Here is a 72089-nt window from a genome sequence, read left to right as displayed (position 1 = left end):
TCTTTTATAACAGTTCTTGCGTCAGCCGAGCGCTGGGGCCACATCCAAATGAATCTCGTACAGGAATCCACTGCGACCATGATATATTTATAGTTGCCGTCCCTTTGTAAGGGACCACAGTGGTCCATGTAAACACTAATGGTTTATCTGAGATTAGAAGGGGCGTCTGTGCTGGTCGTTTCACTGTAGATACTTTCATTCTTTGGCAGATTTCACATTCTAGAACATAGTTCCTAGTTTGTTTTCTCATCCGCGGCCACCAATATCCCTGTTTTAATAACGATACTGTGGCGGAAACACCAGCATGTGCAGAAGCGAGCCTTTCGTGTGCCGCTAAAATTAGTCCTAACCTGTGTTCCATGTTTGGAATTGCCCTATCCCCCACTCCAGGGATTTGAGCAAAAGGAACATTATTCGCATCAGTTCTGTATGAGTACTTTACTGGAAAGCCTTTTGAGAGTGTCTTACCACTGTTTTTTACTGAAGCACTGACAGCCTGCATTATTTCGCTGTCCATTTTTGTTTTTGACCGGGTGATGGCAGCTACGGAAGCCGTTTGCACAGCTGCCTTCGCGGCCTCATCAGCCAATGAATTCCCTGCAACGTGAACGCCATCACGTTGATGACTCAGTGTATGTATCACGTGAGTCTTTAGTAGTTCTTTCTGTAAAAGAACTACTTGTTCCCAAAGGATTTTATGCTTGATTGTGCCACCTTTTGCATCTTGAAGCCGTTTTGAACCCTGTTCTGCAAGTATTCATTGTAAGACTGAACGCAGTAATATGAATCGCACACTATTAGTGTGGGGAGTTCGCGATCGGTATTTTCAAGTGCCATCTTAAAAGCCTGTAGTTCAGCTCGCTGAGCAGTACAATCTCCTAGAGATTGAGTTTTAGTGACTAGTGGTCTAAATTTTCCTTTGTGCCAACGACCTTTAACAATCGCGCACGCAGCACTATATGCTTGTTTACCCCCAACTGCGGGTTGTGCTGAACCGTCTGTATATATTATACAGCCGTAATGTTCGAGAGGCAGGATTTCGGTCGGCAGAGTACATTCATATTCGTATTGGAGAAATTCTTGTGTTTTTAAATTAGGATCAAATTCGTATACTACGTCTGATGCAGCAAGAGAATTAACCCATTGTATCCATCTCGGATGTAAAGCTTTAGCATTTGGAATGCTTGCTCTTGTTACTGCTTCTGGGGAAGGTACCGGTGTAACGATTATTATTCGTTTACCTTGTGCGAGGGCTCTTTCTTTTGCTACAGCAGTTTGAACCGCAGTTAGAATTTTTTGAGTAGAACTGAATTTCATTTCAGCTTGTGTGTAAAAGTGTGATTTATAAGCTATTGGTACCGTTTCTCCCTCATTAGAGGTTAGGTACGTGAATCCGCATCTTCCTGGGATGACTCGGATTACAAGGTTGCGTTCGTTTGCGCGTGTTTGCAGTTTTGTTTTAGTTAACATGTCTGTTTGTAAGGATCTTAAAATTTCTGTGTGTTTCTGAGTCCAATTAATTGGTTTGAAATCAGATTTTATTAATTCGTAGAGAGGTGTAACCCTCTCTGCATAATTAAGAATGTATGTTCTTCCGAAATTCAGGAAACCTAGTATTGATTGTAAGTTTTTCAGCGTTTTTGGAGCTCGGAGTACTACACACTTTTCTAAGAAGTTGACTGCTAGGCTTTTGCCTTCACTTGATAATTCATATCCTAAAAACAGGACAGTTAGGTGAGCAATTCGTGACTTTTTAAAGTTGAATTTGTACCCTTCAGCTGCGAACCCAAGTATTATGGTGTTCACTCTTTTCAAGTGTGTCTCCAGGTCATCGTCTGTAAGATAGATGTCATCGACATAAGATAATGCCTCATCATCATATATTTGTAGTAATTCTGTTACCCTGGCTGAAAATAATCCTGGGCTGTTCTTGCATCCCTGTGGGAGTCGACAAAATTGCTTTTCGGCCCCCATACAGGAGAAAGCGGTCAAATACCTGCTTTCTGGTGCTATGTTTTGGCAGAAGAAACCATTTTTCTGACAGAAAGTTTTATTTTTGTTGCAGAGCAAGTTTCAAGGAAACAAAGATTAGGTGCACAATATTTTGGAACACTGTATCCTTCAACGTTGACTAAACCAAAAACTAATACATAGGAATCTCTTCCTACTAAGTTCTGGCGGATAATAACCTTTTATCCACTCCAGACATCTATTGGAGTTTTTACGGGAAAAGGGGTCTGTGTGAAAAGCACGACTGAGTTACTCTAGTATCTAGCATTAGATTATCGCCTTACCAAACGTTGGGCGCCATGTAGTGTAGTTCCTATATTCCCAATAGGCTCTGCGCATTGGAATAACATAACGATAGTTTAGACGTAGGACTGAGGTCGACTGGGTCTCTACTGAATATGTTAGACTTAATTATGAATGCCAGCTAGCTCAGAGGTCACTAGAAACTTTCTCGAATGAACAGGAAGGAGTTAACTTTCCTGATTAGACAAGAAGGGATTAGTTTCTGACAACCGCATAAACATGACAACTTTGCTCCCTCCAGAACACGGAGTATATCTCCAGAGTCGTGTGAAAACAATAGACATCTATTTCACTCAGTCAATCGTGCATGCTTAGTTTCACCAGGAGTACAGAGAAATAGAGAGACAGGCGTTTTCAATAAAAGTTGTTATTTATTGAGCAGTCCTCTTTCTCATGCAAGAGAAGTGAATTGCCACAATTGCAATACTTATCATGAAGTAAAGTGCGTACAGTAAAAGGAGTATTATGAAATAATACTGTAAAAGCATTTATATGGTTTCTGACCCATATGATACTTAAAACTGATAAAATATATACATACATAAAATCATTGACTAAACGTACTCAACTGGTGCTTCTAAGATACGCCTACCCCGGTGTACCTAACCTAATCCTAGTACGTGGGAAGGAGTAAGTGAGCTGCAGTTTAAGTTAATTAATTTTGCCAAGAATCTGAATCAAGAATTCTCTAAGGATCTAATCAGCTCCGTACCTTGGTTATAGAATGAAGGAGGTCTTGTATCTCTTTCTCAGGACTCGATCTCCCAGCAACCTGCAAGGGTGACTGGAAACACTGGAGCTGGAATTTCTCTGCAGAAGAAAAGACAGCGTCTCTCTCAGTGCGTCAATGGGAGGGTCGGCTTCCTTCGGCTCTCGTTACAGCTGGGCTTCGGGTAAGTAGATAGCCGATCTGCTCCAAAACACCGTGTGTTTGCTTAAGGCAGATGCTGGTATATTTATACCTGGAAGGTGCAGAGTTTGACGTAAGGTTGGACATAAGACGTCATTAAGAACTTACATTTCTTTCTGGACTCCAAATCAAATCAAAACAAAAGCAGGGGGAATTCCCGGGCTGCTGGAGGCTTGGTTTGTTTTGAAGAACGCGTTGTACTTTCTAGGATTCTATGGGGGTAGCCTTGCCGTATTTGGACTGCATTGGCTATGACTAAATATGGATATGATTCTCATGCCTTTATAAGGATATGTTTTGCTATAACCACATAAGGGCATGAATCGGGAATATTTAAATAGGGTCCTAGATACGTTTACAACAGTTCAATTGATAAATACAATAGGCTTGGGTATCAGGACATTGCAGTACACAGATGCCTTTAGAACGCTGCCTTAATACTTTGATTAAGATGTTTTACCCCCTTTGCAAGCAATCCGTGGATGTACAAAGACTGTGTTAGGAAAGGTTGCTGGGCTCACTGGGTGCTTGTATTGTACAACTTGACTGGACCGAAGAATTCGAGACCTGATGTAGAGTTAGTTCTGTCATAAACGTTGTTGACATCCCGTCTGCCTTATTTCAAGTGCATTGTATCTTATGGAACTTGGAATAAAGTAAAGAGGATATCTGTCATGTTGTGACAGAGTAACTTGCCCACCAAACTATAAATCAGCCCTTGATTACCAAATAACTTTAATGTCATCATCATAGGAGAGGATGTATCCTTGTGGCTAGAGTGGTCGACCTCGAAGCTGGGAAACCGGGTTCGTGTCTCGGCAAAGACGCTCAACATCCTTTGATTCTGGGCAAATCGCTTAATCTTCCCATGCCTAACAAAAACGAATGTGTCCTCATGTAACGAAAGTGGTGCTAATGTAAAGCACTCTGATACCCTTGTATATGTGCATCTGTCTTGCCCGTGAACAAGAACGCCAAGTTCGAAACGCGTAAGGCTGATTTATTGTTTCTTCAGGTTGTTTTCAGGACGCTGCTGCCGAATTGAGTGGTGAGTGCAACCTAAAACCTTGGGCAATGTGAACAATGATATTACGCACGGCAGCCCTGCCGTGAGGCTGCACCCCTGCGCTATCAGACGTGGGCCTGGGACTTTGTGAATACGAGGCCCCGCTGGACCAACAACTGGCTTTGTAAATTGAGCAGCGAAATGAAGAGACTTGGAAAGAGCTCATTAAAGGCTGTATATATTGAATATTTAAGACGGAATTGCAAGAATTATTTCAAAAACTACTGCTACCATCATGCTTTGCCATTATCATGTGACCTATTGGAGGAGAATAAAAACAAAGGTATCACAAAGCAGCAGCTTCCTTGTATATGTGCATCCGTCTTGCCTGTGAACAAGAACGCCAAGTTCGAAACGCGTAAGGCTGATTTATTGTTTCTTCAGGTTGTTTTCAGGACGCTGCTGCCAAATTGAGTGGTGAGTGCAACCTAAAGCCTTGGGCAATGTGAACAAGGATGTTTTGTTATAACCACATAAGGGCATGAATCGGGAATATTTAAATAGGGTCCTAGATACGTTTACAACAGTTCAATTGATAAATACAATAGGCTTGAGTATCAGGACATTGCAGTACACAGATGCCTTTAGAACTCTGCCATAATACTTTGATTAAGATGTTTTACCCCCTTTGCAAGCAATGCGTGGATGTACAAAGACTGTGTTAGGAAAGGTTGCTGGGCTCACTGGGTGCTTGTATTTTACAACTTGACTGGACGGAAGAATTTCGAGACCTGATGTAGAGTTAGTTCTGTCATAAACGTGGTTGATATCCCGTCTGCCTTATTTCAAGTGCATTGTATCTTTTGGAACATGGAATAAAGTAAAGAGGATATCTGTCATGTTGTGACAGAGTAACTTGCCCACCAAACTATAAATCAGCCCTTAATTACCAAATAACTTTTATGTCATCATCATGGGAGAGGATGTATCCTTGCGGCTAGAGTGGTCGACCTCGAAGCTGGGAAACTGGGTTTGTGTCTCGGCAAAGACGCTCAACATCCTTTGATTCTGGGCAAATCGTTTAATCTCCCCATGCCTAACAAAAACGAATGTGTCCTCATGTAACGAAAGTGGTGCTAATGTAAAGCGCTCTGATACCCGATGTTACAGGTCTAGTTTGCGCTATATAAAACTCTGAAAAAAACAACAACAAAAAACAGAGGTGATAGTATTTTCTGAGAACCTACCATCCATCGACATTAACATAACCCAATGCAAGGCAGACTAATGTACAGTTGCAACCATTTTCCTGTTTTGAATGAAGTCCTTGAGCTGGAGCATCTCCTTCAGAGATTAGCTGAGAAAGTAGTATAATAAGAGGATTGCCACACATGGGCGGGCAGATCAGAGAAGAGGTAGGGAGCTGATCCAGTTGTGAACATGGAAGTGCTATGTTTCAAACACTCAGCGCATGGGGCATGAACTTGACCAATTTTTACATACATACATACGTACATATCTAATCTAGAACTATAAGTACCACCATGCTTAACTTGAGCCTGTGGTTTTCTGGTGCTCGGCACCGGGACTTAATTGTCGACACCTTACTTCGGACAGTCTGCCACATGGTGGCACTGCTCATCTCATTTAGAGATGATCAGATCAACAGTTGTTTATGAACACAACATAGATTAAAAATTACTAATACCTGCCTCCCCAGCCAATCCTTTAGCTTTGGGAACCTGGAAAGATCTGAACTGTCTCACTTGCAGGCAAGAGAGATGGTTAGTAATTGTTTTGGCAGCGATGACAGGGGCGGTGGGTGGAACAAGCTGCAGTGGCCTCCTGGTCAGGGCCCTGGCAATTATTATTTTACAAATTAAGCAATAAAGTCCAGCCTCTATGGTGTTCAGACTACACACCGAATACCTTACATCTATGTGCTAAAAACACCCCTTCCATATTCCGGTCACAAACTACAACCTCCACAATCTGTGGAAGACAACTTACCAAAGTAACTGTGATACAATTTCACATTACATACAAAACTCCCCTAAAAAGGCCAATAAGCACAAAAGAGCCTGAAGGTTATTTAAAGCTTTTGGGCCAGATTTATCAAATTCTTACGTAATGCAGTGCAGCAGCCAAAAATACTGTGCTGCGTTGCGTGAGAAAGAGAGAACAGTACAGCGTCATATCTACAGAGATATAGTTCTCTCCTCCCCTCTTCCTAGCGCAGAATTGTGCTGCCAAGCGGCAGGCACACACCATAGTGCCATAGTGCAAGGGTGTGTGCATAATTCTAGCATAGGTTTGTACTGGAAGGTGACCCTTCCAGTACAAAATACTATGCTTTGACTACTATTAAACTGTTTTGTACTTTGTATCTATGCTGTACAGTACAGCATACCTGCAAAGTCGGAAAAAAGGAGAAATTAAAACATTTCTCCTTTTAATGCCTGATTTCAAATGGCATTATTTTTTCTGCAAAACTCTGTCTCATATTTTTAGTAGATAAGTGGTAGAACTGGCTATTTCTGGTAGGCTAAGGCTGACGCCAAAGCCAGGCAGAAACCACCATTCTAGTCAGGGCAAGGGAGTCACACGCCAAGATAACCCCTGCTCACCCCCTTGGTAGCTTGGCACGATCAGTAAGGCTAAACTCGGAGGCAATGTGTAAAGCATTTGCGCGAGCACACAACAGCAACAACAACATCCTAGGCACACCACAAAAGGAACTCCACACAAGGTTATATGAAAATAACTTCTGTATTGTCAAAACACATCAGATAGAAATCACACATGTACATTGTGCCAACTGGCACAGGCAATATTCACAAGGGATTAGGTACAGGACAGGGCCACATGGGCCACTGTCAGAATCAGCACTTAGTAGAAATAGCACTTCTAGAACTTAGAATAAGTATAGCACAAAATAATAGTTATAAATCACAACCAGTAACTACTGGTAACAGGTAAGTACCACCTACGCAACCCTAACCACCTTAGGAGAATGTCACGCAGGGAACCAGGACCTCACTAGGACCACCTGTACTAGAAAGAACAACCACCTAAGTATAAAATACATTTAGGGGTGTAAGCAAGAACACATTACACATGATGCATAAAAACATTCAGAGGTGCAACAGAGGAAAAACACATGATGCATAAAACACATTCAGAGGTGCAAGGAGAGAGAACACATGATGCATGGAACATTCAGAGGTGTAAAATCAAGGAAGACACATGATGCATAAAAACATTCAGAGGTGCCAAATCAAGGAAGACACATGATGCATAAAAACATTCAGAGGTGTCAGAACATAACTCAATAGCGCAAAAACACATGATGCCCAAAAACATTCAGAGGTGTAAGATCAAGGTGCGTAATCATATTAAATGCATTACATTTCCTAGCACCACATCACATTGCGCAAAACTCACATTAGGCAATTACCATCACATAGATAATCTCATTGCGCCTAAATAAAAACACATACCAGCCCCCATCTAATAAAGGGACTAAAGAGCCCTGTGTCCAGAATGTCAGGGCACGCTGCCAATGCAGCGCCAGTCAGGGGTGCGCCACCGGCGCAAAACCTAAACGTTGCAGGTGCCCACTACTTGCTGGGCACCTGGGAACAATCACAAGACCTAAACCGTGCAGCGGCCCACTAATTGCTGGGCAGCTGGGAATCAAAACTGCGACATGGTCCTCACTGACCCTTGGACAGAACTGCACCAAAATGTAGGAGCCACACAGGCTCTGGGCAACACTGCGCAGAACGTTGGAGCCACACAGGGTCTGACACTACCCATAGTCAAATGCTGGAGCCACACAGGCTCTTGGGACAATAATGTCCCCGTGGGAGCCACACAGGCTCTTAGACAATTATGGCCAATCGTTGGAGTCCCGCTCGGGGGACTCAAGACATAATGGCCCCCAGAGCCCTCGGGGCTCTACACGCAATCTGGGCCCTGAGCCTCACAGGGCTTGCAACCAATGCCCCACTAAGAGCCTCTCAAGGGCTCGTAACCGAAGGTAGGGGGTAGGTGGAGTCCCTCTCGGGGGACTTGGCATCACTGGAGGCCCCCCGGGCCTCTTTGCACTCAGGCGCTCGCTCTGGAGGGGATGGGCGGGCACCGGCAATGTGCCCCGACACTCCCCTCCCCTTCTATGCACTCACTAGGTCCGGCAGCGCTCGGCGGCGGCTCTCTCTACCGGGCGGCGGGGCTCTCCTCCAGACACGGAGCCCGCCTGCACCTTCCGCCGCTTCTCGTCATCGGACACCACGGGGCTCTCCCTCACTCCCGGGAGCCCCGTGGAAGGCGCCCGACTTCTTCTCTTCACCGGAGCGCCGGATCCACCAGTAAAAGCGCGGCTCCCACGACGAGCCTCCTCATACACCCGGGAGTCAGCCAATGACAGCGCGGCTCCCGGGACAAGCCCCTGTGACGTTGCAGCTTCTGCGGGGCGAATCGGCCAATCGGAGCGCGGCTCTCGGGGACAGGCCCACAGCAATGGCCAATCAGAGCGCGGCTCCTGCCGAGGGACTTCCAATCAGGTCGCGGCCCCTTCGTGGCTTCGTCCACGGCCCCGGAGAGGTTTTCTCAATTAAAAATTAAGTGAGGTGGGCTCTCGCAATGACCCCCAATGCAATCTCGGGGGAATCCTTTGTCAGAGACCTGCAGCATCGCGCTGCACAGCCCACGCTCCTCTCCCTCCTCTAGGAAATCAGTTCAACAGCGCTTCCTGGCCAAAATAAGGCGCTGGGGGAGAAATAAGGCGCTCCAAAGCGCTAGAGGCAACAAATAAAGCAACAAAAAGTCCTTTCAGGAGTCCAGGACCTCAGCAGTCCAGGACATAAGGTGGAGCACAGCTGCTCCCAGAAAAGGTAAGTCCATCAGATATCCAGGGGCTGGGCAGGGCCCACGGATTCCCCTGGGCCCAAACAGCAGCACGCCCCTGGTAGGATTCAAGTCAGAAACAAGAACATTTTTAGAGTGTCACAGCACCCTTTTTATACAGAGAAATCCTTTGTCTAAAGGGTGCAGGCAGTGTGAGAACCAGCTAGAACTGGTTATAGGGAATTCCTTTCACTGACCAGGCTAGGGACATCAGACGCACCCCAGGGGGTGGAGCCAGCATTGTGTGGGGAAAAACCAGCCTCACTCAGGACCCTCAGACCAGACAGTCAATCCACAAGCAGGCCCAGGCTCACTCCTCCCCTCACATCAGCATGCTAAACACTCCATTCACCACCGGGGCAGACCCTCCCAGACTCTTGGAGCCAGGCTCACCAGCCAGCCTCAGCCAATCACACGCCAGACACAAATTACACAAATATGCCAGCTTCTAAAAGTGGCACTACTACCCTAGACACAATCATGCCACATATACCATTGTGCAGCATTCAATCTCACGAGTTTGCACATACCAAACTCGACCCTGCACTCCCCACACATCAGGAACTACCATGGGCATACATATTCCCCATTCATTCCTATGGGAGGGAAGGTCACTCACCACACATACACAGAGAGCTCACACACTTTACACTGTACCACAGTGAAAAAGTGCGCAAAGGCCTAAAATCACCAACACCAGGTTCCAGAAACAGGCTAGGAAAAAGCTAAAAGTTTCAGGGTGAACCTGCCAAAAAGGGCCAGGTCCAACACAACCCCCTTCCAGCCAAAACGCAGGGTAGACCAATCACTCCACTGATGGGCTTCCTTGCTTTGGGCGACAAAACACAGACACGGGCCCGCACGGCAGGGACACCCTCCGGTTTTTCGCCACTCTGAACCCACATGGATTTCTCTCAACAAAAGCTCTCTGGCACAACTAGGATACCCCACTGGTACTCTCTAGTCATCCACAGCCAGGACCAGGCCCTAGGCCATCCAAATGTCACAGGTCCTAACCACTTCACAGAGTGGGGGGCAGTAACCCCTGGCACACAATAGCCATTCTCCACTCTCCCTCTCAGTGTAGCTACAACTACCACTGATCCTTCAACCTAGGGACCACACCCTCAGGCTGACCAGAGGTCACGGGCAAGAATGCCCCACCCCACCTCTACTTCTGGGTTTCCGCACCCTCACAGGGAGGCACCGACCAGAACACAATTCTCCTACCAGATCAGGACCTCACTCCGTCACTGGTCTACCACCTGGAAACTATTTCACTTCTGAGGTACAAAGCACACAGCACAGTCCCTCTTCAAGCAGGTGGGGGGACACAGCACACAGCAAAATCCCCTTTCCTCTACCTTAGTGGAAACAACAAACTGCAGGTGAGCCCCAGATCACACAGCAAGGGCAGCCCCCTCAATCTCTTCAGCTGATCTACTTTAGCAGAGATTCCTTCTTGACCTGGAAGTTTCCTAATCTCCCAACCTAGGATCTAAACCCTCAGGTTGCACCGGGGTCAGAAGTAAGGACACCGTCCCTCTGCACCCCTTCCAGAGTTCTGCACCCTCCCACCTTGGAGTGGTACCCCTGGAAGCCAAAAACCGGTCAGGACACTGATTACAGATGCCCTTCCCTCCAGGTCAGGCTGAACCTGGCCTCCCCCCTCTTCGGGGAATGACCTCCAGAGGCCCCACAAATGGTCAAGCACTCTAGACGGTCAAATGCCCAGCGAACCAGGACTTCTGCACCCTCCACTTAAGAGCGGTACTGCCCAACACAAGGACCGCCGGAGTTCTGGTTACAGACACTCCCCGTCCTCTAGACACAGGAAGATCCTCCTCAAATGACCTGTAAGTACAGCCTAGGCCCCTGACCTGGCGCTCCCTTAGGGAACCCTCCAGGCCCTGAGACAGGGTTTCAGGCCAACGTGGGACACACCGTCCCACACTCACTCCGCCTCCACTGAGACAGGACGTGAGCCCCTACACCCCAACCTTCCTACTGGGACCTAGCTGGGCTACACATGAATCTCTTCCCCTACACAGGATCATCAGATACACAAGCCACTACTTTTAGAATCACTCCCTAATGCCTCTGCAAGACATCTAGCACACCGCCAGATGTCCACCTTCTTGTCCAGTGCCTCTGCAGGACCTCCTGCACACCACCAGAGGTACACCTCCTGTGCAAGCTCCTTAAAAAAAAACTCACACCAACTCCTCTACACACTCCCCCTCCAGACTGGTGAGACAGTTCCTCACTGCCCCTGACTCTCAACCTGTACTCCTCTTACTGAGCACCAGGCACCATACTCTGGGAACTGGGAATGGGACTTCACGCACTGGACACATTTTAGCTGCCACCACTGGATCCTACCATACTGGGGAATCCAGACACACACACTACACTCAGGGGATAACCACCCTCCCGAGCAAGCCATTTCTCCTCCACACCCCCTCTCTTCCATCTACCCACACGGGGACAGGAACAGTGATTGGCCACTGGACCCAGCAAGGGATTCCTAATCTATGGGAACCTCCCCTTATACTGGCGTCCCGCCCTGTCATTTTCTCTCATCTGCCACTACACATAAAAGCGCAGGAACACCATCTGAAAATGACACTCTTGAGGAAAAAAAAAATCACAAACAATAATCCCAAACATGTGACTATCTAAAAAATGCAGAGTTTTGTAATGTAGCCAGCTGTCGCTGTGGTACTGCGCAAACACAAGTCCTAATCCGCACCACTGACCAACAATGTTAGAACTGGCTATTTCTGGTAGGCTAAGGTTTACGCCAAAGCCAGGCAGAAACCACCATTCTAGTCAGGGCAAGGGAGTCACACACCAAGATAACCCCTGCTCACCCCCTTGGTAGCTTGGCACGAGCAGTAAGGCTAAACTCGGAGGCAATGTTTAAATATTTGCGCCAGCACACAACAGCAACAACATCCTAGGCACACCACAAAAGGAACTCTACACAAGGTTATATGAAAATAACTTCTGTATTGTCAAAACACATCAGATAGAAATCACACATGTACATTGTGCCAACTGGCACGGGCAATTTTCACAAGGGATTAGGTACAGGACAGGGCCACATGGGCCACTGTCAGAATCAGCACTTAGTAGAAATAGCACTTCTAGAACTTAGAATAAGTATAGCACAAAATAACAGTTATAAATCACAACCAGTAACTACTGGTAACAGGTAAGTACCACCTACGCAACCCTAACCACCTTAGGAGAATGTCACGCAGGGAACCAGGACCTCACTAGGACCACCTGTACTAGAAAGAACACCCACCTAAGTATAAAATACATTTAGGGGTGTAAGCAAGAACACATTACACATGATGCATAAAAACATTCAGAGGTTCAACACAGGAAAAACACATGATGCATAAAAACACATTCAGAGGTGCAAGGAGAGAGAGCACATGATGCATGGAACATTCAGAGGTGTAAAATCAAGGAAGACACATGATGCATAAAAACATTCAGAGGTGCCAAATCAAGGAAGACACATGATGCATAAAAACATTCAGAGTTGCCAGAACATAACTCAATAGCGCAAAAACACATGATGCCCAAAAACATTCAGAGGTGTAAGATCAAGGTGCGTAATCATATTAAATGCATTACATTTCCTAGCACCACATCACATTGAGCAAAACTCACATTAGGCAATTACCATCACATAGATAATCTCATTGCTCCTAAATAAAATCACATACCAGCCCCCATCTAATAAAGGGACTAAAGAGCCCTGTGTCCAGAATGTCAGGGCAGGGGTGCGCCACCGGCGTAAAACCTAAACGTTGCAGGTGCCCACTGCTTGCTGGGCATCTGGGAACAATCACAAGACCTAAACGGTGCAGCTGCCCACTAATTGCTGGGCAGCTGGGGATCAAAACTGCGACAGGGTCCTCACTGACCCTTGGACAGAACTGCACCAAAATGTAGGAGCCACACAGGCTCTGGGCAACACTGCGCAGAACGTTGGAGCCACACAGGCTCTGACACTACCCATAGTCAAATGCTGGAGCCACACAGGCTCTTGGGACAATAATGTCCCCGTGGGAGCCACACAGGCTCTTAGACAATTATGGCCAATCGTTGGAGTCCCGCTCGGGGGACTCAAGAGATAATGGCCCCCAGAGCCCTCGGGGCTCTACACACAATCTGGGCCCTGAGCCTCACAGGGCTCGCAACCAATGCCCCACTAAGAGCCTCTCAAGGGCTCGTAACCGAAGGTAGGGGTTAGGTGGAGTCCCTCTCGGGGGACTCGGCATCACTGGAGGCCCCCTGGCCTCTTTGCTCTCAGGCGCTCGCTCTGGAGGGGAGGGGCGGGCACCGGCAATGTGCCCCGACACTCCGCGCCCCTTCTATGCACTCACCGGGTCCGGCAGCGCTCGGCGGCGGCTCTCTCTCCCGGGCGGCGGGGCTCTCCTCCAGACACGGAGCCCCGCCTGCACCTTCCGCCACTTCTCGTCATCGGACACCACGGGGCTCTCCCTCACTCCCGGGAGCCCCGTGGAAGGCGCCGGACTTCTTCTCTTCACCGGAGCGCCGGATCCACCAGTAAAAGCGCGGCTCCCACGACGAGCCTCCTCATACACTCGGGAGTCAGCCAATGACAGCGCGGCTCCCGGGACAAGCCCCTGTGACGTTGCAGCTTCTGCGGGGTGAATCGGCCAATCGGAGCGCGGCTCTCGGGGACAGGCCCACAGCAATGGCCAATCAGAGAGTGGCTTCTGCCGAGGGACGGCCAATCAGGTCGCGGCCCCTTCGTGGCTTCGTCCACGGCCCCGGAGAGGTTTTCTCAATTAAAAATTAAGCGAGGTGGGCTCTCGCAATGACCCCCAATGCAATCTCGGAGGAATCCTTTGTCAGAGACCTGCAGCATCGCGCTGCACAGCCCACGCTCCTCTCCCTCCTCTAGGAAATCAATTCAACAGCGCTTCCTGGCCAAAATAAGGCGCTGGGGGAGAAATAAGGCGCTCCAAAGCGCTAGAGGCAACAAATAAAGCAACAAAAAGTCCTTTCAGGAGTCCAGGACCTCAGCAGTCCAGGACATAAGGTGGAGCACAGCAGCTCCCAGAAAAGGAAAGTCCATCAGATATCATGGGGCTGGGCAGGGCCCAGGGATTCCCCTGGGCCCAAGCAGCAGCACGCCCCTGGTAGGATTCAAGTCAGAAACAAGAACATTTTTAGAGTGTCACAGCACCCTTTTTATACAGAGAAATCCTTTGTCTAAAGGGTGCAGGCAGTGTGAGAACCAGCTAGAACTGGTTATAGGAAATTCCTTTCACTGACCAGGCTAGGGACATCAGACGCACCCCAGGGGGTGGGGCCAGCATTGTGTGGGGAAACCCCAGCCTCACTCAGGACCCTCAGACCAAACAGTCAATCCACAAGCAGGCCCAGGCTCACTCCTCCCCTCACATCAGCATGCTAAACACTCCATTCACCACCGGGGCAGACCCTCCCAGACTCTTGGAGCCAGGCTCACCAGCCAGCCTCAGCCAATCACACTCCAGACACAAATTACACAAATATGCCAGCTTCTAAAAGTGGCACTTCTACACTAGAGACAATCATGCCGCATATACCATTGCGCAGCATTCAATCCCACGAGTTCGCACATACCAAACTCGACCCTGCACTCCCCACACATCAGGAACTACCATGGGCATACATATTCCCCATTCATTCCTATGAGAGGGCAGGTCACTCCCCACACATACACAGAGAGCTCACGCACTTTACACTGTACCACAGTGAAAAAGTGCGCAAAGGCCTAAAATCACCAACACCAGGTTCCAGAAACAGGCTAGGAAAAAGCAAAAAGTTTCAGGGTGAACCTGCCAAAAAGGGCTAGGTCCAACAATAAGGTTTTGCCGCAAAAACCAGGGGTGGATGCATGGGAATACCCATGTATCACCCATGGAATGCCCCCTTGGCGTTAAGTAATGCAAACCAGTGTTAGGCGCTGCTTTGCGTTACTTCTAGGCAACTTTACAGTGCAAAGCACGCTTTGCACTAGAAAGTAAATACCAAAAAAAAACATTTTAAGCTGGTGTGCGTCAGCTTTGTGGCGCAAACACAGGGCTCAATGTTGTTAAATCTGCTCCTCTATGTTGTACTAAATTGAGGAGTCTGAATAACATTACCTCCTTAAACAGTAATAAATAATACAATGGTGTAAGGCTGACAAGTGGTACAACATGAGCAAAAAAGGACTCTAAAACAGAGTTAAGTAAGGGTCATGGGGAATTAGATTAAAGACTGAGAACAACTCCGCTCCCCAATCACAGTTAACACAACTTAAGAGGAGATGCCCAGTCTAACATGAAAGGAACCAGAAAACAACTGAATGCTGAAAGAGTGTGGAGACCCAGTTCTGATAGTTTGTCCATCACCTTGCTAGATTCAAGAGTCCATCGGCCCACCCTTACTGTCGGAACATCGTCATCTGGAAACTCAAGGAGATATAGGTCTAGGATCACAGCCCTGAGCCATCTTGCCCTGCTGGGTACCTGGCCTCAAACTCCTAGATGACTCATGCCAAGGTGAATGTTCAAACCGTATGTGACTCTAGTGCAGTGCAGTGCTAAAGTGTGTGAAGAATAAAAATGGCTACTTAGACAAAAAATATATATTTATTAGGGATTGTCCAAGTGCCATATTTAAAATAACCTGATAGTATGAGAAATAATCACTATCTCATGGCTTCAAACTAATATGGTCGACATGTTTCAGCCGTCAAGGTCAAGTTGACCCGGCTTTCTTCAGGACCTAGATGTTTATATGATATGAGCTACTGCAGGAAAAACTTCGTGAAGAAGTGCAAAAAGTATAAGAAACAGAATATTAAGGTAAAGTTGTGGCTCGCAGTCTTATTTGGAGCACCGACGGACAGAGCGGGGCTTCCTTCTCCGAGCAGTCAGCCGGGTGAGGCGAGGCCTTCCTCCCACATAAAGCTGGGAAAGAAGAGGTAGCTCTTATCAGCAAACATATAATTTGCATGTCGGGTAGGGTGGCGAGTGCCACAACTTTACCTTAATATTCTGTTTCTTATACTTTTTGCACTTCTTCACGAAGTTTTTCCTGTAGTAGCTCATATCATATAAACATCTAGGTCCTGAAGAAAGCCGGGTCAACTTGACCTTGACGGCTGAAACATGTCGACCATATTAGTTTGAAGCCAGGAGATAGTGATTATTTCTCATACTATCAGGTTATTTTAAATATGGCACTTGGACAACCCCTAATAAATATATATTTTTTGTCTAAGTAGCCATTTGTATTCTTCACACACTTTAGCACTGCACTGCACTAGAGTCACATACGGTTTGAACATTCACCTTGGCATGAGTCATCTAGGAGTTTGAGGCCAGGTACCCAGCAGGGCAAGATGGCTCAGATCTGTGGTCCTAGACCTATATCTCCTTGAGTTTCCAGATGACGATGTTCCGCCAGTAAGGGTGGGCCGATGGACTCTTGAATCTAGCAAGGTGATGGACAAACTATCAGAACTGGGTCTCCACACTCTTTCAGCATTCAGTTGTTTTCTGGTTCCTTTCATGTTAGACTGGGAATCTCCTCTTAAGTTGTGTCAAAAAAGGACTCTGCCACAGTCAAGTTTGGATTTAAAAACATGTTGGAGATTATGCTATAGAACAATAAAAAGGTTAAAAAAAAGCAAGTTAATGTAAATCACATTGGCAACGCAAATTAGTACTAGTGGCAAAATATAGAATGATATGTGAGTAAGTGTGAATAAAGGGGATGTTTTCACAGATGAGTCAAACAGGCAGCAAGAGTGAAGCTCAGGCTGTCTATGTTGTCACTCAGAATCTCTGCCCAAATCCAGATATTAAATTACAAATATCTGGCTTCCCGTCTCCTAGCCCCAACGCCATTTGTGCAATTCCACAGAGCGTGGTAGGGATTTTGCTGTACAATGCACTCCTGCTAAACAGCACAGCTCTCTCTCCATGACTGACAAGTCTCCTATCAAATCCATTCTAGCAGTATAATCCCTGCAGGTTGATTCACAAACCTACTCACACATGTAAGTACATACACACAATTAGGGGCAGATTTACAAGCCCCTTGCAACACTTTTATGCAGCTGTTGCATCACTTTTGTGACGCAGCGGCGGCGTAAACCATGCACCACGTTGCGACGTATTTACAACGTGACGCATCTAGGCAGATGCGTCACGTTGTAAAGCCCTGCGCCACATGAAACCTGCGTCAGGTTTCATGTGGGCGTTCTGTCGCAGAGTGGGCGTTCCCTCGCAGGAAAGCCCCGTAAAACTGACACAGTGCAATCTACAAGATTTCACGGAGTCAATTTTACGATGCTGCTGCGTCAAATCCTTACGCCTGCTTGAAGCAGGCGTAAGGAGTGAGGCACCATGTTCAGTATGGGCGGCCCCTGTGCATTGAAGGAGTTGCGTCACGCTTGCGACGTGACTCCAGCAATGCACCGCCCGTGCTCCTCAAGATGCGTCACGCATCTGCCCCTCCTTGCACCATGGTGCGCCGCATTGTAAATGCGACGCATCTGTGGTGGAGCAAGGGGGGGCATTACGTCACGCATCTGTTCTGGCGCATCCCTGCTGATTTGCAGAGATGCGCCAGAAGACGTAAATATGCCCCTTAGTCTTTGCTACCGGTACAAAACCAGTATTTGAATTTGCAAAAGTTGGTGTTACCTTCATAAAAGGATTTGCTCATACAAAGATCTAAATCTACTCCTAGGGGGTGGGAAGTAGGCATTCAAAGTCGAAGATGACCTGAAAGTTTGTGCATGCCCACAAACTTACTCCATTGTGCACATTCACATACTTCCTGCCCACCCATTTTCCACCCTGGCACAGATTGGTGAAGAAGGGGCTCCATTTTCGAAGGTCGGGTTGCAAAGAAGTCTGTCGATTTTGGTTCACAACCTGACCTCCATTTTGTGATCCGACAGATTTGCAAATTTGCCAGAGAGCAAAATGATCATTGAGTAAGATTGAATGAATCGTGCCTTGCTAATACTAATGAGGCTGCATATGTAGGGATGAAGGCCTGGGGGAACAACACGCCTCCACATTCAGAGATTGCGTGCTTTTTTACAATGCGCCTGTCCCTTGGGGGAACAGAGCCTACATACATTAGGAATTCTGTGAATGGCATTGGGGAGACAATGAGACAGTGCCCTGAGCCACTGTCTGCTTCCCCAGTGTTGACAATTGTGGTCTCAAACCATTGATACATATTCTTTAGCAAAGTACAAGGAGAGAAGGATGGCCCTTTCATGCTCCTTTTCTCTGTGGTTCATTATGGGTCGCTGGGTGTATATTGAGACTTGCAAAGACATTCGTGAATCACAATGTACCTTTTGTACAGTTTGACACATGGTTTTACACTCACAAAGACTATGATCTTGCAGATTACAGACTCGGTGACCGTATTTGATACACCAGGCCCTAAATCCCTTTCCAAGATCGAAAGGAAGCACTCAGCACTCCCAGAACTGGTGGGAGTGTTAAGAAAGGAGCTTTTCCCATGAAGTTAAAAAAACTGATAAAAATAAAATGTCATTGCATAATGCAGTGTGTCTCAAACAACAAGGGAACCCCAGATAAGTCAGCATAGGACCTCGGGGAGCAACTTTTTTGTAACAACAACGGTCCCATGCATAAAGGAATCAAGCATCAAGATAAACGTGTTAATCTTGATGCTTGATTCCTTTATGCATGTGACCGTTGTTATTGCATAATGCAGTGGCATTTCCTCCAAGTCAAACTGTTCACTATGTTCAACTGCGCACAGGAGCGTACCTTCCGGGGGTGATGTTATTTGGGGTGTTAGACCCATGGATTTCGATTCATCAAAATGCCAGGGGTTGCGGAAGGGACATCACATGTCATGTGAACCCTACTTGATGTCTCAGGGAGTGACATCACACAAACTTTTACCTGATGACATCACAGGAAGTAACATCACCTGCCCTTTGACCTATCCCGATGATGGCACAAGAAGTGACATCACTCTAACTTTGGTCTGGTGACTTCACAAGAAATGACATCACCTGCCCTTTGGACCCCCATGAAATCAAAGGAAGCTGCATTGCAAGACCTCTGACTTGGTGCTATCACAGGAAGTGATACATCTAAATGTTGGTTATTTACACCACACCCAGAGGCTGGAAAATCTCTACAGATATAAAAGATGTACCCTATAAAAAGAAATACTTCAAATCCTATTGGTAGTGCAGCTGCATACACTGTTTCAGGTAGTATCTTCAGATATACAATTAAGATAATGTAGCATTGATTAAGAACCTATCAAATATTGTAGAACAATAGAGAACACACTAGTCAAGTTGAAATCAGCCATTAGCAATATCAAATATTGTAAAATGGAAAGGTGGAGGGCCTTTAATGTTCAATACACGTTCACTTTATCATTTGTTTTAGAAACAAAGAGTACCATGTAATTAAATCTAAGTCTTGGAACGTAGATAACAGGGCTATTTGATGCAGGTCAAGTTCTCCCAGCAACCTTCCTTTCCATGACATGGTATACAAACTTCTAAACCTGTGGAGCCATTGAACCTTTCCAGGTTTACTATCATTAATCTCTTTTCCAGAAAACATGCACATCACTGGTACAGTACTTGTGTTGATCAATAATATACTTGTTCTGCATTAGTATGTTTAAAGAGTGTTAAGAAAATGTGGGCAGCTTTCCATCACATGGATGAAGATCCTGACTGTCATGTTGATACTGCATTACTGATAAGAAGAGATGCTGCTGCTCAGCTTCCTTGAAAAGAAGAAGGCACTGACTGGGTGGATAGAAGGAGGCCAAGAGTTCACATGTCCCCATCTGTTATGAGATGAGACATCCTCCAATGTAGAGACACATGAGGTAGGAAGAGAATGGCGAGGTAGGCAGAAAGAAAGATGCAGAGAGGTAGAAAGAGGAAGTGGCAGATAGAAAAGGGAGCTAGAGTGATGGATACGATTTTGGAATAAGGTACAGAGATAGATTTGAAGAGATCGCTAGATATAGGGTTGATGGACTGTATAGAGGGGTTGGGCACACCGATGGATGAGGTATAGAGAAAGGTAATGTAGGAACACGGTATAATTAAAGCGAGTTACAGACGAAGGGCTGTAGAGGTACACTGGCAAAAAGATGAGGTAGAAGTACAGAAAAAATCAAGATAAAGACAGAGGTGAAGTAGAGAGAGGGGCAGAACGAGAAACAGTATACAGAAAAATAAGTTAGGTAAAGTGGGAAGTAAAGTCAAGAGATAGGTAGATTGATAGGGGTGAAAAGAGAGGAGGTAGAGTGACAGAGGTGAGGTAGAAAAAAGGGCAGAACAAGAAGAAGTATACAGAAAGATAGGTTAGGTAAAGTGGGCAGTGATAGAGAGACGGAGGTCGATTGGTAGGGGTGAAAAGAGGTGAGGTATAGTGACAGAGGTGAGGTAGAGAGAGGGGCAGAACAAGAAACAGTATACATAAATGTAGGTTAGATAAAGTGGGCAGTGAAGTAAAGAGAAAGGTAGATTGATGGGGTGAAAAAATGGTGCTGAAGAGAGACAGAGGTGAGGTGAGAGAGGGGCAGAATGAAAAGCAGTATACAGAACTATTGGTTAGGTAAAGGGGACAGTAAAGTAGGGAGAAAGGTAGATTGATAGGGGTGAAAAGAGGTGCAGTAGAGTGACAGAGGTGAGGTAGAGAGAGGAGCATACCGAGAAGCAGAATACAGAAAGATAGGTTAGGTAAAGTGGGCAGAGAAGTAGAGAGAAAGGTAGGGGTGAAAAGAAGTGAAGTAGAGAGACAGGTAAAAAGAGACAGGTGGGGTAGAAAAAGAGAAGGGATAGTCAGACAGAGGAAGAGTGAAAGTGTGCAGGAGAGTCTGAGAGGTAAAGTAGAAAGATTAAAAAAAGAGGCAGAGAAGGTGTGTCGAAAGGTGGTCTAGAGATATATTTGAAATAGACAGACAGGAAAGGCAAAGATAGTTTAAACAGAAGGCTAGTGGTAGAGAAGGAGGGTTAGAAATAAAGGAGTAAGGTTGTTAGAGAGGTGACGCAGAGAGATTAGAGGTAGAAAGAAGTGGAGAGGTGAGACAATGACTATATGAGGGAAAATGAGAGATGGTGTATTCAGAGAAAGAGAGAAATGTAGGGGGTAGGGATGATGATGCATCATATAAGATTGAAGTGTAAGGAAAGGTGGGGATGAGGGAGGTGAGGGAGAAATAGGGTGTGAGAAAGGTAGAGGGGGTAGGGATAGAGACAGAGTGGTGAGAAAGAAATAGATGAGGTTGAGAGAGGGGTAAAGTAGATGGTGTGTATAGGGCAGTGAGATGGAAAGGTTTGCAAGGTGCTAATAAAGGGGTGAGGTAGCGATGTGGGAGGGAATAAGAGATGTGGATGTGGAGAGATAGTAGGCGAGAGAGGGGGCCGGGAGAGGTGGGATACAGAGAGGTGTATTTGAAAGAGTGGTGAAGTAGACAGAAATGTGGTAGAAAGGGTTGCAATATAATATGAATGGTAGATACACAGAGGTATAGAGATCAGTGAGGAGCGAGGGAAAGAAAAGGAGTACGGTCAAAGAGAAGGGGTCAAGTAAGGAAAGAGATCTGAAACAGAAATATTGGCGAAGCCTAGAAAGAGAGGTAGAGAGTAATACAATAGGTGGCATAAAGGTAGTCAGAGAGAAGGGTTGATAGATGTAGGGAGGGATGTAGTGGCTGGTGGCTTAGAGATAAATGAGGCACCAAAAGAGAGAAAGGGAGTAGCAAAAGGTGAACTACAAAGAGAAGGGAAATATGGAGAGAGAGGCGACGTAGAGGTGAAGACTAAGATGGAGGGAGGTCAAAGGAAAGTAGAGAGACTGGTAAAGATGGGTGAATGCAGATAGTTAGAGATGGTATAACAAGTGATGAGTCAGGAGAGAAATAGAGGTAGACAGAAAGATAGTGAGACATTGATAGAGAGACACAATTAGAGATAGCCAGAGAGAGGGAGAGAGATACAAGTGTCAGAGGTGAGAAAAAAAGAGAGTGAGAGATCATTGATCTATCAGAAGGGATCTTGGAAGGTAGGGGCCTTCGCATAGCTCATTCCTTAAAACTTCTCTTGCTGTTTTCCTGCTCTGGCAGGCTGGAGAGTCAGGAAGGTGGCCCAGCCATAGTGAGGTGAGGTGGGAAGCTTGAATGTCCCTTACTGCTGGGGATGGAATGAGAACCACAAGCATCGCCCAACATTATTAAGACCTGATCCAGCGCTCTCACCAAAATATTTCACAAATGACACTATCTACTACCACAAAACTTACACTACAACACTAGGCCCATATCAACAATAGAGCGCTTGAATCATGAGGCGATAAGATCTAAATATAGTTGTTTAAACTATCTACAATAATCAAGACCAGCTTGTCATTTTAGAAAGTTTATTTTAACACATCTAGAAAAACGTAGGTTTTGGTATTTTATTAAACAAGCATTAGAAATTGTCATAAAGAAAGATTTATTCAGTATTAATAAAAAGAGCATAAATCAGGAATTATTATTCATTAGCAGGAATAAGTAAAATTAAGCATTTTCCAAAATCCTAACTATATCTCTGTCTCTACCCTCATCACCTAGTAATAAAGTAATTAATAAAAACTCCTGTCCTCACGTGTAAAGTCCATCAGCATAACATCGTCCTCCAGATTTCTCGAGCGTAAGCCAACTATGTGTTCTCTGAACCTATTCTTATACCCTAAATTGAGCTGAGCTAACTATTTTTCACATTCCAGCAGACGAATTCTAGTTCTCCATTGGCTGAGCCACCTCGTACCACAGTAAACTGTGACACCTCCTTCTTACATGCCCGGGCAAATTCACTAGTCCATTGTTCATTTAGAAGTCTTGGCAGCTTCTCTTTAGGCTGCTACATTTTGTAGCGACAGCTTCCTTTTAACCTTGAGCCAGTCAGCTCTGAACTCCCGTGGCACGTTAGCAAACGTTAGCAAATTTCTCCAAAAAGTCATCTTTTTAGCAGTTCAATCCAAAACCTTTCAAAATAAAAGCTCAGAGGCCTTTTCCATCCTTCTTGGAATTATTTTCACTTGAGCCATTTTCATCATTAGGCCTCTTTCAGAAAGCGTCAATTTTCTGCGCCACTGTCCCTGCGCCACTTTTAAAAGTGTACTATTTTCCTGCAGCCATCTCTAAGCTTCATTTGTAAAACTATTATATAAACAAACACAAAGAATAATTAATGCAAGAAATACAATTTGTTCTGTTGCCTCCCATCATTGCTAATAATTAACCCATTAGTCTAAATTACCTAGCAGTAAAGCACAAATAAAGCAGCATTTTATATCTACCAGTCTTCATGAATCCATAAAACCTTATGTGCACCTAGAATAGTAGAAATGACATCACATATACAAGGGAAGCAAAATAAGCACATGCCATTATTTTAAAAACAGCTGCTATTAGTTATGACATGACAATAGACAAAATTAATTTATTATTTTCCACATATATAAGAATGCAACATAATGCACATTTATGAGCACACATATTAGTTTCCCACGTGTTCTGTGAAAATGTAACTTTAAACTAGGTTGAATTATTATACACACAGCACAAATTGTTAGCATTATTAATTTATTTATGGAAGTGTGACTTCACGGGTTTAAACAGATTTCTGTTTTCTATCCCGCTCCATCAACTCCCTCATCTGGTGATTAACAAATCACCACACCACCACCCAATATTTTAGCAAAGATTTTATCTAAGATGAACATGATTCAATTTCACCTGTGTTAGTATTTCTAAAGACTTATCTTATCAGTTTATCTATAATTCTCATATTGAGTTTTAAGAAACCCCTCTAGTTCTATTTCTTTTTCTTGTGTAACATACAACTAAGCTTCAATAAATGTGTTGCAAAAACTATAACTAATAAAATGTCAGTATCTTGCTTGTCATATTAACCTAAAACTTCTCCTTGTTAATTTCTAAAAGAACAATAACCTAAATTAACCAAAGCAGAATTATATTTTCATTAAGCTTGCAAAGAAAAATAAAACAAAAATTTTAAAAATTTTACCTAAATTTTCTAAAAATTTCTAACACCCCCCTTTTTCAATTTTTTTTTTTTTTTTTTAAACCTTCTAACAGTTTTTCTTCGACCTAATGTCACAAATTAATTTTTCAGCTAACAGAATTTCTTCGACCTTGTGTCACCTAACAAGATTTCTTCAGCCTTATGCCAAAAACAGAAAACCTAAAAATTTAACAGGTATATACTTCAATCATTGTCACTTTTGTTTTCAATCTCTTTCTGACTCTCATTATTTATCTCCACTACAGGTATCACTTCTATTTTCTTTCCTGTCTCACTTTTCTTTACAGAATCTTTTTGACTTGATTTTTCATCAATCTGTTTCTTTGATCTGTATCTCAATCTGAATTTTAGGCCTTCATTTTCTTCTGGCCAGTTATCACTTTTTCTTAGTAATTTCTTCTTTTGCTTGGTCACATTACATTCTGTTCTCCAAGCTCCTTTTCTGAATTTTCTTATTTGATAATCTTCATCACTCTCATCAGTTTCAGTGTCAGATATTTCAACTTCAGACTCAGGCACTTCTTTACTTGGCAGCTTCACTCCGTTAGGAACGTCATCTTTGTAGCTGGTATTTGGCAATTCATTTTCTTCTTCAATTACCTTCAACTTCCCAGTTTCAGAATTCTTGTTCCTGCTTTCAGAGCTACTTTTCTGCTTTTCAATACTCTCCTGGTCTTGAATCACAATCTGATCACATTCTTCTTCTGCTTCTTTTTCTGGCAGATTTCCATCATTTTCTGAGTCTTCAGTCACAACTTTCAAGTCTTCTTCATTCAAGGCTTGTTTTCTATTTATGTTCTCCAGATGTCGACCAACTTGTCGATCTTCAAGATCTGGATTCTCTTCAGGCTCTTCTTCAGAATCTGAATCAACAGTTGTGACACTATCCTCATCAGGATTTTCAGGTGTAGTTACACGAAAAGTATGGCCAGTGTCAATCCACCTCTTCAGTCTTTTGCACTTCTCTGCATTTGCTGTGACAAGACTGACTAGCCTCCTTTTCTGCCACCTTGGCACTAGAGAATTTCTTTTTAGACGAACCTTTTTCCTGATCCTTTTACCTGGTAACAATTCAAGTACTTGCTCTTTTTCTCTTGTTTGCACTTCAGTTTCATCTTCATCAAACACAGAAATCATTTCATCTGATAAATTCCTGCAGTTCTCCAAATTGATGCTATCATTGATAGGCATCATTCTTTTCTCTGGTATGAAAGTTTGTCTCATGACCTTGTCCATCATAATCTCACGTGGACTTAAATCTGTCTTTTTATCAGTAGTACTTCTCAGAAACATCAAAACAAGTGGAAGAATGTCTGTCCACATTGTACCTGCAGCTAGGCAATGAAGCAATCTGTTTTCAATATGTCTTTTGCCATCTGATAAATTTGCAACAGTAATTTTATCATCATGTCGCATCTGAAATGTTTCAAACCATTTTGAAAACAAACAGTAAATCACAAAAATGTAGCACAGTTTATCATGCAGTGCTATCTCACAAAAATCCATTTGTAATCTGGTCAATGAACCACTCTCCTGTAATTCTGTTCCCAATCTCACAATTGTTTTCTTAATTGTGTTCACTTGCTGATATGTCAGACACCTCTGGTAAAGAAATTCTGCAATTTTATGATACATTCTGTCCATGTCAGTAATCATGCTATTTAGCAAAACTACTCTGTCATCTTTGTGTATCCAAATCTCATCCTCATCTCGCTGTCTAAAATCTGCTCTTAACCATGTGTTTTTCAACCATGTGTTTTTCTCCTCATGAGTTGCATCATCTTGTAAGCCTTTGACTACCTGCCATGTTTCAACTGCTGTTAGTATTAGTGAACTCAAAGCATGTTCATCATTCATTTTGTATGCTGCACATATCACGACAGCAAACCTTTCTGCCAATTGAATATCATCAATCAACCTTTTAATTAAATTTTTATTTCTGAAATACGAACTTGTAGAAGTCAAAATTTCAATCTGTTGATCAATTGTGTCCTTTACTTTGATGTCTTCACTCAAAAGAACATCATTTTTATTTCAACATTCTGGAAGTGCATTTAATCTTTTTGGACTGTTTTCCTGTTCTTTATTTAATCCTGTATCTGTATTCTCTGACTGTTCATTAATAAAATTTTGCAATGGCAAAGAAGCCATGTCATTCTGCTGAACCATTACCTGTCGCTGTATTTGTACTCTTTATTTAGCTCATTTATCTCAGTTTCCCTTTTAATTGACCAGAATTTTGACTCGTCTGACTGTGTCAATTCAATTAGGTCAATGTCAGACTTCTCACTTACCAGAACTGAAGTCATCTCTGTTTCTTGCTCGGTTGTAATCCCTACAAGTTCAATCTCAAGTACAATGGAATAAACCTTTTCAGTTAAAGGGACCTTTAAAATTGCGGAATTAATTTCATCTTTTCTAAGTACATGGACTATCTCTGTTTCCATATATTTCATGGACTCCTTTAAATTATTTGTTGAATTCACATGATCAGGAATATTAATTCCAGAAGTACTAAACATTTCATCATGCTTTTCTGTCGCATCAATTTTAATAAAATTCTGAACTGTCACTTTATCAATCTGATCTGACACTTTTGGCGTTGTATTAACCTGTTCTGGGGGTCTTCTTGAATTTCTGTTCTGATCCATATTCACAATATTAATTTTACACTGATCAATATTTTCTACTCTGACACCTTTATTATTTATTTTCGCTAATTTTGGAATCTTTAATTTACTCTCGCATTTGGCTACAACCTTTTTCATTTTCTTGTATAAGGAAGACATTTTCTTTAATTAATTTGGTAAATGTACTCTTTAAATTTGCCTTGCAACGCTTATTGATCAATTAATTAATTAATTTAACACTATCAGGTGTAGAAAATTCTTATAACTTGGTCAATCTAATATATCCCCTAATTTACCTGTATCACTAATTATAATTAACCTGAAAAGAAAAATTAATTTGCAAAAACAATAGCAACGCAAAATATTTATTTATAACAATAATACCAACATATAATCACATGTGTTTTAAATGTACTTATTTTTCACTTACACACCTTCTGCAACATATACCTGTGGAAAAAGAAAACCTAATCTGTTTTGCCTTAATTTACATATAATATTTTGCTGCAATAACCTTTAGACTCCTTTTATTAATTTATTTAAACTAATAATTTAATTTTTATATAGAAATCACAAATTACCAATTTTATTTGTATGAAATGTTTGCCTGCCAGTACAACACACATCAACTCAATACTGTAATCCCTATTCTAATACACACTGCCACTACAGTCTCTCCTTCTCCTTTTTGCTCAGCCCTTCCCTAGCACAAGACACAGTGTGTAACATTTAGCGTGTCAATATCACTTCCCTATGACACACTCAGTTTTTAAAATTAAAGCTTTGGGTATTAGCGCTAATAAGATCAATGTTAATTTAGTTTCCTTAAGAAACTCTAAACACAAACAGCGTCAGACCATTAAAACCTGACACTCGAAGCACAACAAACGTCTGAGCCAATCAGTGTAGTCACTTCAACGCTCAGCCAACCACAGCAGTCCTAATAATGCTCTAGCCAACCTAAGCACCGCTCCTGCAATGCTCAACCAGCTACAGCACAGCTTCTGCCATGATATGTACTGATACTATTGCAGTCTTTCACTTTCTTTCACGTTCGTTATATATCAGCTGTGACACTAGAATAATAATGTCACTAGGAAGGAAATCCAAAGCGGGTGTTTTTACACTTTATAATTTACTCGGCAATAAATTTGACACAACAGCGCGCCTCAGCCAATTAAAGCGCTGTTAGCGATACTTTCAGCCAATCAGAGTGTTGTTTTCATGACACTTAGCCAACCACAGTATCTACCGAGCCTCAACCAATCCGGTCGCGGCCTTACTTATGACGCTGTGGCGTTTTAACTAATTGGAACACAGTGGCTCCAAAGCAATGAAGGCACGTCACCAGCCAATAGGTGCACGGCTCCTCCGTGACACTCGGGACCAAGGAATACTTAATGGGAAAGCCTCGCCCAATCAGAGCAGGGCTCACGGAGCCGCGGCCAATGAGGTCACAGCCCTTGAGTGACGCTACGCGTCTATAGCCAATAAGTGCGCGACTCCTCAATGACGCGCTGAAACAAGGGGTGTCTCCTTCTATGACGCGCAATCTTCACGGCCACAGTCAGTTTCCCTTCACACGCGCTTCTCTCACTACATGCAACACCCGAGGCCAATACATATCTTGAGACCACCAAAAACAACAATTATTTATTACGCGGACATTTATCCACGAAGCCTCATCCAATCAGAGCACAGCTCACGGAGCCTCGCCCAATCACAGCGCGGGTCTGCCTATGACGCGACGGCGTTCTAGCCAATGGCAGCGCGGCGGCTGACGCAAGCAGCCGCTGCAGCTCGCAGCTCTCCCCTTCGCCTCTCACTCGGCAAACGGCCCCTCCCTCACAAAATCTTATTTCAATGGAGCGCTCTAAGTTCTTCTTTAAATATCAGCGTTTGGGAAGAATTATATTTAAAATAAACGGGCATTTATTTCGAGGACGCTTGTTAAGACCAAAATTCTCATTAGAAGACACTCCAGTCACTTCAATTAATCGGAGTGTTGTGACACGTTTGATTGCTTGACAGCAGCAGAGCTTTTAAATGTATTTAAACACTGCACAACATCATAAAAAGTCTTAGAATGGTATAGACTTTATCCTGAACTTTCCTAAGTACCTTAGAATTACTTTTGGTACATTTTAGTGAATACATAAAACGAAACTCATCTGTCTGCTTCTCTAATTAGGATAGTTTACATACATTCAAGTATCCACACTTCGGAATAGTCGGCGCTATTCACACTAAGGATAATTTCCATTTGCCAGTAGAGCAATTCTTACCCTACCCTTCTAACACGTAAAAATATGAACTCATTTTCCTCTGAACGCACCGCGAAGTTGTGGAAAAGTAAATTTTGCCATGTTCTGTGTCCCTACGCCTCATCCATCATATGTTATGTGTGCATGACCAATATGCATATGTTATTCCCCATGTCCGATTAATGACGCAATTCCAGTTGTGTCCACCTCTAGTATGCTAGTTTCCAGTCCTCGTGAATACTACGAATATCAGGCCTATGTAAAGCTACGTTGCCACGTTTCTCAGTGTGCACGTTATTCCATTATAAAGTCCCCGTTTCTAGGCCTCAAAAGGGCCCGGACATCAGATTCAGCTCCTGTCTCCTGAAAGCCTCGCTGAGGAGCGATACAGCCCCCACCTGTATCCTCGACCCTTCACTTACTTCCTGCCTCGCAGTGCCCGGTGCAGCCTGGCTCTGCCTCTGAGTCTGCCAAAAGTATGTTATAGTTCCAGTTATCAGTTCAGTCCTCCTTCTTTGCATTCCTAAGCTACTGAACTGCATCAATAGTTTCCGTCATTGTCTAGCCTTCTCGTCTCCACGTTAGAGAAATACTGTATTTAATGGTCATTTAATATTCTTCATCACGCATTACATGTAGAATAATGCATGGTCCAGTCTTAGAATCAAGTTAGCCTTTCCCTTCATGACTTCTAGTTTATATCAACATGTTCCCTAAACATCAGATACCAGATAGGGTTTAGGTACAAGTCGCTCCGACCCTCCAGACTCTAGTCTCTGCTCCTAGCACAGAGTTCGTAGCCCCCAGCTTCTCCTAGTGATACGTCATTGCCAGTTTTCGCGCACCATTAGGTTAGAGGTCCCGGCTCCTTAGGTAGCCCCCTCCAATGTTTCCGCCCCATTCATGACATATTCTGTTACGTTTGCATCACATGTCTATGTATACTCCCAGTTACACCTACTTTTACTGTTATCTCTCGCGACTGCTACGCGTCACGCCTTCTGCTCCACCCACTGCTACGCCTACTGCAATGTAATGCTATGTGTTTGCGCTATGTATATAAGTTGATGTATTGTTATTAAAAGTTAGCGCGCTCATCCCAGATCAAGCCCCGGCAGCTGCTGGGCCCCAGTTGTCCTGCTGGGCCCTGTCACCTCTGTTCTATGCAGGTTGTCCTGATCCTGTCCTTATGCTGTAATAAACCTGCAGAAACTCCTACTACCTCGAATCTTGACTCTTATTTTATTGAGCTATCTGTTATTTCATTCATTCATTCAAAAATAGATCCGGTATTATTTATTTATATACCACATAATGGCGCCCGAACAGGGACTTGCCCTTTCCCCACGCGTCGGTGAAGCCACGCCGACCCCCTGACCCTCTGCAGCCGTGACGGAACCATACCGGCCACGTGCAGATATTTCTGCTTCAAGTATCCCTCAGGCCCACGGAGGAGACGGAGGAGGCGGTCCAGCATCCGAACGAGACGGTGGAGGAACGCGGCGAGTCCCGACCAGAGCCCAAGCCAAGAGTCCAAGGTCCGAGGTATCCGGAGGCCCACCCGTAACTGAAGTCCGAAGTTCGTCGTCCGTCGTCCAGTCCAGTCCGAGGCCTTCCGTTCCGTGCTGCCCGGTGAGTACCATTGCTGGGGTAGTATCTAGACAGGACCAATCTAAATTGACTCCTGGTCCGTGGGTTAGTGGTGCCCAGACTCACAAACGAAGTGTTCACCTAGGTGGATACGGGTCTTGATGCGTCCCTTTATGGGACCGGTATGTTCCGTACTGTTATAGCAGTGCATCCAGTAACTCTAGTCTGTTCCGTTCTCGAGAAAATTCTTGTATTTCTGTTCTCAGTATTTCAGGTAATATTCTGTTCGAACTGTTATTTATAATGTTCTTCATGTATTTTAATGTTGTGGTATGAGTGTGACGTGATTTCGTGTTTTCATTGTATATTGTATTGTGTCCAGATTACAGTTCAGTCATGCCTATATTTTCCAAGTTACGTCAGTTAAGAACTAGAAAGGGTTTATTAGAAGAAGCAGTTCCTGTTCCGCCGAGGGACAGTCCAGGTCATTTTATGTATCAGAAACATGGCATAAGCGCCATATTGTATCTAGATTTATGGGTAGAGTATACCAAACAGTTAGAAGAAAAGTATAGATGGCCCGTATCGGGTACATGGGATGCCGAATGTATCATGCGAGTAGAAGAAGCATTATGGAAAAAGAAAGCCAGACAGTCACAGAAAGATGCCATCGAGTTATGGCGTAAGGAAGCTCATAAAAGAACGGAAAAGGAAGTCAGAAAGTCAGAGTTAAGTAGAGAATCCCAAGAACGAGTCCAAGAAAGAGAATTAATCGAGATAGGTGAACGAGTCAAAGCCGAACAGTCAGACAGACAGAGGCATGCCCTTATTAAGGGTATGTATCCTCTGCTTGCCGAAGGCTTGCCAAAAGCGACCCCAGAGGCATCCAGTAATTTCCCGCCACCATTAGTTCCGACCAAGCTACGTCACAAACCGACCGCAGCTGATATTTTTATTTCGTCCTATCTGGACGACATAGTCCCAGAATATGCAAATCCTGTTCGCGCTCCGCCAGTCCCTGTAAATCAGGCACTTCCTGCTCTTCCAGACACCGGGGTGGCCTTAACAGTCCCCCCGGGCCAGCCCGCCATACAAGTCCAGCCCACGTTACAATTACCGACCCTGCCAGGACGAAGAATGTCAGTCGACGATTCTAGTTTAGGGGCCGCGGGAGGAGGTCTTCCTCAAACCCCGCCGCCACACAAGCGTTTAACATTACTCGAATTACATGCTCAAGCGTTACAGCGTACGCCCAAACATCAGTCTGTTACAGAAATCAGGCAAACCCTTAACGAATGTGTCTATGATCCAGTTCCAGGCGAATATAATATGGTTTTATATTCCTTACGTGTAAGGAGAGTGACCGAGTATCTAGTCACCTTGCCGAATATGAAAGAAGATCTAGACAGAATATATCGTTTCATCCGTACAGGGGATGATCCAGAAAGTATTGGCGAGATTATGTCTCAAAGGAAAGCCGAGATCCAGCTCATGATATTAAAGTTCCTGATCAATTGTCTAATAAGAGAACAAGATTACCCGTCTAAAGATTCCGCCGAAATGAGAATCCTGACAAGGTGGAGTGATAATATAGCCGAGGGTAAGCACAAGACCGTCGGTGCCATGGAGAGTATGTACAAGAAAATTCGTAAAGAAATAATAAGGTTACACGAACAGCGTAAAGCAGCACAAGTAAGCGAGAAAGAAAGTATCTCTGATCCTGAAGAGGAAGACGAGAATTCCGCCAGAATAGCGTATGTAGGAAAATCTAGATTTCCAGATCGCCATTTACGTCTAGAACACAAGTCTATTTTTCATCATCCAGCACCAGAACAAGGATCTCTAGAACAAGTATTTCAAGCTACCGATCACATTCTGAAATCACGAATCGGTTATAGTGAATTAAGTACTATGCATGAACAAGAACTAGCCCGATCAGCAGTCCGATGGATTACTGATTCTACCACTTTTCCAGACGAAATAGTGGCACAAATGTTTCTGAAACTGCCCCCAGCCAAGCAACGACTGGTGGGTATGTATATGATTCAGCACCTCATTACTTTGTATGAGGGTCAACACTCTGATCCAGGTCCGTTACATGATGTCCTGAACGAGTTACTCCAGTACAAATGGAGAGGTCTAGGTACCGATTTAATTAGTGTCATTCTAGAACAGCGTCACAAATATAGAACGTTTTTGAACCCGCATTTTGTTCATGTCTCACCCCCAGAAAGTAAATCATTCTACATAGACAGACAGAATCCGTTACGAGAAGTCCACCCAGTCCAAGGGGCGGGTGGCGTAATGCAACGAGTGTTTGTATACACTCCGATTTCAAAGATGGAACTTCTTGAAATGAAGAAATTAATTCCCTGTCATGACAAAGATCCAGCAGGGTTCCATAGAGAATTAAAAGACATGCTCCGTATGGGAGAATACACTTACCCAGATATCATTAAAATGTTAAAGGTCCTGTTACCCGCAGGGGTGTATGAAAAGTTAAAGGAAAAGGAATGGGAGGTGGGAGAGAAAAAGATCGATTGGGCAGTTCTAGAAGCTGAAGACAAGGCACGAGTACCAGGTACCGGTCTTGGAGATAAATGTAAAGAATTACCAGAATTACTGATTCAAGTTTTACCCAGATTATTGACAACGAGAAAAGAAGACTGGGATGCAATCTCAGCCTGTAAACAGAAACAAGACGAAGATATTAGTGATTTTTATTCTAGATTCGAGAAATGTTTCAGTATCAACAGTGGTCTCAAGACAAGTAGTGAGTCATACCCTCACCTTTTCGTTACCAAATTAGTCGAGAATTCAAGTCCACAAATTAAAAATCGAGTTTTAAAAGTCGAAAGCACCTGGCAAGCAAATACTCCGTCCCAGATGCTCCAGATGCTCCAGTACCACCAGAATAGAATCAGGGAAGAGCAAGAACACGAGAGAAAACGTATGAAAGACACGAAAATGAAAGTGCTAGTTGCACAATCTGTTCCTCAAGACAGTCAGAAGAGGGGTCCGAATCAAGCCAGTCATCCTGCAGCACCCGCTAAAGGGAACTGCAATTATTGTAAACAACCAGGTCATTTTATAAACGAGTGTGCAGTTCTGAAACATAACATAGCTACTGGTAAGACTAAAGAAAGACCACGTCCGCCTAGACAAGAACAAGTTTCACAGATTCCTCAGTCACAGAATGCACAACAGACAGTTTCCGCACCGCAGCCTATTGCTGCAACACAGCACGTTACATCGCAGATGTACCAGTATGCACAGACAGAGTATCCAGAGTACCAGCCATATTCATGAAACAGCCTAGAGAGGGAGGTAGGCTTGCCTCTCATCGAGATACCTGTAGATCAAGAAGGTCCCTATGTTCACAGTCAAGTATTAGGGAAAGACAGAAAGTTTTTGATCGATACAGGGGCAAGTAGGACCACAATTAGTCATGCCGAAGTTCCAGGGGCTCCGCTCTCAGGCTCAAGAAATGTTTCCCTTGGATTTTCAGGAAAGCCAATAGTTAATGAGATATCAAAGCCAGTCACTCTAGAAGTAGGTCCATTGTCCCGCACTACTGATCTGTTACTTACTAAATCATGTCCAGAAAATCTGTTAGGCATTAAAACACTGAAAGAGTTAGGTGCAGTCATATGCTGTTCCCCAGAGGGAATACGTCTGTTCCTACGTGACTTCAAGGGTCACTATGTATTACGAGATTTTGATTCCAGATTGTCTAATGTTCCGCAGCACTTATGGGCGCAAGGTCCAACTGATGTAGGTTACATGCAAATCACACCCCATCGTGTGACTCTCAAGCCAGGTGTAGTGTTACCCCGAATCAGACAGTACAGATTGCCACCTGAGGCTGTAGCAGCCTTGTCCAAAATTATTGACGAGCTCATCGCTCAAGGAGTAGTTGTAGAAACTGACTCCAATGTATGCAATTCTCCGATCATTCCAGTCATGAAACGTACTGATCCGAATGCACCCCCAGTATATCGATTAGTGATTGATTTACGAGAGCTTAACAAATGTATTATTCCTCAGTATCCAGTTGTCCCAGATATTTCATCCCTGTTAACAGCCATTGATTCCGAAGCCATGTTTTTCACTGTCATAGACCTTAAGAATGCATTTTTTAGCGTTCCAATTCATCCAGACAGCCAGTTTCTTTTCGGATTTTGTTTAAATGGAAGGAGCTATATGTTCACACGCGCTCCTCAAGGTTTCACAGAAAGCCCTAGTATTTACAGTCAAGCACTCAAGAGACAACTAGACAACATTCACATGCCAACTGACACTGCCCTGCTCCAGTATGTCGATGATCTACTGATCACAGCCCGTTCTGAACGTGACTGCGAGCGAGCGTCACTGACAGTTTTGTATTTCCTTGCCGAGATGGGGCACAAGGTGTCACCTTCGAAGCTTCAATTCTGTGTCCAGCAAGTGGTATACTTAGGACACTTACTGTCCAAGAGGGGTAGGCAGTTGACACCAGACCGTATCCAGTTAATAGCGAGTCTTCCCCAGCCCAGAACCCAGAAGGAGGTACGTGCCTTTATCGGCCTTACGTCTTATTGTAGACAATGGATTCCCCAGTATGCATTTCTAGCCAAGCCACTGATACAGTTAACGACACAGGAGGCAGCCGTATCGACTGTCCTCCCTTGGACATCTGACCATACACTTAGTTTCAACGAGTTAAAGAAAGCCCTATGTCAAGCTCCAGTTCTAGCTACACCGAACTACAGTAAGCCTTTTACACTTTTCGTTACTGAACGTGAAGGTACAGCATTATCTGTTCTTACACAAGATCAAGCAGGACAATACAAGCCCTGTGCTTATTTTTCGAGCACATTAGATCCAGTCGCCCAGGCGTTGCCTGCGTGCCTCAAGTCAGTTGCAGCCACAGCACTAGCTATCAGACAAAGTGATTCCATAGTTTTAGGACACTCCCTGACAGTACAAGTTCCACACTCCGTAGAAGTTCTTTTAAACCGAACACAAACACAGCACTTGACAATTGCACGTTTAACAGGTTATGAATTGACACTGTTCCAGGCACACATAGAAATTAGACGCTGCAACGTCCTGAATCCTGCTACACTGTTACCATCAGTTAATTCAAATCCAGACCCACATGATTGTGTGGAAGTAGTTAACATTACGACAAAGCCAAGACAAGACCTGACAGATATTCCGTTACCAGATCCCGACCTGACACTTTATGTGGATGGTTCATGTATGAGAACTAGTACAGGAGAACTAGTCGCCGCGTATGCAGTGACTACTGACACTGAAGTTATTGAAACACACCGTATTGACACCCTGTCCGCTCAAGCAGCAGAGCTAGTCGCTCTGACACAAGCCTGTATACACGCCAAAAACCTGAAAGTTAATGTTTACACAGATTCACGTTACGCATTCGGAGTTGTACACGACTTCGGAGTGCTCTGGCAGGAGAGAGGTTTTATGACTTCTCATGGAACCAAGATTCAGCATGGTCTCCTTATTCAAGCTCTGTTAGATGCCATACATTTACCGACATCCATTGCTATCATGAAATGTAAAGCACATACGAAAGTTACTGACATTATTTCCCAAGGCAACGATCTAGCAGACCGCACAGCCAAGCTTACAGCACAGACTCCAGACATTCCAGTTAATCAGACACATACTTCAGATCCGACTACATGCATGACAGTTAAGGACCCTACTCAAGATGTCATAGATATCCAGTTACATGCTACTCCTGAAGAAATCAAGAAATGGTCTGAACAAGGAGGGGTCCAGACAGATCAAGGATGGTTAACGAAGGGTAGAGCCACATGGTTTCTCCCCGATTCTATGGTTCAAGTAATTATCAGTACCGCACATAGTCCAGCACATTTAGGAGAAAAAGCTATGTTAGACAGTATCCAGAACATTTGGTTCAACAAGCATTTACGAGCTGCAGCCAAACAGAAAGTCCGTACCTGTATGATATGTTGTCAGTTTAATCCAGGTAAAAGTGTCCCGGTGGAACAAGGTGGTTTCCAGCCCCCTGACCACCCTTTTGAGGTCCTCCAGATGGATTATATTCAGATGGAGCGATGTCGAGGTTTCAAGTATGTCCTTGTAGTTGTATGCGCTTTGTCCAGATGGACAGAAGCATATCCAGTCCCAGATTACACAGCCGCGACCACTGCCAAGCAGTTGGTTCGTGAGTTCTTCCCTAGATATGGACTTCCTAGAGTCGTATATTCTGATAACGGCCAGCCATTCTCATCTGAACTGATGAAGCACGTTTCCCTGTTGTTAGGGTACCAGTGGAAGTTCCATTGTGTACGCCATCCTGAAGCAGCCGGTCTCGTAGAGAGACATAATCAGACTCTGAAAATCCGCATTGCAAAAGTCTGTCAAGAAAAAGGTGTGGACTGGCTAGTAGCTCTGCCAGTCGCTTTATTTTATATGCGCATGGTCGCACATTCCAGATCAGGTCTGTCCCCGTATGAGGTCGTATTCGGCCGCCCCCCTAACATGTGGGGTACTCCTAGACCCCGAAGTATTACCGATGTTTCATGTAATATGTTGACAGATTACCTAGCTTCCTTGATGTCTGCCCTCAACTCATGTCGTTCACAGGTTGCCGCCGCATTTCCAGACAATACCGAGGTGGCACCGCATGAAATCGTTCCAGGTTCCCTTGTGATGGTCCGAAATTTTGACAGATCAAGTCCGTTGGAGCCGCGTTGGAAGGAGCCACGTCAGGTCCTCCTCACCACCCGTACAGCCGTGAAGTTGGAAGGCAGAAAAGGATGGATCCACCTGTCTCATGTTAAACTTTTTAAAGGACTGAAATCTGTTTCTAAAAACATTTCCCAGGATTCGAAGGACTGCCAAAATATTGCTCTTAAGGACTGTCCCGCACAAGACATTATTACAACCCCTCCCTTGTTAGAGAAAACTCCGCAACAGGAGTATAAGTTAAAGCTCAGGTCTAGTAAAATAAGTCAGCCAGTTTGATTGTATAAGTCCTCCCCTAGGTGAAACGGTTAGACTGTTTCTGACATGTATAAAATAGACCCCCATAGTGAGAGAGTCAGTCAAAGTTCAATTCAATGTATCGTTTTTCTGAGTTTCGTATTATTCATCAGCATTTTGATTTCCTGCACCAGCTATGCGTTCTATCTGTATTTTCCAGTTCCTCATGTAAATATGTCTGCTAATGCTACAGTAGAGCACACGTTTAGTGATCTGCCTCCTCACGAATATTCTTACCGCCTCGCTATGCGCAACAACACATTTATCCGTATGTTACATTACTCACATCAGACCAGCAATGCCACTAATTGTTGGGTGTGTGGTCGACTCCCCCCTTTCCAGACACCGAAGGGAGTTCTGCCACTGTTTCCTTATCCATTCTCACATAATGGTTCGTGTGGAGCATGGTCCACGTTAACGTCATCCTCAACAGATATGTCTTTTCTTAACAGTACATGTTTCCCAGACAAGCAAGGTCTCCCCCACAGAACAGGTTCAGATCTAGAAAATGAAGTGTATAATTTAGGTAATTATTCGTCGAATTTCATGGTCCTGAATGTTCAGTCCGATACTACTCCAGACTTACCTGCTATTTCAGTACTACCAGTCAAAGGCGAATTATGTGTCCGTAGTTATGGTTCCATACATGTAGGTCATAGTGAATGTACTACTGTTATCCAGTATAGTGACAGTGGGAAATCTGTTTTCAAAGCTTCACGTCATTCTTATTTTATTTGTGGTCAAACCGCATATGTCCGTCTGCCCCCCGATTGGGAGGGAACCTGTTACATTGCTTTCCTACTGCCACCTGTTTTCCTAGCCCCATCTGATTATCACAGAAACACACATCTAGTACACATTAGACATAGAAGGGAGTCCCCAATTATCGATTATACTGAAACTACTCTAGAACAGTATACAGATTTCAATAAAGGTTTCTTCTTCTTTGTAGGACCTGTCCAGAATAGTAAACTGATCCGTAGGTTAACAAGAACCCTTGAAGCAGTAGTTAATGAGACTGCCTCTGCTCTAGGTAACTTAACCGAAGAACAATCTGCTATGAGATTTGTCGTTTTGCAAAATCGTCTCGTCCTTGACGTCATACTGGCCGATAGGGGCGGGGCCTGTAGAGTCATCGGATCTAGTTGCTGCATTTTCATTCCAAATAACGCGCCGTCTGTTTATTCAGCTATAACCAGACTCCATAAAATTGCCCATCTGTTACACCAAGATCCAGGCACCTGGACATGGTCCGGTTGGTTCTGGAATATAATTTCCGCATGGGGATGGAAAGTCCTGTCCTTTCTAGGTATTGCAGTAGCGATCATATTTAGCTGCTGCCTCTGTATACAATGTGGCCCTGCGATTTGCAGCATGTGTGCTACCTCTTGTATTCCTAGTCCCAAGCCCCGTTCTAAATCCCGTTCCAAGACAATTCGAGACGAGCAAATGGTACTGTATGAAATGATAGATGGTATCATGAAAATTGATGTTTCCTGATGGAAACGTAGTGACAAGGAGGGAATGTGGAAAAGTAAATTTTGCCATGTTCTGTGTCCCTACGCCTCATCCATCATATGTTATGTGTGCATGACCAATATGCATATGTTATTCCCCATGTCCGATTAATGACGCAATTCCAGTTGTGTCCACCTCTAGTATGCTAGTTTCCAGTCCTCGTGAATACTACGAATATCAGGCCTATGTAAAGCTACGTTGCCACGTTTCTCAGTGTGCACGTTATTCCATTATAAAGTCCCCGTTTCTAGGCCTCAAAAGGGCCCGGACATCAGATTCAGCTCCTGTCTCCTGAAAGCCTCGCTGAGGAGCGATACAGCCCCCACCTGTATCCTCGACCCTTCACTTACTTCCTGCCTCGCAGTGCCCGGTGCAGCCTGGCTCTGCCTCTGAGTCTGCCAAAAGTATGTTATAGTTCCAGTTATCAGTTCAGTCCTCCTTCTTTGCATTCCTAAGCTACTGAACTGCATCAATAGTTTCCGTCATTGTCTAGCCTTCTCGTCTCCACGTTAGAGAAATACTGTATTTAATGGTCATTTAATATTCTTCATCACGCATTACATGTAGAATAATGCATGGTCCAGTCTTAGAATCAAGTTAGCCTTTCCCTTCATGACTTCTAGTTTATATCAACATGTTCCCTAAACATCAGATACCAGATAGGGTTTAGGTACAAGTCGCTCCGACCCTCCAGACTCTAGTCTCTGCTCCTAGCACAGAGTTCGTAGCCCCCAGCTTCTCCTAGTGATACGTCATTGCCAGTTTTCGCGCACCATTAGGTTAGAGGTCCCGGCTCCTTAGGTAGCCCCCTCCAATGTTTCCGCCCCATTCATGACATATTCTGTTACGTTTGCATCACATGTCTATGTATACTCCCAGTTACACCTACTTTTACTGTTATCTCTCGCGACTGCTACGCGTCACGCCTTCTGCTCCACCCACTGCTACGCCTACTGCAATGTAATGCTATGTGTTTGCGCTATGTATATAAGTTGATGTATTGTTATTAAAAGTTAGCGCGCTCATCCCAGATCAAGCCCCGGCAGCTGCTGGGCCCCAGTTGTCCTGCTGGGCCCTGTCACCTCTGTTCTATGCAGGTTGTCCTGATCCTGTCCTTATGCTGTAATAAACCTGCAGAAACTCCTACTACCTCGAATCTTGACTCTTATTTTATTGAGCTATCTGTTATTTCATTCATTCATTCAAAAATAGATCCGGTATTATTTATTTATATACCACAAAGTGACAGTATCTAAGAGTTCCACTTGAACATACCTTACAAAACAATCACGCACTTTCACACTGAAAATTCCCTAACTTCAGTCACACATGAAATCCGTACAGGACTCTCACCTGTTTATAGAAATCATGCACCGTTAGCAAAATAACACCGTTATCCGTACAGGGCTCTCACCTGTTTATAGATATAAAACATGTACCCGTACAGGACTCTAACCTGTTTATAGATAATCATGCACCGACATTACCCTGCCCTTCACTCAAGCTCGAATATAACTAATACTCTTATCACAGTGAGTTTTATGGAAGGCGCTTTGTCCCTATTCTCATGCTGCTCTAATTTCTTAGAAAACCCTCACTATTACAAGATTCACACCTAGCCCTAAAACTGTGTTGCACGGCGACAACACTGTATTGCACGGCGACAATACTTCTGGTACACGGCGATACCAACAGTGATACTCGGCGATATCACAGAAACAGATCAGATATTCTGCATGACTACCTTCTCATCACACAGTTTTTGTACCGGTACACACATAGCACAAAATAAACAAACTCAACATGTGTTAAAACTTAATCCTATGAATTTACCAACATATATGTATCATGCATGTAACATGTATGTCAAAAACAACATATATAAACCGTCCGATGGCTACCAGAAATTGATCCAGCGCTCTCACCAAAATATTTCACAAATGACACTATCTACTACCACAAAACTTACACTACAACACTAGGCCCATATCAACAATAGAGCGCTTGAATCATGAGGCGATAAGATCTAAATATAGTTGTTTAAACTATCTACAATAATCAAGACCAGCTTGTCATTTTAGAAAGTTTATTTTAACACATCTAGAAAAACGTAGGTTTTGGTATTTTATTAAACAAGCATTAGAAATTGTCATAAAGAAAGATTTATTCAGTATTAATAAAAAGAGCATAAATCAAGAATTATTATTCATTAGCAGGAATAAGTAAAATTAAGCATTTTCCAAAATCCTAACTATATCTCTGTCTCTACCCTCATCACCTAGTAATAAAGTAATTAATAAAAACTCCTGTCCTCACGTGTAAAGTCCATCAGCATAACATCGTCCTCCAGATTTCTCGAGCGTAAGCCAACTATGTGTTCTCTGAACCTATTCTTATACCCTAAATTGAGCTGAGCTAACTATTTTTCACATTCCAGCAGACGAATTCTAGTTCTCCATTGGCTGAGCCACCTCGTACCACAGTAAACTGTGACACCTCCTTCTTACATGCCCGGGCAAATTCACTAGTCCATTGTTCATTTAGAAGTCTTGGCAGCTTCTCTTTAGGCTGCTACATTTTGTAGCGACAGCTTCCTTTTAACCTTGAGCCAGTCAGCTCTGAACTCCCGTGGCACGTTAGCAAACGTTAGCAAATTTCTCCAAAAAGTCATCTTTTTAGCAGTTCAATCCAAAACCTTTCAAAATAAAAGCTCAGAGGCCTTTTCCATCCTTCTTGGAATTATTTTCACTTGAGCCATTTTCATCATTAGGCCTCTTTCAGAAAGCGTCAATTTTCTGCGCCACTGTCCCTGCGCCACTTTTAAAAGTGTACTATTTTCCTGCAGCCATCTCTAAGCTTCATTTGTAAAACTATTATATAAACAAACACAAAGAATAATTAATGCAAGAAATACAATTTGTTCTGTTGCCTCCCATCATTGCTAATAATTAACCCATTAGTCTAAATTACCTAGCAGTAAAGCACAAATAAAGCAGCATTTTATATCTACCAGTCTTCATGAATCCATAAAACCTTATGTGCACCTAGAATAGTAGAAATGACATCACATATACAAGGGAAGCAAAATAAGCACATGCCATTATTTTAAAAACAGCTGCTATTAGTTATGACATGACAATAGACAAAATTAATTTATTATTTTCCACATATATAAGAATGCAACATAATGCACATTTATGAGCACACATATTAGTTTCCCACGTGTTCTGTGAAAATGTAACTTTAAACTAGGTTGAATTATTATACACACAGCACAAATTGTTAGCATTATTAATTTATTTATGGAAGTGTGACTTCACGGGTTTAAACAGATTTCTGTTTTCTATCCCGCTCCATCAGACCCTTATTAGAAATTCAGATATTTCCCCATTAAAGTATTACCAATGTGTGTAGACGTGCCCTTGCATCCCTATAAAAGCCTCTTTAAAGTGGCAGCCAGTGCTGCCTTCTTAGAAGTGACAGTACTCATTGAATTTATTATATGTTTTATAAACAACTTAGTCTGCTCCAAAGTTTGGGGAAGAGCTTGCTTAGCTTAGCCTGGTTCACTGCTGTAGTCTAGGACATAAGCAGCAGTTAGTGCACAGGCCATGCCAACAGCCCCACGAAGGCTCTAAGGACACGTTGGCTCACTTACTAGTGATGTGCTCCTACAAGAGTGCTCAGTGAATTTCGACTACTGATGACATCAGAGGTGACCTTCAGGTGAAGTGTTCTAATAAAGGCAAAATTAAAGCATCCTTTAAGGCTGGAATCTTGATTACTTTTCAATTGAGTGAAAGTGACACTTCTACAGACGGTACTTACCAAAATGCAAAGTGAAGTGCTCAATGAAAGCTCTTGGCTGTCCTCTACAAATACGCACTTCAGATAAACAGGTAAAAGTATCAAGTCTAGTTCCAGCAGCAGAGCTTACATCACCATCAACTGAAGCACACCAGTTACACCCCCCTAGGAAGCACAGCTAGTGAGGCACACGGCCTCGCTCCCCTTTCTCTTAGTTCTACCTCTCTCTGTTTTATGCACGTGCACACACAAAATTCTCTCACCTTTTCACCACCCTTGATCTCAATACTTCTTATTCTTTTTGTTGACTTTTCCACTCTCTATTTTCTTGATCTCTCTTTCACTCACTTATGGGTCTCCTTTTTCGGGCCCGCTCTTTTACCACAATTGCACTCTTTCCAACCAGCACTTTCTTTCTAATCTTCGTGTCTTTCTGTGCTTCCTACTCTTTTAATAGCCCTATCTCTGTCTTTTCCTCCCTTCTATCCCACACCTTACTTGCTCTATCTCTTCTTCTCCAGGATCTCCTCTATCCTTTCTCTGCCCCCTCACTCGTTGAGTTTTCTCCTAGTTCTCCTGCTTTGCCTCCTCCTCCAGACAAGGGCAACATTAAGTCATGTCCAGCAAGGAGGTGCATTTGTGAAATGGGCCACTCAACCTGGGCTCCAGCGAGGCTGCTCAGGATCCCAACCCGGGTCTATCATGTGCCGGCCCGCAGGGAGGGGGTCATATCCGGCCTCATACAGTGAGGAATGGGGTGAAAATGGCTCTTCACAGCTTCTTTTTTTTTTAAAACCCAATTTCCTTTGAAACCTGGTAGAAGGGCAAATGTTTCTCCTTAAACACACTGATCAGAGTCGCATCTTGCGCGGACTTTAAAATATGACATTTTTGGGTGTTTTTAATATTACATTTTTTGATAATAAAAAATATATATGTTTTAGCTAAACCAAATCTAATTTATTGATGTGGGCTGCAGATGGGTATGGTAAGAGTTTTTAGCCAAAAGAAATTTTGATATATGTCAAAAGTGCTTTTGTGGCTTCTCACTACCGCATCTCTCACCGGCCCTGCCTCTAAATGCATGCATGCATTCAAGGAAAGCGCAGCAAGTTAATACACTTTTAAAAATAATTATTCAGAAGAGGTGTTATTTCCTTTGGTCTCCTGGGCAGTATAAGCATGATTGACTAGTAAATGTACATGTAGCCTGTGTGATGTCTAAGGCTTGGCCGGCTTTAGCGCTGGTGGCGCCCAGTGCGACAATCTTTTTTGGCCCCCACTCACATGCATTTAATTGTTTTATAGCACAAATCGTACCAGTAGTATAGGATCATGCGTGTGTACATCCATCTATAGGCTCTTCACAGCTGGGCTTCAGCGATGCTGCTCCTACTCATTCCCCTCCCTTCACCGGCCTCAATCTGCATACACTATTGTGTCCATGGGTCGCCCAAGCAAGCCCCTGTCGCAAATGGGCAGGCCCAGCAGGGAACATGTAAGGACGCTGCCAGCCCCAACTAACATGTGGTAAGATTACAACATTTAATCTGTTCCTGCTGCAAACTTTGAGAGAGTGTGCTTATGCCCCATATCCCCAGTGCTTAATTTGTACCAGTGGTTTCCAGTGCTCAGCACTGGCACCTATTTTACGGGGCTGGTACTATAACCTTCTTTCACATGCGCAGTGGTGTTGCACATCATTTTTTAAACATAAATGCACGCAGCTGGGCAGCTGTATTTTTCCCCAAGTTATCTTCCGAGCTGCTCACACTTTCAGCCATTGGTCACTGTGCTTGCACCTAGTCTGAGGCTACCATGGATGATTATAGCTCGGGGTAGCTTGTGACTGAGCTGGGGCAAGGCAGGCCTGGAAACTGCAGAGCTAGGACGGTCTGGGCAGTTAAGTGCTGACTTTACACTTGCCTCCCAGCGCCACTTTTATGCTCCTTGTACCAGTAATGGAATATTACACTGAGGCCTAACACCATGTCTCCCCAGCTAAGCTGGCACTATGTCCAGAACCACATTGCCCCTCTCCCCTCAGAAGATGATATCACCACCTGCTGCTGAGTGGTAAGTAGTTGGGGTGGGGAAGGAAGGCGGTGAATGGATGTCAGTGTGCCTTCTTTTTCCATTTAGAATCCCTGAACCTTGCACCTCTTGTTGACCCCGCCCGTAGGATGCAGAGGTGCCCTGTCTACCTCTTCTGTATTGAATGGCGAATACCGAATGTATGTATACTACCTCAACCTCCTAATGTTTAATAACTGTGTGTTGTGAGGCACTCCGATTCCCTCGTGGATCATTCTTGGTTGACTACTAGTCACCTATGCTATCCATATACTACTATCTACCTCTTTTGTACTGAATGGCAAATACTAAATGTTTGTATACTACATGACCACACACACTAACCCCACCAATGTTGCCGAGGGTGGGAACCAGAGGCGCGGGGCCAAAGGGCGAGCCAGCCTCCACTATCTCATGAATACACAAAAGTGGGCTGCCCCTGTACTACATGAACCATCGAATGTTTAATAACTGAATACTGTAAAGCGCTCTGATACCCTAGTGGGTCATGTTTGCGCTATATAAAACTTTATAAATCAATAAATAAATTGTGCGCATGCCGCTGCCTGAGAAACCAACTGGCACTCAGTTGCCAGGTGCTCAGCTGGATGGGACAGGTGGGAGGGAGTTGATGGGCTCAGTCTCAGTCTGAATACGCCAGTGAGGTCTGCTCTTTCAGCCTCGCCCGACTCTGACTCGTTCAACTGGCTGGAGGCGGGAATGCTCCAGTGCGCATGTGCGCCGCACTCACCCATGCTCCCCAGCCTCTTTTAGGGGCACATGCATCAAGCGATTTTGGAGTCGCAAACGGTGCGAATCGCAAAATTCAGCCGTTTGCGATTCCAAAATCACTTTTTGGGATGCATTAAACAATTGTTTAGAAATCGCAATTTTTTGCGATTTCTAAAAATGCGATTGCATTTAAGGAATCGCATTTTTGCGATTCCTTAAATGCAATGCATGAATGTTTAAAAAAATGCGAATTCGCAAATAGGAGGATCAAATTAACACGAGGTTGACCCTCGTGTTAATTTGCGAAATCTTTCAAAAATGCTCAAAAAAGCATTTTTGAAAGTGTCATGTTACACACACACATGTCCTTTGGACATGTGTGTATGAAACTTGCACTTAATAAAACATTTCAGGGGTGAAGGGGGGGTCCTTTGGACCCCCCTCAGCACCCTTGAAATGCATTAACAAATTGCGATTCGCAAAATGAAAATCGCAAAATGTTAATACCTTCCCATTGATTCCTATGGGCCTATAGGCCCATAGGAATCAATGTAATGCCATTCCTTAATTGCGATTCGCAATTAAGGAATCGCAAATACAGAAAATTAAGAAATCGCAAAAACTTTTGAGATTTCTTGATGCATAGGAATTTGCGATTCCTAAATTGCGATTCCTTAATTTTCGCAATTTAGGAATCGCAAATTCCTACAATGATGCATGTGCCCCTTAATCCGCTAATGTTCCCATCCACCCCTGAATGCCGCTAAGCGCCGGGACGGCTCTGTTTGAGGTAGCTGTTTGAGCTATAACAAGTAACGATATTATTATTAATATTATTATTTAATAGTGCGGCGATCGGCTACAATCCTAATACTGTGCAAGAGACAAACAGAGAAGCAAAACACGTAGTAACATGCCCTCCTTTTCTGTGCAGTCAACAAGTGCAAAATAAATCTCTGAATACAAATGCTGAATGATGGGAATTTGCATTGGGGGTGTTATCTGGGCTCCTGTAGCTCTCCCGACTTACAGGCTTTTGTAGATCTACGTGGGGTCCGTGGTCCTCTTAATTTGAGCCGGTGGCTGCAGGCAGTGGTCAAATTCACTCATTTTTAGGGACGGGACAGAACTGAATGAGAGAGAAAGGCAGGAAAAGATAAAGAAGGAAGAAGAGAAAGGCTGGAAAAGAGGGACAAGGGAAGAAAGCAGAGGTGAAAAGAACCTGCAAAAGTGAGATAAAGGGGAGGGGCTGGTCTGGAGGTAGATGAATCAAATGTCAACCCCACATTCGGCAGCGCTGGAAAAAAAGATACAACTTTGAGCCCCAGCACTTTCTTTTTTTTACAAATTAAGTACTGAACATAGCCACTGGTGATGCCAGACAATACAGCTCACGGCGAAACCTTTTAAAATGGACAATACTGGATGAATAAAAAAGCCTACAACTGGGCCTCAGTCACTGTGCCATCACCTGTTACCCGAATGCCCGGTTTACCAATCTAACCCTGGGTGTCCGGGACAACTGTAAATGGGGTACTGTTTCTTACCTTCACTTAGCACTGTTCCTATGACATGCGATGTTGGTCAAAGTGAGGGGAACTGCCGCAGGAGCAGAGGGATGAAAGCGAGGGGCTGGGTAGAGCAGAACGAATATATGACGATACAACGAATTCCGTTGCAACGCATGCCTTTACCACGCATGCGTTACAACGGAATTCGTTTACCACGCATAAACATTTCCTCGACTATTTGCGTGGTGACGTCATACGTCCTTAAGAGAAAACGGCATTTTTTCCCGATTTCTCTTAATCGACTCTGATGCCGACGTGACTTCAGGTGAGTTGTTTTATTTGGGGGGGATACCCCCCCCAAGCCCCCCCCTTTTTTTTTTTACCTTTACCACATATGCCTTTACTACAAACATCGTAGTAAAGGCATGCGTGGTAAAGGCATTAGTGGTAACCACGCATGCGTTGTACTGCATGCGTGGTTAAAGATTTCGTGGAAACGGCCTCGTTGTAAAGGCCGTTTCCCGAGCAGAACAAATAAGTATGCCAGTGGCTCTTTTTTGCTGTCGGATGCTGCCTGGGGATGGCTGCTGGCAGGGCCGGACTGGGAACCAAAACCGGCCCTGGCAAAGTTCTCGGCCGGCCCCCCTCCCCACTGGGGGGGGGGTTGGAGGTGCCGCCGAGCTCTTTGCCATGGCCGGTTTTCGCCCAATTTTGTAGCTGTGCTGCAAAAAACGGCCCTGTAACAAAAACGCCCCCCCCCCAGGGGCCCCAAACCAGCCCCCCACCCATGCGGCGCACCTACGGCCAGTCCGGCCCTGCTGGCCTGCGCCGTCTGCACATGCACAGCCCCGAAAGAGAGTACCACTATGCCATCTGCTGACGACTCAGATGGGAGGAGAGGCTGTGGTGTGTGACGAGGTGATGGAGGGTGGGTGGAGAGCACTGGGCAGGAAAAGTGATTTGATTAGTGTGATATTAAACAAGGGCCATTGGTAGCGCTTTAACGTGCTCCTACAGATTGACAGCCCTGTGAGTAAACACACCACTATGCGGTGGCCATGGGGTATTATTTCTTTTTTTTAACGGTTTAGTCCACATAGGCACAGCTGGCTGGCCCCGGGAGGCTGGAAATAAGAGTGAAAAGTGAGTGATTCGGCTGGCCAAGCCCGCTTATTTTGTTACTGGGTGGCAGATTTCAGCACTACTGCAAAACCAGCCCCCAGTAACAAAACCATCCATAACCCTTCCAGCTTCTTGGGGAATTGCCCGAAGCCCGGTCCGGCCATGACGATGCTGGCACCGCTGAGGTGTGGCGGCACCGCCTAAGGGGTCGCAAGCAAGGTGGCAGGGGTCACAACGGGTGGACGATAATTGTCGTCCATGGTTACACCCACACCCAGTAAATGTATTTTCTGATAAATAGTTGGGTACAGGTGGTTTCAGCTGGGTAAGGTGAGATGTCTGTTGGATTTCACCAGGAATGTTTACATACATGCATGTGGAAAAGTAAATTTTGCCATGTTCTGTGTCCCTACGCCCCATCCATCATATGTTATGTATGCATGACCAATATGCATATGTTATTCCCCATTTCTGATTAATGACGCAATTACAGTTGTGTCCACCTCTAATATGTTAGTTTCCAGTCCTCGTGAATACTACGAATATCAGGCCTATGTAAAATAATGTTGCCACGTTTCTCAGTGTGCACGTTATTCCATTATAAAGTCCCCGTTTCTAGGCCTCAAAAGGGCCCGGACCCTGGATTCAGCTCCTGTCTCCTGAAAGCCTCGCTGAGGAGCGATACAGCCCCCACCTGTATCCTCGACCTTTCACTTACTTCCTGCCTCGCACTGCCCGGTGCAGCCCGGCCCTGCCTCTAAGTCTGCCAAAAGTATGTTATAGTTCCAGCTATCAGTTCAGTCCTCCTCCTTTGCATTCCTAAGCTACTGAACTGCATCAATAGTTTCCGTCGTTGTCTAGCCTTCTCGTCTCCCTGTTAGAGAAATACTGTATTTAATGGTCATTTAGTATTCTTCATCACGCATTTCATGTAGAATAATGCATGGTCCAGTCTTAGAATCAAGTTAGCCTCTCCCCTCATGACTTCTAGTTTATATCAACATGTTCCCTAAACATTAGATACCAGATAGGGTTTAGGTACATGTCGCTCCGACCCTCCAGACTCTAGTCTCTGCTCCTAGCACAGAGTTCGTAGCCCCCAGCTTCTCCTAGTAACACGTCATTGCCAGTTTTCGCGCACCATTAGGTTAGAGGTCCCGGCTCCTTAGGTAGCCCCCTCCTATGTGTCCGCCCATTCATGACATATTCTGTTACGTTTTACTTCACATGTCTAAGTAAACTCCCCGTTACACCTCTTTTTACTGTTATCTCTCGCGACTGCTACACGTCATGCCTTCTGCTCCACCCACTGCTACGCCTACTGCAATGTAATGCTATGTGTTTGCGTTATGTATATAAATGAATGTCTTGTTATTGAATGTTAGCGCGCTCATCCCAGACCCAGCCCCGGCAGCTGCCGGGCCTCTTTTCCCCTGTCATCCTGTTCCTATGCAGGTTGTCCTGATCCTGTCCTTATGCTGTAATAAACCTGCAGAAACTCCTACTACCTCGAATCTTGACTCTTATTTTATTGAGCTATCTGTTATTCATTCATTCATCCAAAAATAGGGTATTATTTATTTATTTACCACATAATGGTGCCCGAATAGGGACTTGCCCTTTCCCCACGCGTCGGTGAAGCCACGCCGACCCCCTGACCCTCTGCAGTCGTGACGGAACCATACCGTGCACCTGGCAGATATTTCTGCTTCAAGTATCCCTCAGGCCCACGGAGGAGACGGAGGAGGCGGTCCAGCATCCGAACGAGACGGTGGAGGAACGCGGCGAGTCCCGACCAGAGCCCAAGCCGAGAGTCCAAGGTCCGAGGTATCCGGAGGTCCACCCGTAACTGAAGTCCGAAGTCCGAAGTTCGTCGTCGTAGTCCAGTCCCGTCCGAGGCTTTCCGTTCCGTGCTGCCCGGTGAGTACCATTGCTGGGGTAGTGTCTAGACAGGGTCAGTCTAAATTGACTCTGGTCCGTGGGTTGGTGGTACCCAAGCTCACAAACGAAGTGTTCACCTAGGTGGATACGGGTCTTGATGTGTTCCTTTATGGGACCGGTATGTTCCGTACTGTTATAGCAGTGCATCCAGTAACTCTAGTCTGTTCCGTTCTCGAGAATTCTGTTCTGTTTTCAGTATTTTCAGGTAGTATTCTGTTCGAACTGTTATTTATAATGTTGTTTAATGTATTTCCAATGTCGTGGTATGCCTGAATTGTTTCCCCAATTGTTATTGTTTTTCGTGTATTGTATTGTGTTCCGATTCAAGTTTAGAATGCCGCTCTTTTCCAAGTTACGTCAGTTAAAAACTAGAAAGGGTCTGCTGGAAGCAGCAGTTCCTGTTCCGCCTAGGGACAGTCCAGGTCACTTTATGTATCAGAAACATGGCATAAGCGCCATATTGTATCTAGATTTATGGGTAGAGTATACCAAACAGTTAGAAGAAAAGTATAGATGGCCCGTATCGGGTACATGGGATGCCGAATGTATCATGCGAGTAGAAGAAGCATTATGGAAAAAGAAAGCCAGACAGTCACAGAAAGATGCCATCGAGTTATGGCGTAAGGAAGCGCATAGAAGAACGGAAAAGGAAGTCAGAAAGTCAGAGTTAAGTAGAGAATCCCAAGAACGAACCCAAGAAAGAGAATTAATCGAGATAGGTGAACAAGTTAAAGCCGAACAGTCAGACAGACAGAGGCATGCCCTTATTAAGGGTATGTATCCTCTCCTTGCCGAAGGCTCGCCAAAAGCGACCCCAGAGGCACCCAGTAATTTCCCGCCACCATTAGTTCCGACCAAGCTACGTCACAAACCGACCGCAGCTGATATTTTTATTTCGTCCTATTTGGACGACACAGTTCCAGAATATGCAAATCCTGTTCGTGCTCCGCCCGTCCCTGTAAACCAGGCACTTCCCGTTCCTCCAGACACCGGAGTACCTGTTACGGTACCCCCGGGTCAGCCTGCCATACAAGTTCAGCCCACGTTACAATTACCGACCCTGCAAGCACGAAGAATGTCAGTCGACGATTCTAGTCTAGGGGCCGCAGGAGGAGGTCCTCCTCAAACCCCGCCGCCACACAAACGTTTATCAGCACTCGAATTACATGCTCAAGCATCACAGCGTACTCCTAAAAGTAATAAGTCTGTTACAGAAATCAGACAAGCCCTTGCCGAATGTGTTTATGATCCAGTTCCAGGCGAATATAATATGGTTTTATATTCCGTACGCGTAAGAAGGGTGACCGAGTATCTAGTCACCTTACCAAATATGAAAGAAGATCTAGACAGAATATATCGTTTCATCCGTACAGGGGATGATCCAGAAAGTATTGGCGAGATCATGTCTCAAAGGAAAGCCGAGATTCAGCTCATGATATTAAAGTTCCTGATCAATTGTCTAATAAGAGAACAAGATTACCCGTCTAAAGATCCCGCCGAAATGAGAATCCTGACAAGGTGGAGTGATAATATAGCCGAGGGTAAGCACAAGACCATTAGTGCCATGGAAAGTATGTACAAGAAAATTCGTAAAGAAATAGTAAGGTTACACGAACAGCGTAAAGCAGCACAAGTAAGTGAGAAAGAAAGTATCTCTGATCCTGAAGAGGAAGACGAGAATCCCGCCAGAATAGCGTATGTAGGGAAATCCAGATTTCCAGATCGCCATTTACGTCTAGAACCCAAGTCTATTTTTCATCATCCAGCACCAGAACGAGAGCCTTGTTCTCTAGAACAAGTATTTCAAGCTACCGATCACATTCTGAAATCACGAGTCGGTTATAGCGAGTTAAGCACCATGCATGAACAAGAATTAGCCCGATCAGCAGTCCGATGGATTACTGATTCTACCACTTTTCCAGACGAAATAGTGGCACAAATGTTTCTGAAACTGCCCCCAGCCGAGCAACGACTGGTGGGTATGTATATGATCCAGCACCTCATTACTCAGTATGAGGGTCAACACTCTGATCCAGGCCCGTTACACGATATCCTGAACGAGTTACTCCAGTACAGATGGAGAGGTCTAGGTACCGATTTAATTAGTGTTATTCTAGAACAGCGTCACAAGTATAGAACGTTCCTGAACCCGCATTTTGTTCACGTCTCACCCCCAGAAAGTAAACCATTCTACATAGACAGACAGAATCCGTTACGAGAAGTCCACCCAGTCCAAGGGACGGGTGGCGAAATGCAACGAGTGTTTGTATACACTCCGATTTCAAAGATGGAACTCCTCGAAATGAAAAAGCTAATTCCCTGTCATGACAAAGATCCAGCAGGGTTCCATAGAGAATTAAAAGACATGCTCCGTATGGGAGAATACACTTACCCAGATATCATTAAAATGTTAAAGGTCCTGCTACCCGCAGGGGTGTATGAAAAGTTAAAAGAAAAAGAATGGGAGGTGGGAGAGAAAAAGATCGATTGGACAGCTCTAGAAGCTGAAGACAAGGCACGAGTACCAGGTACCGGTCTTGGAGATAAATGTAAAGAATTACCAGAATTATTGATTCAAGTTTTACCCAGATTATTGACAACTAGAAAAGAAGACTGGGATGCCATCTCAGCCTGTAAACAGAAACAAGATGAAGACATTAGTGATTTTTATTCTAGATTTGAGAAATGTTTCAGTATTAACAGCGGTCTCAAGACAAGTAGTGAGTCATACCCTCATCTTTTCGTTACCAAATTAGTCGAGAATTCAAGTCCACAAATTAAAAACCGAGTTTTGAAAGTCGAAAGCACCTGGCAAGCAAATACTCCGTCCCAGATGCTCCAGATGCTCCAGTATCACCAGAATAGAATTAGAGAAGAGCAAGAACACGAAAGAAAACGTATGAAAGACACGAAAATGAAAGTGCTAGTTGCACAATCTATTCCTCAAGACAGTCAGAAGAGGGGTCCGATTCAAGCCAGTCATCCTGCAGCTCCCGTTAAAGGGAACTGCAATTATTGTAAACAGCCAGGTCATTTTATAAACGAGTGTGCAGTTCTGAAACACAACATAGCTACTGGTAAGACTAAAGAAAGACCACGTCCGCCGAGACAAGAACAAGTTTCACAGATTCCTCAGTCACAGAATGCACAACAGACAGTTACAGTACCGCAGCCTATTGCTGCAACACAGCACGTTACATCGCAGATGTACCAGTATGCACAGTCTGAGTATCCAGAGTACCAGTCATATTCATGAAACAGCCTAGAGAGGGAGGTAGGCTTGCCTCTCATCGAGATACCTGTAGACCAAGAAGGTCCCTATGTACACAGTCAAGTATTAGGGAAAGACAGAAAGTTTCTGATCGATACAGGGGCAAGTAGGACCACAATTAGTCACGCCGAAGTTCCAGGGGCTCCGCTCTCAGGCTCAAGAAATGTTTCCCTTGGATTTTCAGGAAAACCCATAGTTAATGAAATATCTCAGCCAGTTACTCTAGAAGTAGGTCCATTGTCCCGTACTACTGATCTGTTACTTACTAAGGCATGTCCAGAAAATCTGTTAGGTATTAAGACACTGAAAGAGTTAGGTGCAGTTATTTGCTGTTCCCCAGAGGGAATACGTCTGTTCCTACGTGACTTTAAGGGTCACTATGTATTACGAGATTTTGATTCCAGATTGTCTAATGTTCCGCAGCATTTATGGGCGCAAGGTCCAACTGATGTAGGTTACATGCAAATCACACCCTATCGTGTGACTCTCAAACCAGGTGTAGTGTTACCCCGAATCAGACAGTACAGATTGCCACCTGAGGCTGTAGCAGCCTTATCCAAAATTATTGACGAGCTCATGGCTCAAGGAGTAGTTGTAGAAACTGACTCCAATGTATGCAATTCTCCGATCATTCCAGTCATGAAACGTACTGATCCAAATGCACCCCCAGTATATCGATTAGTGATTGATTTACGAGAGCTTAATAAATGTATTATTCCTCAGTATCCAGTTGTTCCAGACATTTCTTCCCTGTTAACTGCCATTGATTCCGAAGCCATGTTTTTCACTGTTATTGACCTCAAGAATGCATTTTTTAGTGTTCCAATTCATCCAGACAGCCAGTTTCTTTTCGGATTTTGTTTAAATGGAAGGAGCTATATGTTTACACGCGCTCCTCAAGGTTTCACAGAAAGCCCTAGTATTTACAGTCAAGCACTCAAGAGACAACTAGACAATATTCACATGCCAACTGACACTGCCCTGCTCCAGTATGTCGATGATCTACTGATCACAGCCCGTTCTGAACGTGCTTGCGAGCGAGCATCACTTACAGTTCTGTATTTTCTAGCCGAGATGGGGCACAAGGTGTCACCTTCAAAGCTTCAATTCTGTGTCCAGCAAGTGGTATACTTAGGACACTTGCTGTCCAAGAGGGGTAGGCAGTTGACACCCGACCGTATCCAGTTAATAGCGAATCTTCTCCAGCCCAGAACCCAGAAGGAGGTACGTGCTTTTATCGGCCTTACTTCTTATTGTAGACAATGGATTCCCCAGTATGCATTTCTAGCCAAGCCACTGATACAGTTAACGACACAGGAGGCAGCCGTATCGACTGTCCTCCCTTGGACATCTGAACATACACTTAGTTTCAACGAGTTAAAGAAAGCCCTATGCCAAGCTCCAGTTCTAGCTACACCGAACTACAGTAAGCCTTTTACACTTTTCGTTACAGAACGCGAAGGTACAGCATTATCTGTTCTCACACAAGATCAAGCAGGTCAATACAAGCCCTGTGCTTATTTTTCAAGCACATTAGATCCAGTCGCCCAGGCGTTGCCTGCGTGCCTCAAGTCAGTTGCAGCCACAGCACTAGCTATCAGACAAAGTGATTCCATAGTTTTAGGACATTCCCTGACAGTACAAGTTCCACATTCAGTAGAAGTTCTTTTAAACCGAACACAAACTCAGCACTTGACAATTGCACGTTTAACAGGTTATGAATTGACACTGTTCCAGCCACACATAGAAATTAGACGCTGCAATGTCCTGAATCCTGCTACACTGTTACCATCAGTTAATTCAAATCCAGACACACATGACTGTGTGGAAGTAGTTAACGTTACGACAAAGCCAAGACAAGACCTGACAGACATTCCGTTACCAGATCCTGACCTGACACTTTATGTGGATGGTTCATGTATGAGAACTAGTACAGGAGAACTAGTCGCCGCATATGCAGTGACTACTGACACTGAAGTTATTGAAACACACCGTATTGATACCCTGTCCGCTCAAGCAGCAGAGCTAGTTGCTCTGACACAAGCCTGTATATACGCCAAGAACCTGAAGGTTAATGTTTACACAGATTCACGTTACGCATTCGGAGTTGTACACGACTTCGGAGTGCTCTGGCAGGAGAGAGGTTTTATGACTTCTCATGGAACCAAGATTCAGCATGGTCTCCTTATTCAAGCTCTGTTAGATGCCATACATTTACCGACATCTATTGCTATCATGAAGTGCAAAGCACATACGAAAGTTACTGACATTATTTCCCAAGGTAATGATCTAGCAGACCGCACAGCCAAGCTTACAGCACAGACACCAGACATTCCAGTAAACATGACACATACTCCAGATCTGATTACATGCATGACAGTTAAGGACCCTACACAAGATGTCATAGATATTCAGTTACATGCTACTCCCGATGAAATCAAGAAATGGTCTGTACAAGGAGGGGTCCAGACAGATCAAGGATGGTTAACGAAGGGTAGAGCCACATGGTTTCTCCCCGATTCTATGGTTCAAGTTATTATCAATACCGCACATAGTCCAGCACATTTAGGAGAAAAAGCTATGTTAGACAGTATCCAGAACATTTGGTTCAACAAACATTTACGAGCTGCAGCCAAACAGAAAGTCCGTACCTGTATGATATGTTGCCAGTTTAATCCAGGTAAAAGTGTTCCGGTGGAACAAGGTGGTTTCCAGCCCCCTGACCACCCTTTTGAGGTCCTCCAGATGGATTATATTCAGATGGAGCGATGTCGAGGTTTCAAGTATGTCCTTGTAGTTGTATGCGCTTTGTCCAGGTGGACAGAAGCATATCCAGTCCCAGATTACACAGCCGCGACCACTGCCAAGCAGCTGGTTCGTGAATTCTTCCCTAGATACGGACTCCCTAGAGTCGTATATTCTGATAACGGTCAGCCATTCTCATCCGAACTCATGAAACACGTTTCCCTGTTGTTAGGGTACCAGTGGAAGTTCCATTGTGTACGCCATCCAGAAGCAGCTGGACTAGTCGAGAGACATAATCAGACTCTGAAAATCCGTATAGCAAAAGTCTGTAAAGACAAGGGTGTGGACTGGTTAGTAGCTTTGCCAGTCGCTCTATTTTACATGCGTATGGTCGCACATTCCAGATCAGGTCTGTCCCCGTATGAGGTCGTATTCGGCCGCCCTCCTAACATGTGGGGTACTCCTAGACCCCGAAGTATTACCGATGTTTCATGTAATATGCTGACAGATTACCTAGCTTCCTTGATGTCTGCCCTCAACTCATGTCGTTCACAGGTTGCCGCCGCATTTCCAGACAATACAGAGGTGGCACCGCACGAGATCGTTCCAGGATCCTTGGTGATGGTCCGCAATTTTGACAGATCAAGTCCGCTGGAACCACGTTGGAAGGAGCCACGTCAGGTCCTCTTGACCACCCGAACTGCCGTCAAGTTAGAAGGCAGGAAGGGGTGGGTCCACCTCTCTCATGTAAAACTTTTCAAAGGACCAAAGCCAGACTTCAAAGACATTGCCAAGAACATTTCCCCGGATTCGAAGGATTGCCAGAACATTGTTTTAAAGGACTGTCCCGCACCAGACTTTATTACAACCCCTCCCTTGGTAGAGAAAACTCCGCAACAGGAGTATAAGTTAAAGCTCAGGTCTAATAAGTCAGCCAGTTTGATTGTATAAGTCCTCCCCTAGGTGAAACGGTTAGACTGTTTCTGACATGTATAAAATAGACCCCCATAGTGAGAGAGTCAGTCGAAGTTCACTGCAATGTATCGTTTTTCTGAGTTTCATATTATTTCTCAGCATAATGATTTCTTGCACCAGCTATGCTTTCTATCTGTATTTACCAGTTCCTCATGTGAATATGTCTGCTCATGCTACAGTAGAGCACACGTTTAGTGATCTGCCTCCTCACGAATATTCATACCGCCTCGCCATGCGTAATAACACATTCATCCGTATGTTACATTATTCACACCAGACCAGCAATGCCACTAATTGTTGGGTGTGTGGTCGACTCCCCCCTTTCCAGACATCGAAGGGAGTTCTGCCACTGTTTCCTTATCCATTTTCACACAATGGTTCGTGTGGAGCATGGTCCACGCTAACGTCATCCTCAACAGATATGTCTTTTCTTAACAGTACATGTTTCCCAGACAAGCAAGGTTTCCCCCATAGAACAGGTTTAGATCTAGAAAATGAAGTATATAATTTAGGAAATTATTCGTCGAATTTCATGGTTCTGAATGTTCAGTCTGATACTACTCCAGACTCACCCGCTATTTCAGTACTACCAGTCAAAGGCGAATTATGTGTCCGTAGTTATGGTTCTGTACATATAGGTCATAGTGAATGTACTACTGTTATCCAGTATAGTGACAGTAGGAAATCTATTTTTAAAGCTTCACGTCATTCTTATTTTGTTTGTGGTCAAACTGCATATGTCCGTCTGCCCCTCGATTGGGAGGGAACCTGTTACATTGCTTTCCTACTGCCACCTGTTTTTCTAGCCCCACCTGATTATCATAGGAATTCTTTCTTAGTACACACTAGACACAAGAGAAATCTCCCGATTGTCGATTATACTGAAACCGCCGCAGAGCAATTCATTGATATAGATAAAGGTGTTTTCCCTTATTTAGGTACAGTTGTAAATAGTAAGCTTATTCGTAGGTTAACAAGAACCCTCGAAGCAGTAGTAGATGAGACTGCCTCTGCTCTAGGTAACCTAACCGAAGAACAATCCTTTATGAGAATTGTCGTTTTACAGAATCGTCTCGTCCTTGACGTCATACTGGCCGATAGGGGCGGGGCCTGTAGAATTCTCGGATCCAGTTGTTGCATTTTCATTCCAAATAACGCGCCGTCTGTTTATTCAGCTATAACCAGACTCCATAAAATTGCCCATCTGTTACATCAAGATCCAGGCACCTGGACATGGTCCGGTTGGTTCTGGAATGTAATTTCCGCATGGGGATGGAAAGTCCTGTCCTTTCTAGGTATTGCAGTAGCGATCATATTTAGCTGCTGCCTCTGTATACAATGTGGCCCTGCGATTTGCAGCATGTGTGCTACCTCTTGTATTCCTAGTCCCAAGCCCCGTTCTAAATCCCATTCCAAGACAATTCGAGACGAGCAAATGGTACTGTATGAAATGATAGACGGTATCATGAATATTGATGTTTCCTGATGGAAACGTAGTGACAAGGAGGGAATGTGGAAAAGTAAATTTTGCCATGTTCTGTGTCCCTACGCCCCATCCATCATATGTTATGTATGCATGACCAATATGCATATGTTATTCCCCATTTCTGATTAATGACGCAATTACAGTTGTGTCCACCTCTAATATGTTAGTTTCCAGTCCTCGTGAATACTACGAATATCAGGCCTATGTAAAATAATGTTGCCACGTTTCTCAGTGTGCACGTTATTCCATTATAAAGTCCCCGTTTCTAGGCCTCAAAAGGGCCCGGACCCTGGATTCAGCTCCTGTCTCCTGAAAGCCTCGCTGAGGAGCGATACAGCCCCCACCTGTATCCTCGACCTTTCACTTACTTCCTGCCTCGCACTGCCCGGTGCAGCCCGGCCCTGCCTCTAAGTCTGCCAAAAGTATGTTATAGTTCCAGCTATCAGTTCAGTCCTCCTCCTTTGCATTCCTAAGCTACTGAACTGCATCAATAGTTTCCGTCGTTGTCTAGCCTTCTCGTCTCCCTGTTAGAGAAATACTGTATTTAATGGTCATTTAGTATTCTTCATCACGCATTTCATGTAGAATAATGCATGGTCCAGTCTTAGAATCAAGTTAGCCTCTCCCCTCATGACTTCTAGTTTATATCAACATGTTCCCTAAACATTAGATACCAGATAGGGTTTAGGTACATGTCGCTCCGACCCTCCAGACTCTAGTCTCTGCTCCTAGCACAGAGTTCGTAGCCCCCAGCTTCTCCTAGTAACACGTCATTGCCAGTTTTCGCGCACCATTAGGTTAGAGGTCCCGGCTCCTTAGGTAGCCCCCTCCTATGTGTCCGCCCATTCATGACATATTCTGTTACGTTTTACTTCACATGTCTAAGTAAACTCCCCGTTACACCTCTTTTTACTGTTATCTCTCGCGACTGCTACACGTCATGCCTTCTGCTCCACCCACTGCTACGCCTACTGCAATGTAATGCTATGTGTTTGCGTTATGTATATAAATGAATGTCTTGTTATTGAATGTTAGCGCGCTCATCCCAGACCCAGCCCCGGCAGCTGCCGGGCCTCTTTTCCCCTGTCATCCTGTTCCTATGCAGGTTGTCCTGATCCTGTCCTTATGCTGTAATAAACCTGCAGAAACTCCTACTACCTCGAATCTTGACTCTTATTTTATTGAGCTATCTGTTATTCATTCATTCATCCAAAAATAGGGTATTATTTATTTATTTACCACATGCAGACAAAAAGCACATTCCCCATCTCTATTTTGAAAGTCCTCAAAAATATTAGTTGCTTTACAAAATATTGTGTTGTCTCTCTTTGTACTCCGACCAATCTGCACTCCTCTCCCTATTTACTGCCCCATAGGCTCCTCGCAAGAACCCTGCTTGGCGTATAATGTATGTAAACATTATATGCCAGCCCTATTGATGGAAAATCTGAAGTTCACAGCCCTCCAATCTTACTGACCAAGCTACGCCCCTGACTGCACATGTGCAAATGCCTCAGCATAGTGACTATTTCAAGTTCACAAGGCTTTCCAGCAGTACCCCTAGAAACCTCAAACTCTTCAAGGTTTCTAGGCGTAATTTGGAAAACGTTTGTGAATTCTAAACCCATGCATAGTCCTAAAACTCTTGGTGTAGATGTACATGTTTTATTTCAAGAATCTGGCTTGTGCTTTACCCAGGGGATAGACATGTATCTATCAGAACCTTATTAAGCTCCCAAAAAGACTTACCAATATCTACCCATCACAGCCATACTTGATTGTATCATACAGCTCGGTGAAATGTCTTAAAGGCAGCATTTTGGCACCATACAAACCACTCTAAGTAAACACTTAGACATATAAATAAATGCCTACAAAATAATAGAAAATATAATTATTGCAAATACAATACATACATTATTAATGGAATGTATTATTAAATCCCTAAGGCAAGACAGGTCACCTTCTACTGAAACAGATTAATTTAGACCCCCGTGTAAAAAGAAAGCACACAAATTCCTTGGCATGAAAACCATTTGTGCGCATTACCAGGTGTGTGTGTGTTTGTGCCTAATTTAAAACTTCTTGTAAAAAAAATGGGAGCAACGTGCACAAATTATTTTTTGCTTACTATACACTTGTTACCATTCCATTTTCAGATTTTTTGCAAAAAATGAATCAGAGTAATTTGTGTTTCAGGCGCAGTAGGAACTAAATGGGAATAAAAATATAGGTGCCCCAGCACCTGAGTCCATATGGCCTCGTGAATGTGGCTTGGAAAATAGAAGGAGGATCATTTTGCATTCACATTATGTTGCTACTGGAGCAGGTTTTAGCCTGTGGTCTACGGATGACTGGAGGGTTTGCGACACCCACTCAGGATTCCGCATCCCTTCAGAAAATAAATATAAGCAGATTAATAAAATAGATACACGAAAAAAAATAAAAATGTAAAATTAAAACTGTAAATTGGAAGGACTCTGAACCTGGAGGGTAAATATCAAATTGGTATCCTTAGCTTGATTCTTAGATCAGTGTGAGTACAGTAAGCAGTTGCATGGGCGATTGCTGGCCTCAACTGAAACACTTGTATGTGTTGACATAAAAACAGACTGCATTAGGTGCAAAAAGACAAAGTGATATTCTAGAGTCAAGCATACCGCTTTGTATTCTACAAATAAAATCACATTTTGGAAAGTTCCAACTTTCTATTAAAAATAATGGGGTTTTTTTTGGTTTTTTTTGTGAATTAAAGAAAATATTTCATAATTTACGTATTTGTTTGCTATGTATTTGTTACTATTGTTTTGTGTATCTTTTTTGAGGTTCAAATCATAGAAACAGAGTTGGTTGGAACCTTTGCTTCCAATAGTGGTTCAGTGAGGGTCCAAAGAAGTCGAAAGGTTGAGAGCCCCTGCTGTATTGTATGCAGAAGGAAATGGCTGGAATTACTTGGTGTGTGTGTGTGAGGATGTCTTTTTCTTATCCATATTAATAGCGTGAAACCTCACAGCCAAAGGTCTGGGTTTCCTGACCCTACAGCACACTTGCATTTACCAAGAAATGCCTTTTCTACGAATGCAGGGAGCACCTCGCCTCTGATGTGATACCCCACCCCCATTTAGCTTCTTGCACAATATATTAATTTGTAATTTCCTTCCTAGAAGTAATGTTTTTCTTTAGTAACGCCTCCTCATACATCTTTGCAGTGTTTTTCTAAGGTCTGCTTTTCAGGTCATGTTATCCTAATTTGCATTTAGATTGGCTGCACATAAGGAATCCCTCGACACAGATGGGGAAAGGCCAGATGACTGGATTCACAATCCTGACTTGGGACAAAATAATGACATTTACATAAAATCCAATCTTTCCATTGATAAATACAGTCAGGGGATTGCTGCTCCTAGCCCGCTGGGGCAAGCTCAACGTTCCTCGAATAGGTTTATACAGGGGTGTTTTGTCATGTTTTCCCATCTCCATAATGTACAAAGATTTTGTTGAGAGAGGTTGGAGGTTGCCTGGTGCAGTGTTTTGTTTTAATGCATGCTTAGAATATATTGAGTAAGGCATCATCTACCAGCCTAACCTCAATAGCAGCTTTGATTCACTGGGACAAGTCAATTCAAACTTGTGAGCTTTCGCAGCACGTTAACCTGATGTGGGTTGTAGAAGGTTCCCCCGATGGGAAGTCGTGGTATATGCACGATGAGGAGTGAGGAATGAGGATGTCCTAAAATAGATGCTGTATAGCGCGGAACGTGTTGTGGTATATGTGCGGTGAGGAGTGAGGATGTCCTAAAATAGATGCTGTATAGCGCGGAACATGTCGTGGTATCTGTGCAATGAAGAGTGAGGATGAGGATGTCCTAAAATAGATGCTGTATAGCGCGGAACGTGTTGTGGTATCTGTGCGGTGAGGAGTGAGGATGTCCTAAAATACATGCAGTATGGCGCGGAACGTGTCGTGGTATCTGTGCGGTGAGGAGTGAGGATGAGGATGTCCTAAAATAGATGCTGTATGGCGCGGAACGTGTCGTGGTATCTGTGCGATGAGGAGGTCCTAAAATGGATGCTGTATAGCGTGGAACGTTTCGTGGTATCTGTGCGACGAGGAGTGAGGATGAGGATGTCCTAAAATGGATACTGTATAGCGCGGAACGTGTCGTGGTATCTGTGCGATGAGGAGTGAGGATGAGGATGTCCCAAAATGGATGCTGTATAGCGCAGAACGTGTCGTGGTATCTGTGCGATGAGGAGTGAGGATGAGGATGTCCTAAAATGGATGCTGTATAGTGCATAACGTGTGGTGGGATCTGTGCGATGAGAGGTGAAGATGTCCTAAAATAGATGCAGTATAGCGCAGAACGTGTCGTGGTATCTGTGCGATGAGTGGTGAGGATGAGGATGTCCTAAAATGGATGCTGTATAGTGCAGAACGTGTCGTGGTATCTGTGCGATGAGAGGTGAGGATGAGGATGTACAGCTCGGCAAGGACAGCACTGTGCTAGCCCTATGCTTAAAGACTTTGCTGTAGAAATGGCAAAAGACTTTGTCCTTTTCTATCTCGGCGTGGATGGCACTGTGCTAATCCTATGCTTAAAGACTTTGATAGAAAAACAGACATTTGAGGTGAGCAGATCTAGAGTGTCGCTGGTGTTGAGGGTGCTCTAACAGGAGCTGCTTTCCACCTGAACTTGAGAACTACCCAGAGTTCTTTCCTTCTTTTTTGCATAATTTATGCATCACTCTATTCCTGAAAGGGTAGTTATAGTTAGGACCTACTTTCCATAGGAAATCCACAACATTCCATTTGGAATAACTTTAGCATCAGTGGACGAATCTTCGTGAATTTCTCCAAGAACATGGCCTGCTCGGTTCCGCTCCTTCCCTGTAAGTTTGGGGTTAATTCATCAAGTGGGGGCAGAGAAAAAAGGGGGGTCCCAAAACATGTTTTCCCCATACAATTTTCCATAGGGACCTTTAGCCAGGGCTATAGCCCGAACGGCTGAACGGAATTACACCAAAGTTGGCAGAGAGGTAGAGTTCGGTTCGCAGATTGTGTTTTTTGTTAAATGGTGTAAATCCATTCAGTAGTTTCTGAGAAAATTACAAGTAAAATCATAGCGATATCTAGAGACAGAGTTCTACACATGGACGGAGATCCGTTCAATTACGAGCGCGAGCTGTATGCTGATTGGCTGTGAACTGTCTGTCAACACTCGAAACCAGGAAGTGTTGGCGGCCATGTTGTGCCTCGGTAGAACTGAATCACAAGAAAACAGTAAAACAAAGTTGAGAAATAAGGAAAGGGGGCAGGCTAGAAACATTCTGACCCTTTACACTTGCTCAGGGGGTCGGACATGGATGTTTAGGCTCTTTTGTAATTTAAAAAAAATCTCGGAGTACGCGTACGGAAATACGTACAATTACGAGCAGAAGCTGCATGCTGATTGCTTGTCAATACTCCAAAACAGGAAATGTTGGCAGCCATCTTGTTTGTCGCGAGAGCCGAGTCACAAGAAAACAGTAAAACAAAGTTGAGAAATAAGGAAAGGGGGCAGGGTAGAAACATTCTGACCCTATAGTCTTGGTCAGGGGGTGGTACATGGATCTTTAGGCTCAATTTTTATTTATTTTTAAATAAAAAATGGCGGGGTACTCGTGTCAGTACTTGTACATGGTGGAAAAGGTGAAAAAAAATTAGAAGTCCGTTTTATTCATTAGGTCCCAGGGGGGCAAATTACGGGGCAATTTTTAGAGCTATATTTCTATGACAGTATGTAAAACTTTCCGGGTTTTTTCCTGCATCAGTTGTACTCTCTACGCATGCGCAGCCTTGTTTGCAAGTGCACTTTTTTCTTCAAGTTCGCCAAGCAAACCTCTCCTGATTTTAGGTATTAAATTTGCCGCTTTCTTTTCCCGGGTCATGTGTGTCATCCGGAGGTATACTTTTGTAATATATTAATAAATATATTCTATATTACGAGCACAAGCTGCATGCTGATTGGATGTCAACTGTCTGTGAACACTGCAAACCAGGAAGTGTTGGGAACCATTTTGTTCGTCTCTAGAAGCGAGTCATAAGAAAAGTGTAAAACAAAGTTGAGAAATAAGGAAAGGGCAGGGTAGAAATATCCTGACTCTCTAGGCTTGCTCAGGGGGTCGTACATGGATTTTTAGGGTAAATTTTTTTTTTTTTAAATAAAAAATGACGCCGTTTGCGTATGGTACTCGTATGCAGTGGAAAAGGGAAAAGAACCTAGAAGTCCGTTTTATTCATTAGGTCTCGGGGGGCAAATTCTGGGGGCAATTTTTGAGAGCTATATTTCCATGACAGTATGTAAAACTTTCAGGTGTTTTTTCCTACATCAGTTGTACTCTAAACGCATGCGCAGCCTTGTTTGCAAGTGCACTTTTTTTTCTTTTTTTTCAAGTTCACCAAGCAAACCTCTCCTGGTTTTAGGTATTACATTTGCCGCTTTCTTTTCCCGGGTCATGTGTGTCATCCGGTGGTATACTTTTGTAATATATTAATAAACATATTGTATGTAAATTTATTTGAAATGTAGTGTTGAGGCGCCAAACGTTGATTACATACTCCGTCCAACCGCCATTTTAGTAGTTTTCCTCCGTTATTTTTATTATACCTGTTACTTTCATTTTACCCTGCGCATATTTTCTCTGTGATCGATGAGATTTCGTGCCACAGATACCATGGTGTTTGTCCTTGGCCTCCGATCTTATCAGACTTGGTCACACGTATACCTAGAAACTAATTTGAAGGACGTAAGGCACAGCCATTACAACACGTGTTGGTCAACAACAAAAAATTAAGATTATGCGTTTATCATGTGTGGTAAATGCATACTAGTTGTAAAAGCATGTGTGGAAAAGCGATATGTGTGCTAATGGTTTTGTGGTGACGATCACGCGTGCTTATGAACCAGGTCTGGGCATGGTGGACTCTAGGCTACCAGGCGGAGGGGCACACAGCTGCACTCATACAATATAGAAGTAATATAGGATTTTTAAAACTTAAAAAAAATGTATTCCATAATTATCCTAGATTAAGTCTTCTATTAGTATGTTCATTAAATACATGAATATATGTTTTTAAACAATTAAAAACATTTGCGTCTTTTTTGTATGGGGCGCCATACATGACGTCACACGGAAGCTTTGATGCGACGTGTAACGTCAAAGGGTATTCGTAGAGTATGCTGAGAATGATTAGCAGTACAAACTATGGTGCAATCACTCTCTCACTGTCAAATCAGAGCTCAGGGCGCGCTATGAGAATGGTTAGAAGTGGTCACTCATTGCAGATCCAATTCAGGTGTGTGGCTTTCTTAAAGTGGACATACATGTAACCATCGTGTAATTTTATGTATGTTTTACTCTGGGGAACACTACCTACACTGATCTAAAAAGTGTCCAGGTTGCTCACTTTCCTTTGCCTGAAAAACTCCTTTTTCTATACTTTCCCTTTTATCATCTTTTCGTTTCAATCAGTACGGTACAGGATAGTGCCCTAGTATTATTGACTGCTGTCCTTTTATCAAATTCTATGATGACATCTGTATTGAAATAAATTCCTGGTCCGGCTGGACAGGAGAACTATATAGCACCTATTGTGTTCTATATCAGCATTGTTTATATCTCTTAAATTGCTCAGGACCCTTGTCTTTTCTAATATCCACAGTATCATAACGTTTTTTTTTAACCTGGTTAAGTTTGAGGTTTGCATGAAATACTATGCTATAGGCAGATATGGATGTTTTGGGAGCGCTTATCTGCATGAAGCTTGGTTATTACCATTTACATATAGGTGTCTGAGGGAGGGAAAAGAAATCTATGTGAATGGCGAGGATTGCACAATAGTACCAGATCCCTCCTTAATTTGTAGACACATACAATTGCATGTTTCTTGTATACAAGATGCGCCTAATTTGGACTGAGTTTTGAAAGGTAGTACGAGACCTGCTATCATAACAACGTTCAGTTTACTGGAAACGGGAGTTATTTACTTTGAAATAATGGAGATTGTTGTGCAATGTTAGCAGGCATCGCTTACATGATTACTGTAACTGCGCGAGTGGTTTGATTAAAAAAAAGTTATGTTAACTCCTCTGCATGGGAAGCTAGATGTTTCCATCTGGCTGTTGATTTCGACCTTGAAAGCAGAGTCAACCAAATGAGTCGTATAAGAGCGCTATTGTCTCAAAAAGAGGTCGCTCTTATATATGGTACAGAAACATTTGTCCTTCATGTAGCAAACACCCGCACAGAAGTGCATGATTTATTAAATACAGACGTGTTCTTGAATTTTGGGGAGTTAATTTAGAGTATCTTTAATGTTCTTTGACTACGGGGTTACCTTACTTTTTTAAAGTTAGAAGCAGTGGCCTTGTGACTTCTGTAGAAAGCATATTTGGTGTCTTTTTGGGATTTTTTCATTCGATTTTTTCCAGCATCTTTGGTGGATTGTGCTTAATACTCGCAGTGAATACACTGCCAGTGTGCTTTTATTAATTTGTTTACATAAATATGGATGCAAATCCTGCAGAAGACGACAATATGTCCCGGCTGTTGATGGTTCGCAACCGAATGATTAGTTATTACGGAGCGCTGCCTTTGGCTACATTGAGTGCAGTTTATGGATTATCGTTTTGATTTTCCTTTTTCACATGCGTTCACCCTGTGTTCCATTGCCTGAGCTGCGATTTTGACTAGTCCCTGGATCTGTCTCTGCAGTACCGTGTCTCCAAACGCGAATTATGACCAGCTGATGAGCCCCTTAGTGGTTCATGACGTGCTCTGTTCTGGCGGCGGGATTATGGCCTTACCAAAGACACATGGAATAATGGGACGTTGGAATGTTTTTGCAGCGGCGCATGAGTTCTTGGCACGCAGTTACATTGAAGATGACCCGAGTTTTCCTCCGATGGTGATAGAGTCTTCGGTCGTTGAGGAACATGTATATTCATTCCCACTATTGAATTGGATGGCTGAAATAAATGTTTTCAGATGAGAACAATGACTTCCTGTTGGAGGCTGTTGCTACATACTGTGCTTACACGCTGTTGAATTAAGACTCTTTGATTTTTCTACATATTCTTTATTATTTAGCTACTGCTTTCTATCAAAGAGCGAATAACTTTTTTTTGGAAATGTGAACTTGACTTTGCTTTTTAGGCTTGGAATCTGCGTTCCTAATTCGCCCATGTTTATATCACGTGCTTTGATCAAAAAAGGGTGCTGTGTGGCTGAGCCTTGCACTCACACCCTGTTAAGTTAGCATGGGTTTATTAGAAGCTTACACGCTATTTTTGCTTTCCTGCTCTGCTTTGCACACGACACATACTTGTGATATTGTTTAGAGAAGGCTGAGTATTTTGCTTTATATGAGAATAATTTGGTATGCTAGATTTGTAAACTGCCTCGCTAGTTTTGTGTGTATAATGAGAGCATGGAACATCAAGGTTATCTTGAATACTGTGTCTGTTATTCAGAATGATCCTCGCACGTTCGAGCCATAATACATATGCAGCTGTGGCCACCTCTGATACTTGCGCATTTCATAATGGATTGTGGAGGCAAAGTTACACACAGTTGGAGAACATTCGTATCTTAACAGTTTGTGGAGCACTGAATGTGATCCACTACTGCTGAGTACCAAAGGTATGGGTCTGCCCATGTAATCCTATGAGACTTTCTGTAGTTATAAACTAATCTGCTAAGTAGGGAGGGGGAAATGTAGGTATATTTTAAATTTGTTTACCTTTAGCATTATAGGATGCTTTTTCGGTTTGTATTTCATAGAATAGTAACAATGCTGACAACCTTGTTTCTGATAATATGTTTGGTTGTATTTTCTAAGGTACTGTGCATGAGATTATGGCGTTAGAAATAAACATTTCAAAGTTGCACGTGTCTTTATTTACATCTTGTTTTGGACTGGTGTAAGACTATATTGAAAGAGTGTTCTTTTATCTACTGTCACTGACCATGTGATGAGTGATGTAATATGTGACGTCATCAGCAGTGCATTGCGGGCACGCGAGTTATAGTTAGCTGAACTAACTATAACGGGGGAATTTCAATGGTTTTGTATGAGAGAAATGTCCAGCTAACTATAACATGAGTGAAACCTATGGTTTTTTCAGTGAATTTCTAAGGATTTTTAAATGCTAATTCCTAACTATAACGTGGCTGAAACCTACGTTTTTTTCAGTGAATATATATATATATATATTTTGTGTTTATATATATAGATAGATATAAATATAGATAAATATCTATATATATATATATCTATATATATAGATATATATATATATATATATATCTATATATATAGATATATATAGATATATATATATATATATACATACATACATACAGGGCCAGAATGTGAACCCAAAGCAGCCCTCACAAATGTTGTCAGACTAGCCACATAGGTTGCGTAGCGAGGGAGCGTACTGCGCAAGACTGCCCACTATAAAAAAGGTTTGTCAGTCCCCCTCCAAGACAATATAGACACAACTGATGCATTCTACAACATATTTTTCATTATACATTCAATTGTAGCTTTTAAAACATAGCAAATAATGACCTTAGAGTTCCCCAGGATAAGACAATCTTTTAGCGGCCTTTACATGATTCCCTTACTATCACCCTCCATCAGTGCCCCTTATCCCTCCATAGGCCCCCTCTCTCATATGTATTTGATTTGTTTTCTAGCTCCTCTCATACCAGAGTGTCTTAGCACTTCAGATCACACATTTTACATGAGACAAAGGGGACTACGAAGTGTAGGCATTTTTAAGTGCCTGATCTAGAGAATTCAAAGCATAACACCAGGGCCGGACTGGTTGTAGCGGGCATCAGCAGGGCTGGACTGGCCGTAGTGGGCACCGGGCAATCCCCCGGTGCACCGCACGGGTGGGGGGCGGTTTTCGGCCCCCCTGGGGGCCGTTTTTGTTACAGAGCAGTTTTTGCAGCATAGCTGCAAAATCGACCCTGCAACAAAATCGGCAAAAACAAGCCCTGGCAATGAGCTCGGCGGCACCCACAACCCCCCGGGGGGTGGGGGGGGGCAAGCACTTTGCCAGGGCCGGGTTTGGTTACCAGTCTGGCCCTGGGCATCAGGCTTTTCCACGGGATGCGGGAAGGGTGGGGGCCGGTTTTGCAGTGGTAGGTTTGTTACTGGAGCAATGTTTCCAGCGGTGCTTCACACTTGCACCCCCCAGGGGGGCAGCTCTGACAAAATTGCTAGGGCTGCCCGGGATTCCCAGTCCCGCCCTGCATAACACATTGGTTAGGCTTGGCTTTACTAATAAGAATTTATTTCTACCCAAACAAATCCTTTTGAAACAAAGTTAGGATAATGAAAGAGTGGGAAAATCATAAGTTTCTTACCTGTACCATACAATTTGCATGCAGCTCTTTGATGACAGTTCGTAGCTCACTGAGCTAAATTACTATGGCAACTTATTAACTGCACAATAACTAAATGATCTCTGTGACAAAAACAGTGACCCTCTGAGCTGTGCACCTAAAATACAGTTCTGTGATCTGCGTAATACGTGTGTTTTGCCGCAGACATGCTAACCCTCTGCGCTACCTTAGATGAGTGAAAACTGCCACAAGACCAAACTTCAATCCCCCTCCAGCAGGAATATAAATCCCAAAGATATCTTGACACTTTTACTGTTGCTGAAAACTGCTGTTTATACAAGGAACTCTGCACTTTTAAATCCATAATATATTTCAAATCTCGGGGAGTTTGGAAACAAAAGTGAATGCTGAGTTTGTTACTGGGGCCAATACACTGGTGCTAAATGGGGCCCCCAAAACCACACCCCAAACTTTCCAGCCTCCCTGTGTAACGCGCGATGCCCGGTCCAGCCAGTCCGGCCCTGTGTATATATTGCACTGACAATAGCCACTGTGTAGTTATGTTTTAGGAGGAGTTTCCATTGAAAAGGCATTTTAGGTCTGACGTTAGCCAAGAACGTTTGATTTTACAAAAATATGTAGGGCCTCATTTATGAGAAATGGCGCATCGCTGCGTGAAAGCAGCGATGCGTCACTCAGTGCGCACTCCTTGCGTCATGATTGATGCGTCATATTTATAATATGACGCATCATGTCGCAAGGAGTTACAGATACGTCAGTATTTCTGACGTATCTGTAGGCGCAAAAGTGACGCATTGCTGGAGTGTGTCACAGAAGTGACGCAACTCCAGCAATGTGTACTTTCACATGGGCAAGTCCCATGTTGTTAGTGCTTGTGTCAGTCTTACGCCTGCCATGAAGCAGGCGTACGATTTTGACGCATTAGCGGCCAAGAAATGGCGCAGTGAAATCTTATAGATTTCACTGCGTCACTTCCATGACCCTTTCTCGCGTCAAAACGCCCCCCTGCATACATTATACCTGGCGCAGGTATAATGTGACACAGGGGTTTACAAAGTGACGCATCTACCTAGATGCGTCACTTTGTAAATATGGCGCAACAAGGCGCATTTTTTATGCCGCTGGTGCGTCATAAAACGTGACGCACCAGCGGCGTAAAAGTGACGCACAGTCTCATAAATGAGGCCCGTATAATTTAATTACATACGGGGGCTTTCATCCCCTCTCTTCATCAATTGGTCTGTTGTTGTGTCATTCACATTCTGCTTCTGCCCACTTCAGCATATAGCATGGGGTAGTGGGTCAGTCTAATTAACCTACTGGTTAACTTCACTTTGAGTGACTGCATTTTGCTCTCTCACAAGGAGCACATCCGCACACAAACTAGCTCCCTTCAGGGCCAGTGTTTTTGCTTTTACTTTATAAATACTTTGGTGTGGCACTTGCATTTAGAGCCTGATGTGATAGCAGGACACATCTGATACACATTCCATCTTTATCAGATTAGATCTACTGCCAATCCTGTTGTAAATTCCTTTTGTATTGTTTGCTTTTCTGGCTGCTGCTATTGTATAGCATACCAAATTGTATCTATTTGAAACTGTTCTGAATTGTTATTCTTTTTTTACACTCCTTCTTTCTTTCTTTCTCTGTTTCTTTCTTTCTTTGTTTTCCTTCTCTTTCTGACCT

The sequence above is a fragment of the Lissotriton helveticus genome, chromosome 6, assembly GCF_964261635.1.
Source record: "Lissotriton helveticus chromosome 6, aLisHel1.1, whole genome shotgun sequence".
Lineage (NCBI taxonomy): Eukaryota > Metazoa > Chordata > Amphibia > Caudata > Salamandridae > Lissotriton > Lissotriton helveticus.
The sequence above is the reverse complement of the archived record's forward strand: the minus strand, read 5'-3'. Positions refer to the sequence as shown.